Source organism: Amborella trichopoda, chromosome 4, assembly GCF_054954075.1.
Source record: "Amborella trichopoda isolate Santa Cruz 75 chromosome 4, AtrichopodaSantaCruz75HAP2 v2.0, whole genome shotgun sequence".
Lineage (NCBI taxonomy): Eukaryota > Viridiplantae > Streptophyta > Magnoliopsida > Amborellales > Amborellaceae > Amborella > Amborella trichopoda.
In genome coordinates this window covers 7,382,627-7,453,699 of record NC_142339.1, presented here as the reverse complement: position 1 = coordinate 7,453,699, position 71,073 = coordinate 7,382,627, and the positions used below count along the sequence as shown (strand labels likewise).

General features: G+C 34.8%; 3 protein-coding genes across 24 annotated transcripts; 1 reads left to right on the top strand and 2 right to left on the bottom strand.

Annotated features, from left to right (window-relative positions):
• Nucleotides 1–12,579: 12,579 nt before the first annotated feature.
• LOC18421702 (vacuolar fusion protein CCZ1 homolog B) lies at nt 12,580–34,185 on the top strand. Of its 20 annotated transcripts, none has more exons than XM_088864700.1 (12): nt 12,580–12,627; nt 13,629–13,742; nt 17,977–18,176; nt 19,643–19,736; nt 20,958–21,141; nt 21,278–21,387; nt 22,884–22,982; nt 23,360–23,827; nt 24,789–24,944; nt 27,464–27,693; nt 27,818–27,874; nt 33,922–34,185. In XM_088864700.1, exons 3-11 carry the CDS (start codon nt 17,992–17,994, stop codon nt 27,855–27,857), a joined length of 1,566 nt encoding a protein of 521 aa, XP_088720826.1. In that variant the 5' UTR covers nt 12,580–12,627; nt 13,629–13,742; nt 17,977–17,991; the 3' UTR covers nt 27,858–27,874; nt 33,922–34,185. The 20 variants fall into 20 exon arrangements, with proteins under 20 accessions (XP_088720826.1, XP_088720825.1, XP_020517864.1 ...); XM_088864699.1 differs by having other exon boundaries at nt 13,490–13,742; XM_020662205.2 differs by having other exon boundaries at nt 12,580–12,654.
• Nucleotides 34,186–42,513: 8,328 nt separating this feature from the next.
• On the bottom strand, nt 42,514–68,824 carry GORK (gated outwardly-rectifying K+ channel). Of its 3 annotated transcripts, XM_011631099.3 has the most exons (14): nt 68,567–68,824; nt 67,479–67,779; nt 54,646–54,870; nt 54,243–54,306; nt 53,319–53,658; nt 51,471–51,766; nt 50,834–50,914; nt 46,881–46,979; nt 46,481–46,702; nt 46,014–46,202; nt 44,803–44,878; nt 44,065–44,359; nt 43,520–43,641; nt 42,514–43,025 (listed from the first exon to the last, which is right to left on the bottom strand). In XM_011631099.3, the coding sequence occupies exons 2-14, from the start codon at nt 67,673–67,675 to the stop codon at nt 42,769–42,771; spliced, it is 2,463 nt and encodes an 820-aa protein (XP_011629401.1). In that variant the 5' UTR covers nt 67,676–67,779; nt 68,567–68,824; the 3' UTR covers nt 42,514–42,768. The 3 variants fall into 3 exon arrangements, 2 of the variants coding, with proteins under 2 accessions (XP_011629401.1, XP_088720823.1); XR_016054012.1 differs by lacking the exon at nt 42,514–43,025 and having other exon boundaries at nt 43,526–43,641; nt 46,481–46,718; XM_088864697.1 differs by lacking the exons at nt 42,514–43,025; nt 43,520–43,641 and having other exon boundaries at nt 44,061–44,359.
• Nucleotides 55,507–68,824, bottom strand: EMB2768 (Tyrosyl-tRNA synthetase, class Ib, bacterial/mitochondrial). Its single transcript, XM_088864698.1, has 3 exons — nt 68,567–68,824; nt 67,479–67,779; nt 55,507–57,321 (listed from the first exon to the last, which is right to left on the bottom strand). The coding sequence occupies exon 3, from the start codon at nt 57,210–57,212 to the stop codon at nt 55,725–55,727; it is 1,488 nt and encodes a 495-aa protein (XP_088720824.1). The 5' UTR covers nt 57,213–57,321; nt 67,479–67,779; nt 68,567–68,824; the 3' UTR covers nt 55,507–55,724.
• Nucleotides 68,825–71,073: the final 2,249 nt, after the last annotated feature.

The window sequence follows — 71,073 nt, the reverse complement described above, 5'->3', positions numbered from 1 at the left end:
CAAACTGATAATCTCGACATCAAGATGCATGGTCATGAGAAAAAAATAGATTTCAAGTTTTGGAAATAGTGCATCTTGTAACGTATTTTTTGACTGATTTCAAGTTTTCATAGATCTGCTCGATCGACACTACTTTTTAGGCTTAAAATTTTATAATTAAAGATGAAAATATACTTTAGGGCTGTCACAAAGATTTCTAGTATTGAAATCACATTTCTCGACACTACTTGACGGTGGGCTTTACTTTGATTGTTTAGAGCCTCTGCTCTATACAAACCACACCCAAATATAAAACATATTAAAAATAAAAATATATAAAGTGGCCATTTATTGTTGGTACAATGAGGTCCCAATCAATTTTGTTACTCATATTTTAAATTGAATAGTTGTAATAGTATCTCGCGTTCCAAAATAAAAAATTCTTCATATACATCCCAAGTCATCCAATTTCACATCTAATAGCTAAGAGTAATTATAACATCTTCATAACGTAGGTAAATGATCTCATAGTATATATATTCTAACAAATAAAGAAAAAAAAAAAAAAAAAATTCTGACAAGGATACTTCTATTTCATTAACAAAGAAAACAATTACAAACATTAGTTACCCTCATACACATAAAAATTCAGATGCCACCATATCATTCAGTTGCACCCTCCTTTTTGCCAAATTATCTGCCATGTAATTAGCTTCTCTACAAACATGTGTGAAATACACTTATAGCTGACCTCAAATCTCGTAACCTCTATCCATTCGGTTCAACGCTCCAGGGTGTTCTCCTTATTACATCAAGATATCTAGAGAATGACCTTCAACGCAACAAGGAATGGATCTAAATCTCTGCTGAAAATCGTGAATACCTTGTAGCAAAGCTTCAAACTCTAACATGATTTGCAGTTGTCACCCCATAGGGATCAGCATTACATAAAATTAGTGCATTATTTGAATCCCTTATAACCCCTCCAAAACCAGCTTGGCATGGAATCCCATAAGAGCTTCCATCAAAGTTTAATTTCAAACTACCATTCATAGGAGGCTCCCATCAACCCTTGTGACAAATTTTGATAACTTTTTGTTTAATCAAATTAGCAAGGTTAAAAGTAACATCGACTTCGAACACCCTAAAGCCCTCTTTTGTGATAGAAAACCAACTCCAACTATCATGTAGAGTCTTTCTTTTCACCACATTCTCTCCCAAAGCTTTTCCTTAAAAAAATATTTGATTCCTCTCCTTCCATATTTTCCATAAGACATTGGTTTAGATATTTGCCATATTATTTTTCCCACTTTTGATAAACTTCCACAATTCAATTGTTCCAAAAAATCAATATGACTACTTGGGATTACCATAGCCAACCCCAACATTTGAAATACCCAATACCATATATTATAAGAGAATGGACAATGTAGGAAAAGATAATCTCCACACTCTTCATTTGCCTTACAAAAAATGCAACTATTGGCCATAGTTCTCTAGAGAATAAATCAAAAGTTTGGCAAAAATAAAAATAGTGCAGAAAAATAAAGAAGAGAGACAAATATTTACGTAGGTCGGCAAATTGCCTATGTCCACGAGGTAGCAACGTTCATTTCTACCAATCAAAAAGGCACCATGCAGGCATGGAGAATACAAGAGATTATAAACTCTCTCTCTCTCAAGCCCTACAACAAGGTTTTTTTCTATCTAGAATACCCACCAAAAGAACTAATGCATATTTTATTTTCCTTATGTTTTCTCTCTTTACAAAGACACTCTTTACACAGAAAAAACCCGATGGCTATTCACATGAAGCATCTATCCCAATTCCTAATTCTCATAAAATTCCTAGTGCTACTAGGATCTTGTTTCCCACAAAATAGGAAGTCTACAAAGGAATAGACTAATCACATACAACTCCTCAGTGAAAAGGAATCTTCGTCATCCCTAAGATATGGCTTCAATATATATCTCACACCATAAGGAAATAACCACCTATAGATGATCATGTGACTTCCCACAAAAATACGAAACTAGGGTTGCACACGTTAACAAGTTCTACCTCTCTTCATCAGATTACCCATCGGTAGACTTGACATTGAATACTCCATCATTCTCGGCCCTCCCACACCAATTCTTCATCCATCATTTGCGATAATCAGCACTTCTGAAGATTGTTGAGCAATTCAAAGTACCTTGATATCACTCTATTCAACACCTTGTTATGAGAAAGCTAAATGTTTCAGTCTATTCTTTCACCAATAACATCACCTACCTCCATCACTTTAGCCCCTAGCTGTGTAGACAATGCAATATCTCTGTAAACTGAAATTTTAGTGCATTATCACTTATCTAAAATGAAATCATATCACCTTTGCCCATCACCTATCTCAAACAATTTTGCGGTAAAGTTCTAGTTCCCACAATGCCTTTCCACATAAGAGACTGATCCCCAATCCTTCTACCCCTAGAATATCCACTGGGTTGTATGATTTACACCATATTTTGCCACCAACACCTCCCTAGTTCGACTTTACTACAGGTAAACTGCCACCATCACTTGGCTAGAGGAGCTCGATTGGCCAACTTTAATATTCTAATTCCACACCCACCAACATTCTTAAGAATACACACCCTATCCCGATTTACTAAATGATATTTTTGGCCTTTGCTATATAACCGCCATAAAAAATTCCTCATCAATTGTTCTAAAAGCCTTCAAATTGAGCCAAGTATCACCAATAGAATTGATAAATTGGCAAATTGGACAAAGATGCTGGAATAAAAGTGACTCTTCCTCCCAAAGATAGATGCTCTTTTGTATAATTCGATCCCAAACTGATTTTGGCATCTTCGAGTCATAAATGAGCACCCCCAAATATTTAATAGGAAACAACTCAACCTTGCATTTCATGTGTGCAACCAAAGCATCCACTACTTCTTGAGAGCAGGCTACTCCCATCAATGAAGTTTTGCTAAAGTTAACCCATGAACCCAATGCCATCTTACAGCATCGAAGCATTGTACTTATGCTTTCCACTTGCTCAATTGCTCAACATTTGTATCACAAACGAGTAAAGTGTAATACGCATATTGCAAATGCAAAATTGTAAATCCAACATTCAAAGATCCAAGGTCTTCACTTCTCCCCAAATCCCATACACATCATAATTTCTAGCAATGCATCTCATTCGATTCGATCATTGGCTTTCTCTATATTCAACTTGAATACAATCATTGGCTTCTTACTTAATTTTCTTGAGTGGATGCATTTTTGCACAATCAAAATACCATAAGTTATAAATCGATATTTGATAGAAGTTGTTTGGGGGTTTCGAGATGACATACTTTAACACCTTCTTCAACCTCTCAGCCACAATCTTAGCAATAATTTTATGCAAACTAATCAAGAGACTAATTGGCGTAACAACCCATATTCCTAAGATATGTTTTTTGATATCAAAACAATGAAAGTTGCATTAGTGCCTTTATGAAGAACCCCCCAACAAAAAACTCTTTCACCATCAGTAAGAGATCCAATTTAATAGTATCCCAACACTTTAGAAAGAAAAAAAAGGAGAAACCCATCCAGGCCTGAGGCCTTATCAACTGGTGGAGTGAAAACAACATATTTTAATTCCTCCTTTGTCACCATCCTCCCTAGATTATAGTCATATCAATGAACAACTTTTTAAATGGCACCCCATGGTAGTTGACCCGAAATGATAGTTTACCCATGAAAATTTTTTGGAAATGCTTAACAAACTCTATTTCTCATCATTCTTTTATCACTTTCTTTCACTCCTTAAAAAAATAGTTGAAATATCATTTGTCTTTTCCTAGAGTTTGCTATTGTATTAAATAATTTTGTATTAGCATCCCATTCCTTAAGCCATTTTACGCTAGGTGCTATTTCCAATATATCTCATCAAGTTCAAGATTTGTATTCATATCAAACAAAACCCACATCTTTCTTCCTCTTCCTCATCAGTAGTGTGGCCTCTATTTTGAATTGCCAATTCAATTGCATCAAGGAGAATCATAGCCTCGTCCACTTTGTTTGTAACTGTGAAATTTGTCTCTTTTTTCCACTGTAATAATCAATTTTTGATAGTTAAGAGCTTTTTGTGAACTTGGTATCAAACCACCTATTGACAATTGTGTTGGGATATTAGATATCTCGGGTTCATATTGATATATATCATTATATATATATATATATATATATATATATATATATATATATATATTGTTAAGGTTAGTTATCTAGAAGATAAAGACCAAGTTACTTGGTCATCAAGTTATCATATCATATTTATCTCTTATAATTGTGTGATCGTCCTCTATATATAGAGTTACTAGTCATTGATGTAAATATTCATCCAAAATAGTGAAGATGTAGCCAGTTGGGCTTTGGATCCGTGGACGTAAGGCTTCAACCTGAACCATGTAAATGTTGTGTTTTCTCTTCTTTCTCTTCTTCTCTCTCCATTTTCCATTCTATGCTCCCACAAATTCTAACATGGTATCAGAGCCAGGTCGATCTATCAGTAGCGATTCATTGCTCAATGGGGGTTGATTCATCTCTCTAGATCATAATCCATGTCATGTGGATTCGTCAACAAGTTGAAGCTAATGGGGGTTCTGTGGCCATCGTTACGTTCATTTTTTTAAGGTCAACGAGTTGAAGCTAAGGGTTCAGCGGCCATCGTTATGTTCATTTTTTTTAGAGACCCTTTCGAAACTTAAAGTACAACAGGTAACAAATCATGTTGCATCATGGTCACGATGCAAGGCCACGGTGCATGTTCCATGAGTTTTTGCTTTTATTGTGAGTATTGTTTTTGGCCCATTGAGGTTTTGCAAACAGATGCACATGATTTCTCTTGAATTGTGAGTTTTCTCTTGTATGGTGCAAAATGTTTTTGCAATTTTAAGGACACAATTTCCCTTGAAATAGGTCTTGCAAAAGGATTTGAGAAGGAAACTATTATTAGATCGTGAGGCACCAATTTTGTCGTGAGGCACTGAACAGTCAGTGCGCTGCTAATGTGTGATGCGAGAGTTTGAATAAGAGGATCGAAACTATGTAAAGAGAGAGACTTAAGATGATCAAATTATCGAAACTATGAAGAGAGAGAGACTTAAGATGATCGAATTATTGAAACTATGAAGAAAGAGATTCATTCTTTATATCATGACTCATGAGCTTATCCGTTTCTGTTTGTGGTGGTTTTTAGAGAGAAAGAGAGATTGATTTGGGAGATTATGGTTAAAAGAAAAAAAAAAAAAGAAGTAGAGAAGAAAAAAAAAAACAAAAAAATGGGTGGTATTTTTTAGGATGTGGGCTATTGTCTAGAAGCCCAATTTCATTTTCATTTTTTTTTTTATATGATTGTACTCAAAAGAAAAAAAAAATTGTATTTTACAAGTTGGGTGTTTCTTCGCATTTACACCCAACTTGAGGGGGAGAGTATGAAGATGAGATGAGTAGAGATGAAGTCAACATCTCTAATTGGAGAGAGTATGGATATGAGATGAGTAGAGATGAAGTCAGCATCTTTAATGTAACAACTACGTGGACAAGAAAATCCAAATTCTGGATCAGTCCAACAACTATGCAAAGGGAAGTTATGGTTGATGATCAAGACTTTCAAAGTTGTGGTTGATGATCAAGAGTTCCGTCTCCAAAGGAGAAGATAAAGATGATCAATTTCTCAATCCTGGTTGATGATCAAGAGTTCTGTCTCCAGATGAGGAGATGAAGATGATCGAATTTCTCGGTCCTGGTTGATGATCAAGTTTTTCGTTACTTGATCCCGTTTGATGATGGAGTTTTTCGTTACTCCATCCTGTGTGATGATCATTTTCTTTTAGAGATAGAGCCTCTAGAAAGAAAAGAAGCCTTTGAGAGAGAATATCTTTAGAGAAGAAGACCCTGTGTGATGATCATTTTATTTTAGAGAGAGAAAGTTTCTATAAAAAAGTATAGAGCCCAATAACAATTGTTCATTGGAAGATCATGGTAACCTGTGAAATTTATCATGGATTTGATCAATACTCTTTTTTTTTTTTTTGGTAAATTAGTATTATTCAAACTCCAACTACTTTGTGTCAAAGCATCTTAAGTTTGAAAGAGAGTGTCGGGATATGGATATCTCGGGTTCATATTGATATATATCATTATGGATGAGTATGAAGGGGGAGTGTTGGGATATAGATATCTCTAGCTCATATTGATATACATCATTATGGGTATATATATATATATATATATATATTTCTTGATAAGGTTAGGTATATAGAAGATAGAGATCAAGTTACTTGGTCATCAAGTTATCATACCATATTTATCTCCTCTAATTGTGTGATTGTCCTTTATATGTAGTATTACTTATTGATGTAAACATTCATCCAAAATAGTGAAGATGTAGCCAGTTGGGCTTTAGATCTGTGAATGTAAGGCTTCGGCCTGAACCTCGTAAATATTATGTTTTCTCTTATTCTCTCTCCATTCTCTATTCTATTTTCCCACGAATTCTAACAAATTGTGCCACTTCAAGTTCTTTTAATAAGTTCTAGCCATACCTTTTCCATTCGTAAAGGTTTAGGTCCCCTTGAACTATTTTCTGTTTGCAATAAAATCGACATATGATCCGAAATAATTTCATAAGGGCATTATCACGAGCCAATGGATAAGAAAAATTGGATTGTAAAAATAATTTTTGAAAAAACCATGTACCAAACTTGATTTTTGCTTTTAACTAAACTTACCAATGCACCAATAAATAATTTGGTAGTTCGACAAGCGGGTTTAGTCTTAGTCTGGATAACATATTAGTTTGAAATTTGGATAGAAGGATAAATGGATCTCAAACTTTATCATTAATTATAATCTTATGGGTAAAGCAGTGGGATTTGGGCCTCTAGCCCTACTCCATTGGATCACAATTAAAATCTATAAAGTAATTGCTCTGTGCGAGGAACGTTGATTATGTCAAGAGAAGGAAGAGGAAAAATAAAATTTAGAAGAATTGTCAATTTGGCATAAAAAACAAGAAGAGAGAGAAAATCATGAGACCAAAAAAGAGGACATAAAATCAAGATGACATGTCCTTCAAAAGAGACATTTTTTGGTCACGCCACCCTCCCTAGGGCATTTGTTTCATGGAAGAGGGAGCTGCCAAAGCCCATCTTTTATATAGTTCGGAAGTTGTAGATTCCATGTTAACTCATGAAAGCTATTTCTCGAAACGGCTTTTTGACATTGATTTGGAAGCCACATAAAGCTTGAACATGGAGAAATATACTAGTAATGTAAGCCGTGACTTCTAGTAAATAAACAACTCCAAATGACATTGATGAAAACCGTTGAGCTTCATGGAATATTTGTTTATGATGCGAAATCGAGAATACCTCAAATCTGAGATCCCCTTATCTATCTTAGAGATTCTCTAGGATATTTTAGAAGGTTGGGAACAAGGGACTATGGACCATGGAAACAAATCGACTATGGTGTATTGGGGTCAGATGGTCCCTAAGGGTATATTAAGCATTTCTAAGATATTTTTTGGCATTTAAAAATTAATAAAATATAAAACATGGGAAAAAATAGCCAAATTCAAGATGTGGTCTCTACAATATTACTCAAGCCATTTCATCTTCAAATGTGCCTTTGCCTTCACAATTGTGCCACAAAATCAAGTTAGATCCAAACATCAAATTTGGAAAATTAGTTCAACAGCTAACTCATTTTTATTTTTTGAATGTTAATGTTAAATTTTCCTAGTAATAACAAAATTGATGTACAACGAGCACATTGTACAAAATTGCTCCAGACATCCATACACGCATAAAAAAGTAGGAATAAATAAAACCAATTGTCAGCAAAGAGACCATTTATCTTTGGGTGCTGTTTGTATAGAGTCGAGGCTCTAAACAATCAAAATAAAGTGCACCTTTCAATAATATTGAGATATGTGGTTTCAATACTAGAAGTCTTTGTGATAGCCTTAAAATATATTTTCATAGTTAATTATAAAGCTTAAAAAATAGTGTAGATCGAGCATATCTATTAAAGCTTAAAAATATTGAAAATTGACAGTAAAAAAATGCGTTAGAAGATGCACTATTTTCAAAACTTGAAATCTATTTTTCTATCATATCCATGCATCTTGAGGTCGAAATGATAAATTTAAAGATATTTGAGCATCAAAATAACCTCTTATAGTGAATTTTTTGAAGTGGGCTCTAATTTGATTGTTTAGAACCTCGGCTCTATGTAAAAATTTTTCTTTATCTTATGTACGTAGAGGTCAAAATCATTCTTGTCCCTTAAATTTCAAAATGGGTCGTTGTAAGAATGTAATCGAATAGACACACAGTTCAAAAAAATAATAATCTTGAACTCCGTGACTCGCTCCAAGTAATCCAATTTGATATCTAATGAGCGAGAACAAATGCGATCTCCATGTCCAAAATATAAATTAACGTTCTAAAACTCGGAATCGGCTGAGTAACTCGGCCTCTCCCGATAGACGAGGCAAGTTTTGACTAAGTAGACCATACAACATAGTAGTGAACTTTATTTACAATACATCAAATGTAATATATGCATTGAAGGTTTTACATGGTAGTGCACTTTATTTACAATACATCAAATGTAACACATGCATTGAAGGTTTTACATGGTAGTGAACTTTATTTACAATACATCAAATGTAACACATGCATTGAAGGTTTTCGTGTTTAGCAGTAGTGCAAAAGTCTCAGAGTGCGTAGTGTCCGAATCCTACCGACGAAAATCTACCTTTTCATATTGTCATTTTTTTTTATATGATAGAAGTTTTAAGCCCTTCGTGGTTAGCAGTGGCGCACAAGTCGAGTGTGTGGTGGTCGTCCCGCCTGTGAACGTCTACCTTTCATATTGTCATTTTTTTATTTTTTTATATGATAGAAGTTCTAAAAATACGTAAAAGCCTGTCCCTTTAAAAACATCCCGCCTGTGAACGTCTGCCTCTCTATTTTCTCTCTCGTACCTACCATCCATATTTCTCAATTTTTATCATCTCTATTTTATCTCTCGTACCTACCAATTATATTTCTCAAATTTATCATGGTTGATCTTCCCAATAGCTAAATCCCTTGTCTTTATTCCATAAATCTCTAAGTAAATCTCCTACCAAGATTACCTTTTCAAGATTAGTTCCTATCTATTCCCCTAAATCCTCTTAACAACTCACCCACCTCCTTCCACTGAACATAAAGTCATCCACCAAAATTTCCCTCCTCCAACTTAACTTTATCCATATCCTAACTCTCTTTTTATTTCTAATTAAAGAATAAATAAAACTACAGATTTTATTTGCATCACTTGACTATCCCTTTGTATTGATGTTGTTGGTTTAAATCCCTTAAAGCACATAATAAGAAGTTTGGATAATATTGTAAAAGTATTAGTTCAGTTGTTTCCTTCCAAGTGAATTTTCTATTCAAATATAAGTATTTAATACCTGCTTAACAAGCATTTTATATTAATATTGTCGGTTTAAATCCTTTTAAAAATGATGGAAAAAGTTTATATTAGTTGCAACCTTAAAATGTAGAAATAAAAATACACATAAAAAATCCATCGGAAAAGGTTGTTTTAATGTTTTAAAAACCTCTAATTGATCATCTTGACATCGAGATGTATGAATATGAAACGGAAAAAAAGATTTTTAGTCTTAGAAATAGTGTATCTTGTAACACGTTATCTAGAACATCTATTTTCTAGATTTTCATATGTTTATAGATGTACTTGATTTTAACTATTTTTGGAGTTTAAAATTTTATAATTAGATATAAAAAAAGATTTTCATATAATCCTAAGAATTTTTTATACCAAAAATACATGTTACAATAAAAATTGGAGGTGCGCCTTAATTGGATTGTTTAAGGTTGCGACTTTATAGAAACCACACACAAACATGATTATTTATCATTATATTTGAAATTTCTATTCACGTATAAAAATTTAGTACTTGCTTAACAAGCATTTTATATTAATATTGTCAGTTTAAATCCCTCTAAACATCATTATCTAATATTATATAGAAAGGGAAAAGTAATCCACAAAGTCGTGGCTTTGTGTAGTTGCACCTCAAATCTCGTAGGGAAATAATATTCCCAGGTTGAAAATCCATGATCATGGACATGGATAATAAAATAAAATAAAATGGTCTATCTCGCAACAAATTTTTTTAGATCATCTATTTCAACTCAAGATTTGAATCACTTGTGTAGCTTCAAATTCCACACTAGGGTGGAAATAAATTTGCTTGCCAATATTTCATCACTGGATCTGGTTTTCACACTAGAGTTTTGGGGAACACCTTGTCAATTTCGGAGTGTTTTGACCTCACCGGAACCTCATTTATGAAAAATGGCAATGATGGATTTTGCATCCACAATATCTAAAATTTTAAATCTAAAGTACACGCTTTATACTTGAGTAATGATCATGTGAGACCCACACCCATGTGTGTAGGACCTCAAAGGATCACCATTAAATTTGGTATAGATCTCTAAAAAAGTCAAGTCTCACACCCATGTGATAACTTTTCTAGAGATCTATACCAAATTTAATGATGATCATTTGAGGTCCTACATACATGGGTGTGGAAGGGCCCTCAAATAGAAAATGCAAAATTCCATGATCAGTACGAAGCAACAGAGGCATTATTTTGAAACTAAAAAAATATGTAGACTTCATTATAGTTTTTTTAAATGATATAATTGTAATTTATATATATTTTATTATAAATTTATTTTTATATTTGAACTTTTTGAGTAACATATAATTTTACTTGCACATAAGTGTCGTAATCGTACAAACTTTTTGGCTAGGAGTATGAAAAACCTACTGACATGTACTAGATACAACACTTATGTAATTATCTGTATAACATTACAAAAGGGAGGGTCTAGAAAGGACCATTTATCTTTGGGTTTTGTTGAGACTCTTAAAGTGCTCAACAGTTTTAGACATTTAGATAACTTTATATTATAGTAAAGTAACTTTTTGTTTAGAGGTATTTTAAGTAATTAGTCACGGGTAAACTATAAAATCTTAATTTAAACAAAAACATTTATTAACAAGGGTTATGTTAGGCTATACGTGTAGACTCTTAAACTGCTAAACATTTTTAGACATTTAGATAATCCTATAGTAAAATAACTTTTTGTTTAGAGGTATTTTAAGTAATTTATTAAGGGTAAACTAAAAATTCTTAATATAAGCAAAAATATTTATTAACAATAGTGGACAATGACATCACCTACAAGATGTATTAATTGTGTTTAACTACTAATAGAATGCCATTATTTTCTTATAAATATGTCCATTCTACCTTTCTAAATGACAAAAAATGGCCCTACTTGAAAAATTTTGTATTACAATTCAAGTGTATTTTTGTGCTAAAAAATGTTCACTACTTTAAGGTTCTGCACCACCAAATAGTGTAGCCTAACAAAACCCTTTATCTTTTGTACATAGAAGTCACAATCATTAGTATCCCTTAAATTTCAAAATGGGTGGTTGTAAGAATGTTATTGAATAGGCACGAAGATTCAAGAAAATAAACCATCAGACTTTAAGACTCATCCCAAGCCATCCAATTTGATATCTAATGAGTCGGAATGATTGTGACTTCCATGTACAAAGATAATGGAGAAAGTGTATACATAAGGTTGCAACATTAAAATGTAGAAATAAAGATGCACCTAAAAAATCATCGGAAAAATGTTGTTTTAATGTTGAAAAACCATATAATTGATTATCTCGACATGAAGATGCATGAATATAAAAACAAAAAAGATTATGAGTCTCAGAAATAGTGCATCTTGTAACACATTTTCTAGGCCATCCATTTTCAAGATTTTTATATGTTCATAGATCTACCTGATTTTAACCATTTTTCGAGTTTAAAATTTTATAATTAGATATCAAAATAATTTTTCAGATAATCCTAAAAAATTTTTCCACTAAAATTACATGTTATGATAATATTTGGAGGTACACCTTAATTAGATTGTTTAAGGTTGCAACCTTATAGAAACCACACCCAAAGATAATTGGCCTATTTGTAACAATCCCAATACAGATACCTAGGTACTTGGCTGGAAGAGAACCTTCGATAACAATAGGTACGGCCAAAATTTTGGTTTTAGTTAGAACTTAGAATATTAGATCTAATAGGAACACTTTTCCCATGATTAACCACTTGAAGACATGCTCGGTTTCATCACCCTTACATTGTTGAATTGAACGACGATTGTTCAAGGGTGGTTTCTATCGGACTTCACATATCACCATTCATCATCACCGTCCGAGTCATTAGTTTAACGGTGATAACTCATCGCGTCATAGTATGCGATCCCTCTAATTCGTCGTGTACTCACAAAAGGATGAAGCTTTTCATTACCTTCTTTCGCCTATAGGAGTATATTGATATATTTGCTTATCTTTGAGGGTAAACATTTTTGACCCATGGGCGCGGCTGTTTGGTACGAGGGGTCTTCTCTCTCCACCTAACAAAAGACCTTAAAACAATTGCAAAAGGGTGTGGCGCCATTACATTTCAGCAGAGAGAAAGCAAGGGTTTCATGGTATTGACCAGTTTCTAATAATTTCAGGTGAATTTATTCTCATTTTCATCCATTTTGTGTTTGCTTTTTTTTTGGTCCTGCGTCACTGTTTTAATTCGTGTAAGAGTGAGCTCAATTGATTTCTTAGTGTCATATCTGGAGTTTGTAATCGATTGTTTGCTGTATAAAAATGGGTAATTGAATATGTGCAATGCGGATGATTTTAGGGCATTTTTGTTTGGAAATTAGACATTTCGAGTCGATTCTCAAATACAACGAATGATCTTTTAGAGTCCCATAATTACTATCTGTGATTGTAAGTTACTAAGTTGTTTTGTTTCTAGTATTTCCTATGAGTAGTAGTAGTTTATGAAATGTGAATTTATATGTTTATACACTTGCTATGGGTGGTTTACTTGCTCAAACAATTTGGCAATTCACTGAGATTTGAGCTTGGAGTTTACGAAAGTGCAATGCCTAGGGTGCCATAGTTTGTTTTTGTTCCATTTTCTGGTTCTGGCATTTAAAGGTGTTAATTATTTAATCTTAATTTTTCATCAAACAATTGTTTAATCTCTCAATGGTTTCACAAGCAATCAGCATTGTTGCAGGCCTTGTGCCTTGTTTCAAAAGCTAATTTTTGGTTAACGTGTGGCTTAGATGCTGAATTCCCTGAAAAGGTCTGGCTAGCATTTGATCTGTTAGTAAATGCATCGCAAAATATGGTCAAACCCAATGAATAGTTGCCTCTCAAATTCGTTTTTTTCTTGGGAAAATTATTTATAGAATTTTGTGATCAAAGAAAGTCTTGAGACATGGAGAATTATATGTTAAAGAAGTAGATGTGGTGATCTTGTTGATTACTTGATTGCAATTTTCACAGGTTACTGCTTGAATTTTGAGTCCTGAATGAAAAAACATGTTTGCCCAGTTAAGAGGGCATCTCATTTGACTAGTTCCGCTGAGGTGCTTCGGGCGTTCCGGATTCGATAATCAGGCAATTGACCGATGTCATATTACAGATTTTGATGCATCCATTTCTATGGATCTTCTTTTCTATCAAGGCATATACTTCTAATAAAGTTAAAAGTGGAAGGCTCAAAGGGATTGTGGAATGTTACTTGATTCACCTAGAGGTATACTTGTGTCAATGCTGGTACTTGTTTTTTTTGTCTTTTTGTTTTATGTTGTTAACTGTTTAATGCTGGTACTTGTTTGCTGCATATCTCTGTCTGTCCTGCTTATACTTGCTCTCTGTCTGTCCTGGTTATATTTACTTGGCTCTTTTGATGAGCTACTGTTACATAAATGGAAAATGGGAATGTTTTTCTCAAGTCCCATAAATGATGATGCAGTTTATTACATATGCTTTTATGAGTATGCTTCAATAGTGTTATCGTAATTGATCCATAATAACAACTTTGCGAGTTACCAATGGCTTATATCCGGGATATGGGTCATTTATGGTGAATTGTACTTTAGTTTAAGCATGGTATTTGAACTCTCCTTATTGCAGGGCCTTTTCTAGAATGATAAGAGTCATTTACATTTATAATAGTGATGCTAACATGTTATGATTTTATTTCATTTTCAAAAGGATTCGTTAAATGTATAAGTGAATGTGATTATGCATGGGCACATGAATATGAATAAGTTGAAGTATTATATCATGGAATATTTTACTCTTATGCTGCATAAAATTTATACTTTCTACTACATAATTATTGGGGATGAGCTGTTTTGTGTTCTTAGTTTAGTACCAAAAATATCCTCAGCCAGGAAGTCAGTAAGTCTGAGTTTGATAATCGACTATTTTCTGCTCCCATCTAAAGAAGGCTGAAATACTCTTCATTGACCAAAATTTACTCACAACTAAAGTTGCACTATCCAATCAAATTTTAGAGCCCTGCTTAGTTTTTTTATTTGATCTGTCTTCATTTGTTTCATTGTTTCTTTCTGTGGATTAATGCAATGTGTGTAACATATATATCTCAGTGTCTTCGTTGCTATGTGCATGACAAAGGTGTCCTATAAGTTTTATATGCACAACTTTTTGTTTGGATTCCAGATGGGAAATGGATGCATGTGTTTTTTATTGAAAGTAGCCCAATACATTGCTTAAAGGGGAGAAATCAACAGAAACGTGACCCATGTCATGAGCACAATAAGAAGTTAAGTGGCTTGAGTGTGTTGATTAGCTTTTTAATTCACCCTACCAAACCACACGTTGAAATAATCATCAGGATTCCAATTTATTTCATTTGGATGTTCATTTGCTTGAGAAATATTTTGAGGATGAATATACTTTTATGGGAATGATTCGTATTACTCTGCATGAGTTATGTTTTTCCCTTAAGTTTCTCAATATTTGGGATTTTGTTTGGCCTGGAAGCAGTAAGGGTCAGGGATTTGAATCCTTGAGGTAATGAGTCATTTATTATGTAAGGATAAGGTTTTGGATGATGTATATGAGAAGGTTCTGGAAGAATTGCATGGAAGGTGAGGAATGTTTGGTACATGATTGGTGGCTTGGAAAGATATTTGGAGTTTGTGGATGTTTTGAAGGCTTGGTTGGAGGAATTGTGCACTTGGGTGGCATTCTGCTCCCAAAATTGACGTTCACATGGGAACCATAGCTGATTCACTACTGAAAAGTGTACTTTCTCATTCTTGGTCTCACACTCCATAGGTGTTCCCAGTGATTGTTTTGAGAATGAGATATGTGTGGCATTTGAAGTAAGCGTAAGTCTAGGTGGGATGAACGTGGGGAGTGCAGTTGTCCTCTGTAGCTGCCATTCTGGTCATATGAAAACATTAAATTACATTTTTGGGAAGCTGAAGGTGCATTCGTTTAGCCATTTTTGAGAAGGGACCTTGATGTGGAGATCAAGAAGTACCCTTTCTGAACCATTTTATTGATTTCTTTGTAGTTGAAGGAGAGATTAGATGATATGTTTTTCCAAAAAAAGGAGAGATTGATGATAATGGCGCCGGAATACGAACCTTTTGGAAGAACACGAGAGATCATATCTTTGTAGGAATCAGCATGGATAAATGGTGCATGATTCAAAATTCATATGCATAGAATTGGATATGATTGTTGTCCAACAGTGATTGATGATAAAAGAGTGATAGGCGATTTTTTCCATATTAGTTTGGCGTCTCTCTTTTGGGGGGCTTTGCAAACACTTTAGTCAACTTGGTGGTTAGAGAAAATGGATGAGATGGTATTTCTTCCCAACTTGATTTAGTGTTTTCTTTTATATTATACCTTATATTTTCTTTGTTTTAATGTAGCAAATTCTTATGCAAGAAAGAAAATGGAGTGTCTGGCTGGATTTGGGTTACTGCTTGGGGATCTTAGACAGGATATTCGATGTTTAGATGGCCTTCTTTGAGTTCATTCTTCAGATATTTTTATTGCACATTTTGATGCATTGGAAGGTTTCCATTCTAGGTTTTTCTAACCTTTTTTTTTGTTTGTTTTAACATTATGTGGATAAACTATTATTGGTGACCATAGTTAGCAAGTCAGGAAATAACAATATATCGGCTAACTAAAACATCCGGTAGTAAATTGGTTTTGTTCCAAGAAGTCGGTGGAATAAAATCATGTCAAAAATACGGATTGCTAGAAATTTGGTAAGTTAAAGAATCATGAATCTTTTGGATTTGACTCAAAAAAATGGAGTGAAAAAATGAGATGTGTAAAAATGACACAAGATAATATTATGATCTGCTGATATTGTTTGGATACATTAAAGTCATTGAACTATAATTTAATGTCTTTACTTGGTATCATTAAGGTAATACTTGACAAATGTTTGTCTAAATTCTCAATATATACAACAACAAATGCTTACTTTGTTGTTAGGACACAAAAGATATTATATATTTATTGGGAGCATACAGTGAAATAACAATACTAAGCACAAGAACTACATTTGCAAATAACAAGAAGTGTAACCCAAGGTAGAGAATCATTGTTAGAAGGAAAAAACATAAATGATCCTTGGTATAGGATTGCAATTAACTAAAACACAAAACACGCAAAAATTTAAAACATTGGCTCATATAAAATGTTGTGTTATATACACCAATGAAATAACAAAACAATTTGAAAAGGTGAAATCAGTCAAATTTCCATATGTAGGTGGAAAGCAACAAAATGCTCAAGCAAATTTAAATATTTGAATTTCACCTTGAGTTCCTAGCTGCCTAAAGCTTTAGTTATCGTTGATATCTATTGTTCTTTATAATGATGCCTTGAATTTAGAGAAAGTTAAGTTTTTTCATTGGGTTACTTTTCCTCTTACTCTACCTATTATGTTCAGATATACGATTGATAGATTATTTTTTTGGTAAATTGCTCCTGTTTTCATAATACATTTTTTTTAGGAATATTTTTGATTGAATTATTCCTTACATCAAGATTCGTAATTTATGCCCACTTTTTAATGTGCTTATCTCTAAACCAAAATTCAAATATTTTAAATCAATGAAGACAAATAGAAGTTTCAATAAAATTATAGGGAAGAAGTTTTTTTTGGAAAAGTTTTTTGAAGAAATATGAAATACCGATTTATATTGGTTCTATTAAAAAAACATGACTTTTTGAAGATCTTTCGAAAAACTCGGAGTTCTTAACAGATTTCAAAAACTTAGAGATTTTCTGAAACAATTGTGTATAAGTCGTAGACATGCTAACTATGTTGGTGATGTATATAGCTTCTTATCAGACTGATATAAGTGAATTTTAGCTGTTTGAATGAAGGCTGAAGATTTTGGTTCTCATCTTTTTGGGTAACTGCTAGCATGTTCATGCCGTAGGAGAGTCTTGTTATGAAGTGGATCCGTTTGTAATTTGATCCTTCTGCATTCAGGCGATGTGTTTTTGCTTAACTATGAGCAATTCGTATCCTTGTGTAGAACTGCAAACTTAAATTTGATGCTGAGTGAAACCAACATTCTATGTTAATTTGCACATTTGAACAACTAGATAAATGCCATTTTTTGGCTGTGAAGGTTTGGTACCTAATTTTTTTGTGATTAATTTAGCCTTGTTCTTTTATCTTTTAGAGGATTACACCTGTGAGGTTGATTTGATAATAAATGGCTTTTCATCATACAACAGGGTACATTAACATGTCTTATAATGTAAAAATGTGTTCTGATCCTGTTTAGTTGTTGGTATGGAAAATTATATGCATCTTATGTCTATTGACAAGACTTTCACCTTTTCTGGTGCTGAATTACTTCCTTTTTGAATTAAATGCATGTTTTTGTAATAAACTTTTGTATTCATTCATTGAGTACCAATGAAAAATTATCTGTCAAAAATATGTGTAATGGATTTTTTTTATCTCCTAGGTATAAGTAAAAGGTATGATGGGTTTGTCATCTCCTGTTCCGGTCGGTGAAGGGTTCCAGTTCTGTGTTTTTGACTTAAGAAGAGGACAGCATGAAGGGCAAGAGCTTGACAAGATACTATTTTTCTTTCCTATTGATTCCCCACTTCCATTGCAACTCTCTGTAATTGGGCTTAGCGAAGGACTTATCACTTTTACAAGGTTTGGATAGTATTTATGTGCTTCTCATTGCTCTGTTATGGCGCTGATTCATTACAAAAGATTTCTTTTGTACTGGGAATGGAAAGCAATCATTGTGATATTATCTGATTTTTTCCACATAGATGCTGAACTTGAAAGGGATTTCGTACCTTATAGATTCATAGGGATTAGATAACTCATTCGTGCTTTTTTTTCTGATTGATACTTGTAATATATATGCCAATAAGGTACTTTTAATATAGTACAAATTTTTTGTTTTTTGCTCTATTAATATGAAGCCACTTTTGACTTTTGTCGTCTATTATTGAACATTTAAATGCAGGCAAGATATTATGATGAATCTATAATTTGCTCCTGATTCATTTGAAGGCTTTTATGACCATAGAAGTAGATATTGAGATCCAAAGAAGTTCTGTGCTGCTTCCAAGTAGGAAAATATGAGTTTTTTTTTTTTAGATTATGGAACCATTTCTGTGCTTGAGCCTACCAAATCGAAAAGATTTTTTGCTTTGGTGTCCTTTTATCTTGAGATTGAGCAAGTTTCAATAACTTGCACATTTTGGCTCGAAAAGCCCCTGGCTTTCTCAAGAAAAGAATGGTACTAAGGCTTGTCTACTCAAGTTATTAGATCTGCATATTCTTCACATTTTGGTGGATTATCATTCTTGATTGATTCAAGTAATTTAGAAAGAGAAAATACTCTCATAAACCATCTTTTTGTCAGTTGCCTTTATTATGTAGCAATCGTTGATTAATAACATTTTCGCCATCTTTTGACTGTTGCTGGATCAAATGGTTGTAGTGGAAGAAAACACTTGGATTTGATGGAACCATTTCTGTACTTGAGCCTACCAAATCAAAAAGAAATTATGCTTTGGTTTCCTTTTATCTTGAGATTGAACAAGTTTCAATAACTTACACATTTTGCCTTGAAAAGACACTGGCTTTCTCAAGAAAAGAATGGAACTAAGGCTTGTGTAATCAAGTTATTAGATCTGCATATTCTTTGTCATTTTGGTGGATTATCATTCTTGATTGATTCAAATAGGTCCATTTAGACAGAGAAACTACTCTCATAAACCACCTTTTTGTCAGTTGCCTTTATTATGTGGCAATTGTTGATTAATAACATTTTCTCCATCTTTTGACTGTTGCTGGATCAAATGGTTTTTGTGGAAGAAAACACTTGGATTTGATGGCAATCCACTTTATTTGCTTCCATGACTTTAATGTTTACCCTTTAAGCAGAGCGTAATCTTCATGTTTTCCCTTTAAGCAGAGTGTAATCTTCATGTTTAACATACAATTAATGAAGTCCTAATCTGACTGCTATATCTGTCAATGGCATAGATTCTGTAGGCATGTCTCATGTTCTAGTATATCTTCTGTTCTACCTATAATTATTTGTTGCACGAGTTTCGTTTTTTCTGGAAAAGATTTAGGGGCTAACTTGCAGTTTTATCCAGGATTTTTTCTCCAGATGCTGCTTGTGAAGTTATAGAAGCAGAAAGACATTCCCATACATTTTACCAGGCGGAGCCTGATATATGGATGATTATGGTGTGTGTTCTATTGCTAACTGATTGGCCTTGATGAATCTGTTATTGTATATAATGCATTTAGAATGAACATTAATACTGTCTTTTTGGTAGTGAACATACTAAAAAATGTCTGGGTCGGTATGACTTGTGTCTGTAGGTTTGTGCAAACAAACACAAAGACATGTATGAATTGTGTGTCTCAAGCACCTATAGATGGTGGAAGTCCTCATCACGATACATTAATAGGCAATTTTGCTCAATTTTTTAATATCAAGTTGATTGTAATCTCTGATGTAGGAGTTGTTAAACCACATCTTTCATACTTTAAATTGAATTAATGTTGCTTGGATGCTTACTCTTTTTCAAACTAGAAACTGAATGCTTGTTGTGACAGTAATTGGGCATGAGTAAATGCTGTCATTCCTTAATGGCTTCAGACAGCTAGTCCCATCCCTATATGCCCGGGCAATGTTGTTCAGCCTTTAGAGCACATGAATGCTATCTCACTCATCCATGGCTGGCTTATTAAAAAACTGTTTCAGGACATTTCACTGGCCATCATCATCATTAGAGCCTTTTCCCAACTATTTGGGGTTGGCTACATGAATCCTGGCCGCCATTCTACTCTATCAAGGGCTATAGGCACGCCCTAGCAAAAGCAGATAATGTAGAGTTAGGATTCATGGAAAGTTTTGGCGAAGTTTTACATTAGCTACCTACCTGACCCAGCCCACCTCCTTTACCCGGGCTTGGGATAGGTTAAGGGAAAGTTTAAGGTCCTCACCCTTCTTAGACAAGTCTCAGGACATTTAACTGTCTTTCCTTAAATTAGTGAGTAGAGGATTCATCCATGGGCATTATATGCCCCCTAGCTTTAGCTGGCAAACGAGGTTAGCTGAACAGTTAGTTGTAGTTTTTCATAGAATTTTATTTCTTGGATAGCTAGATTAGGACATCTCTGCACTGTGTTTTTGTATGCTTGCTTTTGGATACTTGCTCAGAATGATCAAAGAACTGTCTTTATAAGTGCTTTGGAACCCTTTCATGAGACTTTTATTGTGTGCCTGATGTCATATCAATTATCAGAGAATGCCACCATGGGCTTCCAATAGTGAATAACCATTCACTATATACCATACTCATGTTTCAAACTCAGCATTATCTTTTTGTGCTAGTAAACTATTAGTTTGTCATCAAGTCTGCTCAGTTGTTACAAGAAATATTTTTAACTATGATTTAGGTGGTGGAAAAAACCAAAGACACAGATGCTATTGGACGGAGTGATGCATTGCAAGGGGTTCTCAAGGAAGTGCATTCTCTTTTCACTATGTTTTTCGGATCTATACGGGGTTTGCTTGAGAAGCAGCCCGGAGGTGGAACTGCCCGTAGTCTTTTGTACTTCTTTATAATGGATTACTTGGCAGGTATGATTATTTGGTGGACTTAATCGTCAATGACATTTCTCTTGCAGGCTTTAACATGTAATAGACCTGAATTGTACATATGAATCCTTAGTTTGATGTGATCTGGGTGATTAGATTTTCAATTACTTTTACTCAGAGTTTCTTGTTGGGAAGAAACTTCAGATGCCATGTTCCCGTGATTGTCTGAGGGAGCGTGGAACTGTTCAGATGCTTACAACGGGGCGAGAGGCGGCAATTGAAGTACAGGTACGCTTAGAGAATGTTGTCTTATTACCTGTATTAATGCAAAAATGTAAACTTTTCCCAACTTGCATTTGCTTTTTCTGGTGTTGGCTAGTGTTAGCATTGGTCATTGACAATTGTATTGTATCAGTTCATGACCTCTTAGCCTTAAATTGATATTAGCATTTCCTTCTTGTGTTGACTCTTTGCAACAATGTAAGAAAGAATTCTTGGTAATGTAATTCTGAGATTTACCTTGTTTAGGACAAAGTGAGGTCATCAAAGGTTGACTCAGTTCCCATTTATGATCCACTATTTGGATTGTGAAGCACATTAGACTGGAGAAGTCAATTCTCTGAATCTATGATCTTTCTTCATCTGATAGCTCCTAAACATTCACATTTTAAAATAAGATATTTCTATTGTAACAGTGGAATGGAGAGACAAAGCTATTCCATCTTTTTCATTTTTATATTTCTTTAGTGAATTCCATGCATTATAGGTTTTGCGATGCACTATTCAGCCAAAGCCAAATCTCAAGGTTTACTAATGCTTGATGATAAATATTTTGTCCTAGAAATTTCCATCAAGTAGCACAAATTACCCATACATGGTTGGCCATCACACTTGGTGATTTTCTAGCTTGATACTTTGTGCCCCTGCATAGATCGCATTCAAAGCATGATATCATTTCTCAAAATCTGCATGATGATATCTTTTTCGGATATCTGTGGTTTTGTCATTGTTTGTGATCCACAATATGAGTAAACAGTATGATTGGGGCATGCTGTCATGGTGCTCTGCCCGCGGATAAATAAACCTTATGCAGGTGTGGGTTTCATTGGGCTCTCATTGAGGGATAAACCTCTGCCTTTATGAGTTTAATGGGTTTAAAGCTTCTATTGCATCATAAGTATTTTGGTTGTTTTTCGGCATATCTTGTCTAGTGTGGTGATCTTTGGGCATCTAGACAAATACCCATGCTATTCAACAAAATAACCAAGATGCTCCTACAATTCAGTGTCAGCGTGAATCTGCTTTTTGTTATACGCCAACTGTTCAAGCTTTGTCTGGCTCCGTTGTGAGCAACAATGTCTTTAACCCAGTAACAAACCACTCCAAAGAGTTTCTGAGACACAAATCCTGGGGCATTTGCCTGTTTGGGTAAAACTTTGTTGCCACTTGAATGAGATCACTTTGTATTTTCTTCATGTTTGAATAAGGTTTCATGGTAAATGATGTTCTTAAAGGACAGCAGGACCTGGACTTAATTATTCCTAACTTGAAGCTGTTTTTAAGAATTAGGAAATAGCTTGATTTTAAAGGAATATATTCATAAAGTTTGAGTTGTGTATGTGCTTTATGTTTCTTTACTCTCAGTAGCCTCCGGCATTGAGATTGGACTGTTTCATTTCAAAATAAATTGCCTATAGTTGATGTACCATGAATCTTTTCAAATGTATTTACATGTTCTATTGCTGTTTATAATGAATACTAACTGTTCCCTCATTTAATTGCAGTCACTTGTCAGACTTCTTGAATCTTCTTGTGTTGCAAATATGTCTTGCCACTCCCTTGTTTTATATCATGACCTGCTTGTGTCCACCACTCTTCCCCCTGTATGGTGATATCCCCATGCATTTTTGGTTTTGCCTTTTCCTTTTAGATTTATATGCTGTACAAGGGAAATTAGACTATAATCTGATGAACTATGCAAAAAACCATAGTCCATTAGGTCATCACGTTCATTGAAGCAATGGATGTTGATGGAAAGATTGAGACCCACCTTTGGGGTCATGTCTTATTCTGAAAGATCTTACTCTCTCCATCACCATTCCTCTTCTCAATTGACAGTGCTGACTGGTTTATGACTGTTATAGCCCATCTCATTTTCATATAATTTTCCTGTTCTGTGTTTCCCTAGTCCATCACATTTATATTTATTACCTGTTCTTGATGAGTAAGGAGGTGATTTTCTCTGTGATTTGTATGTCAGGGTGACACAGCCAACCTATTCAACTATGCACTTCTTCGGTTAACACCAAATGCTTTATCCTCTGTTACGAGTTCCTGGTCTTATTTGAGAAAAAGTTCTAGTGGTGCATCTCAAGAATCTGTAAATCCTATATTAGCAAACATTGGAGTTCCGTCAGAAGAAGTGTCACATTCTTCACGTGATACTTCCCCTAATAGACAGGGTCAGCGACATCATGTTGCCAGGCCTCTACAGCGTGGAAAATGGTGGAGAGGAGAAGATGGTTTTGCTGTCACTGAAAATTGGGGTTCAGAAATTGGTAACAGGATTTTTTATACTCCAACAGTGTGGCTTCAGCAGATCGAGGAACACATGCATCTGTGTGTTTACCAGCACAAAAGTCTGACCATAATCCTCCTCATATCAACTAGCTTATTAGTAAATGGCGAGCAGGGTATATCTTTTGTGAAGCAGCTGCTTCTTGAAAATGTCCGTATCTTATCATTATTTTTCTCTTCTTGCCTGTCTTTAAATATAAAATTCTGAGAAATTTGTGGCTGTTCATGTGCTTTAAGCTTCTGATATCATCTAGTGATTTATTTTGTGATTCATGTCCTCATAACCTATTTTATGAATGCTAATAACACTCCTTGTCTTTGAAGTTTCTTTTTCCACAAGACAGAATGACTTTGGTAAGATGAAACAATTGTTGGATTCAGCGTCACTGAAGAAAGTTTTTGTTTCATTTCTGCATCATGTTGAGCTACAATGTTTTGCAATAAAAATGTTATGTTCGAGCTATTTGAGCTAATGATGCCCTCATCACTTCAGAAAATGTTAAGGAGTTCAATGGACTCACTGGCATCATTAGATAATCAATGCCCTTTAGTTCTCAAAAGGGGAAGTATACTATAATCCAATGGAATATAGAAAGATAATGATACTAAGGTTCAGCTGCTTCAGCATCTCCATTGAACTGCTGGATGGCAGTGGAGCCACCAGAACAGTACATGACTCCATTGTTTGCTCTCTCTTCCTCTTCATCACCGTCCACATTTGCAATGAACAGTAATGACTTAGGGAACTACAAGTATTTCCATGTCATATTGGATTGTGGTAGACTTCCCATATCAAAAAGTCCATATCATGTCTTGCTCTATTTGATTCGCAGTTCACTAGTATTCATTTGTCGTTCTGACAAATCCATCAAACCATGGGTTTATTGAAAAGCCAAATGATGGAGCTTAAATTGCGGGATCACAAATTTTAAAATCGCATTACATTTTGGAACTTATTGGGTGATGTGTACCGAGTCTCATGATTATATCTGGTTGCGTGTTCTGGTTTCCTAGAGTAGATAAATCTCCTTTCTTTCTTGTGTGCGTATTAGAATTTTCTTTAGTACTTTTCCTTCAAGATACTTATGAAGACCAGTTCTACTTCATACCAGGCATCACTGAAGATATTGAAGGTTGAAGAGAAGTTATCAAAAGAATGGGGTGGTGAAAATGCTTATCATGTTCGTGGATATCGATACTTGCTGCTTGACAATGATAGCATTGTATCAAGGGCTTCTCCCCCTGGAAAAGTTACAACCTTATCCAAAGTTGGTACCTTATAAATTCTTCAATTTTTTTTTAATGTGTAAAAATATAGTTAAAAAATTAATTGAACAAGGAACAATCACAATACCAGTCATCTAAACAAAAGGGCGACACCTTTAAGAGAAGAAATATCAAATAGTTAGGAAGATAAATTGTCTATCTTTAATGAATAGATCTGAAAAATTTATGTTATCTTGTTTATGAATTTTGTACCCATTGATTATGATCATATATCCCTGTACGTACTTTAAAAATCTGTCATTTTAGGAGTGAGTCTATGTTTTTCTTGTGAAGTTATTGCATTCATCTCTTGGTTATTATTACTGTACATAGAATGTATGAGTTTAGGGACATCATTGTCGAAATTATTGTATGTTGCTTATGATATGTAAAAAGTCCCCTGTAAGGATACAGATGTTATCAGTATGTCATTATAAACAGTAAAACATAATTAAAAAGAAAAAACTGAAACTGGATGTGGACCCAAAAGTCACTGCTGAATTTCTGGCCTTCTCTCTGGCTGCTGTCTCCTCCCTCACTGAACCCCAATTTCCAGTCAATCTAGGATCTCACATGGTATCAGAGCCTTTTCTGAAGCCATTATATATACTTGGGCTGAAACTTAACTGATACACAACCATTGGAGGGTTTCACACAGCACTATCTAATCTATTTATATTTGATCTCCACCCTAGGTTTCAATGTTTTAGGTAAAGTTTGATCTCCCCCTCTCTCTCTCTCTCTCTCTCTCTATTTATCTATCTATATATATAGAGAAAGTATACAATGAGACAATTTAACTTAGAACAAGGCGGTCACAATTAAACTTGACCATTGAATGTGAAATTAGGTGACCATTCCATTGACCGAGCTCAAACTTCAAAAGAAATTTTCTCAAACTTTGTGACACACCCAAGCTATCAGATTTCACATTGAATGGTCATAAGTAATTGTGATGTCCTTGTATTAAAGGTAGATGGTCTCATTGTATACGATCCCATATATATATATATATATATATATATATATATATATATATATATCTAGGAAAAGATCATGTCAGCCCATGGGCTAATGGAATAGTGTAAGCCAATTTGGGCCCATCTGATTGGCACGACTGCATTTTTATATTTTAATTATTTTTATACAAATCCAAATCACATGACATTTGGGGCGCCCACTCTTCTCATCAAGGCGCACCTAATAAAAATATTTAAAAAATTATTCGCAAAAATTACATTGACCAAAATACCCATAAAAGTTTTGAGGGGTATTTTGGACTATTTAATTTTTAAAATTATTTTATTGTTATTTTTATTAGATTCACTTATTTTTTAAGAATAGACGTTCCAAACTTCAAGTGATTTGTATTTATAAAAGAAATTAAAATTAAAATACAAAATGCAATAGTAACCATTGGACCGGCCTAGATTCATTCTGGGCCATTGGGTGTTTACTGTAGCTGTCAGCTAGCTGACTGACCTAATACAATCCCTATATATGTATATATATTGAGGGAAATGATATCATGTCACCATGCCATTGTAATATAATGAAAACACACTTCTAGAAAACCATGTTTGTGATATTTGTATGACCCAACTTTGCACACACACTCTCGTCATCTCAATAAGCAATCTAAAAAAAAATTAATTAATTTGCACCCTATATATGGTCAAAATGAGTCCCCTCCAACAATGAATCTAGACCGTCTATTTGGTGAATTTCAAGATCTAGGCCTTTATGAATTCAAAAACGATTTTTTCTTTTTTAACGTTGTTAATCTAATGATAATAAGTTATCTAAACAATTTGGAAAGAAAAAAGATCCTTCTAAGGTCTAGATCTAAGCATATCACCAAAATGGACGGTCTATGTTAATTGGGCTAAAAAAGCACTTTCTAGGTTGTGTTTTCAAATTTTTCTTTTTTTGTGATTTTTCATTAGAATGAAAAGAGTGCATATTTTAAAATTTGGGTCAAATGAATTGCCCTAACATGGTTTTTGAATATTGTTTCATTTTATTACCATACAACCATTGCATGAAATCACTCCCCATATATATATATATATGTGTGTGTGTGTGTGTGTGTCCGTATGCGTTTGTGTGTGTGTGAGGGAGAGAGGGAAGGACTTTCGAGTCTAGGTCTCTAGAGCCATATTTGGTGCAACACCTAGTTCGCCCTTCACAATTTCCAAAATTCTACTTACATAAACTGTGCCGAGCTGTGGCTTCTGTTACTCGACTTGTTCCTTTTGTTGTGATATCGAAAAATGGGGTCAGAAGCATGGGTAGTTTCTAGTTTTGTGAAATTCACTTGTGGACTTCCAGTATGAATTCTAGGAGTCCTTCATAGCCCAGTCATTTCACTTTCATGTGCAATACCCCTCCAGCACATACTTTGTCCAAATCTTCTTTCGAAGTTGATCAAAACACCTTTTGGTTTCACAGTGTGTTCTTTTCAGTCCTTCAGGATACTTTTAATTCTTTTTAATACTAATTAAACCGCATTGCTTTACAGGGATCTTTGATGGCTATGAGTAAGCTAAGGGAGGAGGTCGATCAAGAGAAGAGAAAGGCAAAAAGGGATGACCCTGATCATGAAAAGGACTTTGAAGTCTGCATGAGGGCTAAAAATAATGCCTGGATTGTTGCTCGTGTAAGTAGAGGAAAAGAGCTTTACATGGTTCTCGAAAAGGCCAGTGAAACCCTACTTTTTGCATCCGAAGCAGTAGATAAGTTTAGCAACAGGTGTGCATACTGTTTCTCCATTTCTCATGAGTCTTGTATTCCTGTTTTTGACATTATAAGCATCATATTACTTTTCCTGACAAACTCAAATCTGGTCTTTTTGGGACATATTACAATTACAAAGATGCTTTCGTTTTTCTAGGTTTCGACCAGAAGCCTCTTAGCTTTCCAAAATTTATGGGTATACTCGAAACTTCGGAAATAGATGAAAACTCCTCATTGGTTATTGAGTGAAATCTGTTTTCTTGTGTCCATTGAGTATAATACATTTGGAACTTCTTATCCATGGTCCATAATCTCATGATTTGGAGTTGACTGTTTTGCCAATTAGGTTGCTTGGAGAAGTGTATAGTTGTCTCCAACTATTCGTGATCCAAAAAGTGGCTCTAGTAAAATATTTTATTAAAGTGGGTCTAGTAAAATACAAGATTATATGCCTAATTTGTAAATACACACACGCACACATAAAAAAGGGAGCAACCTTACTTGTAGAAGTAAGGTTGCAGTTGTCTATGCTGTTCATTTTAATTGGACGGTGTAAATTTGATACGTCTTTTATGATAGTGTTAAAAAAGTAGATAGTCTTTGGAGATAGTGTCAAATCTACATTGTTCAAATAAAATGAATAGTATAGATTAAAACAACTTTACTTCTATATATATGTTTTCCATATATCGATAATGAATAGTAGCTTAAGTCCTGCTCTTAGCCATATGAGAAAATACATATCACTATTTGAATTTTAATATTTTTTCTACAAATCATTTCAAGCTAAAATGTTGAGCACATGTACTTGACACTATCTCACACTATATAAAAATATAAAAAAAATATTTTCAAAAATTTAAGATCATCAAATTACCCCCATCATTTTTTAGAGGTATTTTGGTCATTTTTAAATTTAGTAAATATAAGCTAAAATGTTGAACGTATTTACTTGACACTATCTCGCACCATATAAAAATATAAAAAAAAAACTATTTAATTTTTTAATATTACCAAATTACCCCTATCATTTTTCAAGGGGATTACCCCCATCATTTTCAGGGGTATTTTGGTCATTTTAAATTTTCTAAAATATTTTTTCATGTGCACTCTATTCAAAATTTCATCTCGATCCAATTTATGGAAAAAAGATTAAAATTCAAATATAATTTTAATGGTGATACGTATTTTCAACCATCCGATCAAGATTTGATCGTTGGGAGCCGGACCTAAGCTACTATTCATTTTAAGTCTAGACCTATTGGTAGGTTTATATATATATATATATATATATATATATATATATATAAACTTCTATATAAACTTTTTCCACATATATGTTTTAATAGATATAAATTATGTATATATACATATTTTAATCATCATCATCATTATTAGAGCCTTTTCCCAATTAATAGGGGTAGGCTACATGAATCTTGGTCTGCCATTATATATAGTTTTAATAAAAGCATCTACGCAACGCCTATGGGCGAGATGCTACAATGATCTCGCCCATAGCACCATCGCCGTCCATTTTTTTCAGGCGGCGAGGATTTTTCGACCGCCACAGACATAACATGTCCGTGGCGGTTGAAAAATGGCTATGTCTGTGGCGATCAAAAAATTCACAGAAACCGCCATGGACCACGCGCTGTCCGTTGCGGCTTTGTTCAATAAACCGCCATGGACATAGCAAGTCCGTGACGGTGGTGAACACTATTCAATTTCGCCTATAGGCGTTTTTTAGCTTTTTCCATTTTTAATATATATAAAATATGAGTAAAATATGCAAGGAGTTGATCATCGGGCAAGAATCTGCCTAAGAAAGAATGATGGGCCTGCACAAGGATATTTGAAGGATCCTTATTGAAAGTTATGGCTGGAGCAATTCAGCTGTAAAGCAATAATCCAGGTTAGGAATGAGTGGCTTGAATCCAGGTTACTGTTGCGAAGCAATCTCTTCCTCTTAGACTGTGTTTGGAGGCTCCATTGTGGTAGTGGTAAAACCCACCAAGGTCATAGTCACTGGTGTGCAGTTAGGAATCTCATTGTCCCCTCCTTTTGAGCCCCTTAGGTTGGATGGAGATGAGATGAAGCCTACAACTCCCATTCTCCTCTCAGAAGGCTAAACATCACGTGGCCTAGTCTATCCGCAGTTTAACTAGACTAGCACAGCTCTCCATGCCACATTCCATAAACCATAAGATAGGTGAAGACATCTGTGGATAAGTGGAGAAGGTTGTCCTTTCTGTGGAGTCCATGAGTGGTACCTTTCTAAATGGTCAGGTTGACCCACAGTAAGTCTGCGGCAAGGATTTTAATTCCTCAACGCCAATATTTGTGCAAGCAAAATCAGCTCCCCAACCACTAAAAATTAAACCAAAGGCAACTGAAGCCTTAGGAAGAAAATAACATGGTGACTATGAGGTAGTCACCGGAATTGCTTTTTCTACCACAAGATGAGTAAGGGCTATATGTGAAGATAGCTCATCCTAAGTCTCAACAGATCAATCATTCCATGACCGCCATTTTATCAATATGTTTGTTTGGAAGGAGAGCAAAGTCAAACCTTTTTGTGGACTTATAACAGTATGATGACTCTATCCTTTTTTGGGGATGTTTTAATGATTGTCCAATTGACCCATGGTCGACTGGTAGGAAGCAATTTGAGCAAATTAACAAGATGCTCAGCCATACGATTGCAACAGCAAATGCCTACATCTCCAGGGTCAAGTCTTAAGTTGAAACTAAACACCTTACTGAGGACTACTCAGAAACCTAAGATATTGGTGGGATCGATTCGTTGAAGGAAAGGAGGAATCTGTAACTCTGGGTAAAAGGGGATGGGACCTTTAAACAAGATTCTTATGTTCAGGAGATCCTGAATCTAGTTGAGGGCCTTCCTGCCACAATTGAAATCCATTTTGTGGCCCTGTGGAAGACCTAAAGTTGTTAAGATTGACTGCCAAAAATTACAAAAAAAAGCGTCCTTTTGATATCTTGGGTTGATAATCCAGAAAAATAGAGAGATTGAGGAAGATGTCGAAGTGGAGATGTGCAACTGGAGTTTTATGTGATCGTCGCATACCAATGAAGCTGAAGGGCAAGTTCGATAGGACAACAGGGATACCAACTTTACTTTATAGGGTGAAATGTTGGGTGGTCAAGAAACAACAAACCCATAGAATGAGTATAACTGAGATGATGATGTTTAGATGGATGAGTGGCAAGACAAAAAGAGATGGAATTCGAAATGAATACATTTAAGAGAATTTAGGTGTGGTACCAATAGGCGATAAGATGGGAGAAAATAGATTTAGGTGGGCTGGCCATGTGTGTCGCAGATCCCGTACAGTACATGTTAGGAGGTGCAAGTTAATTCAAGTGAAAGGTTCAAAAAGGACAAGAGGTAGGCCCAAAAGGACATGGTTGGAACTAGTAAAAAGATATGGGAACTTTTGGCCTCCCTGAGGGTATGGCCCTTAGTAGAGTACAATGGCGGATCATGATTCATGTAGCTGACCCTAATTAGTTGAGAAAAAGTGACGATGATGACGATGGAAGACCGAAAGTGCAATTATTGAGAGGCACTCACACCTTCACTTACCTCACCCAATACAATTGGTATAAGTAAACCTTGAAAAAGGGTGTAACATTTGTCCAACATTCAGAAGGCTGTCCACAAAGAATGGTCTGGGAAATTGGTGCTAGCAAGGTTTAATGATGTGAATTTTGATAGTCACATTTGGTCACTTATTCTCTATGAGTGAATTGTCCATAGTTGAAAGATCCACAGAGAGAAGAGTTACTGAGCTCAAGAAAAGAGATTTTGAAGTCAACAAAAATGTCTGCAGATAGTTCGGTATGGAATATGATTGAGAACCTCAACATTCAGCGAGGTATAAGGACAAAGGATTGCTCGTGGAAGGAAAAACAAGACTAAAGAAAGGTCGTTTCAAGGACTGTAAAGCTAAGTGGGTGAATGCTACTTATTAAGGAGGAGGAAGAAGCGAATGCTACTTATTAAGGAGGAGGAAGAAGAGCAGGAGGAATCCTGACTTTGGAGCGGTGTGCTACTGCCTGGAAAATGCCTCTGATGCAAATGACTCAGAGATATCATCCCAAACTGTGACGACTGAAACAATTGTGCCCTGTATCGACATGCGGCCTTAGATATTTAATTTAGATCAGTAGACCCAATAAGGGTTTTCTACAATTCAGTCGTCATAATTACAGGCTACCATACACTTACAATGAGAAGAGGCCTGGTTCTACTCGATGCGGAAAACGGACTCCTTCAGCTTTGGGATCTGGCACTTAGGTCCCACTAAATAAGAACAGTCTTATGAGCTGCTTGACTACTCACAAGTTGCAGTGGGAGCCCTGACTTCGTTGGCTGCTTCCCCTTAGCAGCAAGGCAATTGAGTAAAAGGACCATACCAGCAGAGCATTTTGTATCCCTTACGGGAGGGGACAATTTGTCAAGGCTGTCCACTGTTGCTACAACCCCACTGTCTTTAGCGGAGTTTCAGGCTGAAGTAAAACAGCTTCGATTCTGTGAGATGCTCAATCTTAAGCTTTAGAAGAGCAGCAAAGAGGGTGCCGCGCCCTTTGCAGGCCCCTTTCTTTGGGGAATTAAGCAGCACCTTAGAAAATTGAGAGTTTCTAGAGGAGAGAGCAACTAAAACAGGAAAAAAATGAGAACAAGATGTTCATAGGTGCGATAACGAGGTGTTCATCGGGAAAAGTTGAGAGCAAGATGTTCATTGGACAATTAAGCATGATCTTAGAAAAAGGAGATTTTCTAGAGGAGAGAGCAACTCAAACTGGAAAAATATGAGAACAAGATGTTCATAGGTACGATAACTCATTGATTCCAGAAATGGATCACTACCTTGACTGTTAAATTGAGGAAGATTTCACATAGATGTTTTCACCAACCTCAACTCGGTCAATTATAACTGCATAAGAAAAGATTGGGTCCCCATCACATTTGGAAATAGGCAGAATAAGGTAGGGAAGTGGACAGAGTGAGGCTGCAGGCTCCATGGATGGCCCTTGACATCCATGTGTGCATAGGACAAGTCTGTGAGTTACTAGGACTCATAATAACAGAGGGTCTTGAATGGTATGTTTCATTGGGGACTGGATTTTTGTTCTTAATTCAGCCAATCCAAGTTAACATGGATGGTATTAAAGGGGAAATGAAGGGAAAGGATCTGATCTCTAGTTCCCATCTGACCTCAGCAATTGGACAGCTTGCCAAAGAGAGAGACAGCTTGTGGAGTGTTATAGTTTGCATCAGGGAACAAAATCGTCAACTAGGGATCTTGCACTAGCTCAAGGAACCGAATGCGAATAAAATGTGCTGGAATGTTATGCCTCCTAAATCTGAGAAATTTGTGGGAAATGCATACCTGGGAAAGAGGAATGCTTCCTTAATCAAAATGGTGCTTGAGAGAGAAAATCCCTACTTGTACGAGGGCAGTGCAGATACCTGTAGAGACTAGGAAGCTTGACTAAAAGGAGTTAGTGCAAGCCTCTCAATCATGTCCTGAAATGGATCCACGATCTGATGCCGAAAGGGCCTAATAAGTAGAATCTCCTAGGGCATGGATTTTCAGCAAGTTTGACCTGATATCAGGATTCTGGTGAAGAAGATCAATGTAAGACTGCATTTGCAGTACCCATGGGGCAATATGAATGGTGTTTTACATGGAAGAATGCCCCCTCTGCATCCTAGATGACTATGGATGAAATAATTTGTCCCGTTGAAAGTTTTACACACACACACACACACACAGACATATATATATATATATATATATATATATATATGCACACACACGCATATACTTTTATCCTGTATTTGTTGTGAGAGGGAGAGAGAGGAGAGAGATGGATGTAGATGGATGTCTATGTACTATACCATATGTACGTATTATGCATTTGTGTGCATGTGTGCGTGTTATTGTATATATGTATAATATGTCTATGTATGTTATACATCTAAGGCATCTATTCCATAATACATCTGAAACAAAGCATGCACATATATATTCTTATGTTATGCAAAGCATGCAAGTATATGGATACCTATATATAGGTTTAAACGTACCTATTTTTCTCGCTCTGGAAGTAGTTTGAGGTCTTCTTTAAATTTTGAAAGTAGAGCTCTCCTGGTACTTTCCTTGAAAAGCAGGGGCATCTTAGTAATTTGTCTCAAAAATTGATCTGTGGCAGGTACTGCAATGGTGCTTTTTCATTGGACTAGGCCTACTTTCCTGCATATGAAACTCCAAAAAGTTAGAAAGTGAAGTGGTTTCTCTTCATTAAGCAAAATTTTCATTGTCGAGCTTCCCTGCTAACTTCGTTTCTACACCCAGTGTAAAATTTCAGCCAAGATAAAAACGGCCATGAGAGAAAAGTTATGGTTGTTCAATAATAGTTCAGTGTTGTAAATTTATAGGGAGTTTCAAGTAGATTAAATGGCTTATTATGGATTCATAGGAGTCTTTCTCATGGTATGACATTCCAAGTTGAGGCTTAAACATGGCGGCAACTTGGAAATCCAAAATAGGATTAAGGATGTGGTTGTGGTTCAAACGACCTTTTTGCCAGCAGCTTCTACAAATTAGTAAGACGTATTAAAAATGGAACTGTATTCCATAGATCATTTACTTTCGGTACAAGGGGTCAAAATCACTTAGAATATGAGTTGGAATCTGATGTCTCATAAATTTCGAAAAAAATTTCTTGGGACTTCAACCCCGATTAACAATACACCTCAGTTGTCCAATTTCTGTCTGTAGCCGATGGTGAATGTAACCTCCTTATCCCTGCAGTAAGTAGTTTTTTGTTTTATGATTGTTTTATAGGACAAAATAGGATACATGATGAGTCGTTAGGTGAATAGAGCAAGAGGGATGAGGTAATGCTGTTGGGGGTGAAGACAGTCAAAATGAAGTGAAATGATGAAACAAGATTCGTGTAGTATATCTCAAGTAGTTGGGATGGTGGTCGGATGATCTTAAATAAAATAGCATTCATTAACCAACAAAGATGGGCATGGTCATCAAAAGGTGGACTAACCATTGGCAAGCATAAAGGTGGTTGGGACATAAAATAACCCAAACATATTAGTAAACGATTGCGAGTATTTGGCTATAACAAGCCATAACAATGACTGTAATGACATCAATTTTATTAATAAGAAAATACTCTAAACAAATTATTAAAGGACCGAAGTTGATTTGAATCATACAAAACACTAATATTTGTTCCTATCTTATCATAGATGAACATTTTCGAGAGAGAAACGAGTTTAATTTCTTAGAGGCCTAAATTAACTGTCCTTCCAATTAGACGATCTGTCTAAGGCTGTGTTTTTTTTTTTTTCTTTATTTTTTTGAAATTGCTTATTAGGGATAAAGAGAGTAGTGTGCAAATTTGGGTTCAAACAGATGCCCCTAAAATGTATTTCATTGAGGATGGCAGACAGTGTATGAAATCACCCAAGGATGACCAAATTTATTCAAATTCCCATTAAAACTGGTTAAGAAGAAGAAATCAACTCAAAAGTCTGAGTAACTTCAAAAAAGAAAGCAGCAGACCACACCTTTCAACACCATATTACAACACTTAAAAATAAGCTCAGAACACTTAGAAATAAGCTCATCAAATATTATTATCTAAGTCCAACCACGCATAATTGGAATGCAGTTTGTGAAAATCTAAAATATAGCCATCTATATTTTGAAACTATGTTATGGAAAACATATATATATGATTTCATTGGCACCTAAAAAATAGGCAGGGCTATTGCAAATATATATTTAGAAAAATGGTTTGATAGGGGGCTTAGACCTATCAAAATAAGTAAAGCCTCACCTCATAACTCATCCAAGATTACAAGTATTGGAAAAATTTTACATCGATCATCTTGGCTAGAACATTATGGTTGTGAAAAAAATTACGATTCTATTTTTCCCTAAAAATAAGTGTTCATAGATCCGTAAGATCTGTACCATTTTTTAAGTTTCAAATTTTGTTAGTGTTGAAAATTGATTTTAGATTCATCATGGAGATTTCCATTGATGAAAGTGTTTTCCGGACGAGTTTTTGTGGTGAGGCCTTATTTTGTTTTCGTAAGGCCTAAGCCTTATAGAAACTTCATCCATATTTATGTTTTCATTTGCATTAAAAAAAAGAGAGAGGCAGGATTTATGATAATTTTATGTTTTAAGTATTCATTTATGTGTAAAAGCCCAGCCCACCTCATCATCATATAGAATAAAGGTCAAATACCAATGTGATGTTGAAATAAGGGCACAATTTATAAAATAAGAACCAAATGATGGACCTTGGCACACAAAGGCAGTGTTTCAAGACGGTATTTGTTCCCTACTTATTGCAATCAGTGTGCAAAAAGATATACCGGGCTAAGTAGTTAGTTATCAGGATACCTAAAATAGTAAGGTTGTTCTCCTATTTAATGCATTGAATAGCAAGTCTTTAAGTACATTACAACTGCCTTTAGTTTTGAGAGAGAGTGTGTGTGTGTTTAGGAAATGGGGAAATTGGATCCCTGTCTATAGAGTAAGAAGCTGGCTTTTCAAGTGAAGAGTTGTGACTATTCACACTCGTGACTGTTAATGATATTATAACTACGTAACAATCACTAACCGCCAAAAACCAACATTAACTATTCCAATAATCATAAAGTGGCATAACTGTCGTGTAACATGCAACGGCGAAAAAGAGAGGCACTAATAGTTGCATGCATGCATGCATGTTGTACGATGCGATTCAGAGAAATGAGTCTGTGTCGTAGCTCGCAAATAGATAGCAAGCTGCGAGCCCGACCGACCTGCACTCATGCAAGGCACCTCTGCTCTGCAAACGTGCAAAGTGCAAAATATGCCTCGGTGCACCGTCCGATGTGATTAAAAAAAAATAATTTGTGCCGCAACTAGCTGTAAGATAGTAATCTAGGAGCCCGACCTACACCTGTGCACAAGCGCCTGCCTCTACGTGTGTGCAAAGTGTAGCTCAAGTGCCCTCACGTGCTTCGTGTGCTCCCCACAAGTCTTGTACTTTCACCTTTGCTCTATAAGCACTAGGCCAAGAAGTGTTCTCGAACTGTTTTCCTTTCTCTACTCTTCAATGCGCGTTCTCGAACAAATATATTATAATGTTTTCCTTTTTCTACTCTTCAATGCGCCGACACCTTCACTCTCTATAAAAAAAAAACATTTTTTTAACGAGTTATAATATTAAATCATATTATTTTTGAAATATTCTTAGTATTTACAAAAGCTAAAATACCGATAAATCGATGTTGCACCATGAGATGTTCGTGGTGGAACTCGTGCATTTCATGAAACCGTATAAGCAACATGAGTTCACAACTTCTTAAAATTCTAATAACTTATGTTAGTCCATATTTGATTGTGATGGTTTCATTGGAATCGGTGTATCTTTTGTTTTAGCAACCTCAGTTGTGCTCAAGAAATCAGATAAAATATTGAATAAGATGTTGGAGGAGAACGATTATGAAACTTTACCAAAGAGATTTCAAATGGCAGTCTCGAAAAAAGTTCGGATGGATTAGAAGTGATTTTTTGATAGTTTGGTGAATTGGGTGAAATCACTTATTTTTTTTTTTGATAGTTTGGTGAATAAGCTAAAATCACATCACACCTAGAATTAATTTTTGATAGTTTGATGAATCAGTGAAATCCGCTAATAGTTTTGGATGTATTTAAAACCTAGTTGAGAAATGTAAGAAAAAAAATTCAATCGGTCTTCATATCTGTCTTCATACATTTCATCTTTTTAATTTAGAACCTTGTGGTCTCAAGAACTCAATCGGCCTTCATTAGTAGAAGAATAATTATGGATGAGGTGTTGATCGCACAGGAGTGTATTCATGCAAGAAATGTGAGTGGTGATCTGGTATCCTGTTTAAGCTAGACATGGAGAAGGCATAAGATCGTATTGAATGAGGGATTCTTGATGAAATTCTATGTCGGATGGGTTTTGGTGTTCGGTGGAGAAAGTGGATTTCTTGGTGTCAGCATATTATTGGTAGACAAGGTGATCCTCTTTCCCCGTTTAATGGTAAACAAGGTGATCCTCTTTCTCTGTTTAAGGCTCTTATGATTCATAACGTTGTGCAAAATCATGGTTTTTGTGGTTTCCTTGTGAGCCTTACTGGGCCTGCTATTTCACATCTCCAATATGTTGATGACGCTATTCTCTTTTGTGGGGTTGCTTTAGATCAAGTTTTGATTATTAGACGTTTCTGAAGATGTTGTGAGGTGGTGTTAGGTCTAAAACGTAAATTTTGCAAAAACATAAGCTATTGGATATGCCACTCTCACAGTGGTTGACTAATAGGCCTCTTAAATTTTTACTTCATGATTTGTTTTTAAGGGTATCTCAGCCGTTGCCCAAGGTTAATAAGGTTGGTGTGACTAATGGTCCATATGCTGTGTGGCACTTAAATTGTATGCAGAACAGGTTACCAAATTATGCAGCTGAGCAATACATAGTTGCCGAAACAGGTGTATATCTCGTCCAAGGTTATGATGAAGTGGTATGTGAGTTAGAATCTGATAGAACTTTTTCAGTTAAATCTGATAGAACAGGTGCATAATATTTTGTTCTACGATCGAATTAGATGGATTTTGCTAGTACTTAAAGATATTTGGAAGTGGAGGATACCACACAAAGTTTAAGCTTTTATTTAGATTTTGGCTCAAAGTAAGATGTTAACTGTTGATAATATTGGAAAACAGGAAAAAATCATTATTAATGTATGCCTCTTTTGTAAAAAATGATGAGGAGATTTGTGACCACCTTTTCCTTCAATGTTCATAGATAAGTGGGAAGCTCGTTTTTGTTATTTGGGTCGATCTCAAGTTTTGTGTCCCAAGTGAAAATGTGTGGTGTTCCGAAAATTGTGGGATATTTTGCATGCAGCTATCATTTGAGAACTTTGGCTTGAAAGGAATGGGATAACCTTTGAAGGGGTTACGGTGGAGGTGCAAGAGTTGAATAAAGTTTGGAGTTGGTTTGGCATTACTAAGGAGGGATGGGAATAGGATAACTTTGAAGGGGTTATGGTGGAGGTGCAAGAGTTGAATAAAGTTTGGAGTGGGTTTGGCATTAATGAGGGATGGGGAGTATCTAAGGTAGACATTTTTTACAATTTTGCATCCTTGATTCATTCGTCAATGAGTGTTTGGATGGTGCCATCAAGGGGAAGTTTTAAACTCAATTTTGATGGATCGTCGTTTGGGAACCTGGGCAGATGGTGCCATCAAGGGGAAGTTTTAAACTCAATTTTGATGGATCGTTGTTTGGGAAGCCTAGCGGGAGTTAGGGGGTGTGTCGAGAAGACAGGGGAAATGTGGTCTTATGTTATGATGTCCCTTGGGGGTGAGGTGATTGCTTTACTTCAAGGGCTCATCATATGGAAGGACAAAAATTTGGAGAGTTCGCTGGTAATAGAAAGAGATTCATCTAATGTAATTAATTGGTGTAGTGGAAGAGCCAGACTTCTTTGGAGACTTAGGTCGCTTTGATTGCAAGTAATGGATTTGTTTTTGAATGGTGCGGTGTTTTTTGGCCATGTTTATAGAGAGGCCAATGATATTGTGGATGATCTTACGAGGAAAGGAGTTTTACTTGACCATCTAGTTATTTAAAGTTCCTCTTTTAAAATGTATATTTGGCTATGTAACACCTTTTTGATTCAATAATATTAAGTACTTTTATCCCAAAAAAAAAAAAAAACCTAAAAATCGTATTTTTTATTTTTATTTTCATATCTATGAATCTCGTATCAGTGTCCATGTAACACTTATTTCAACCAAGTAATAAAATTAGGAAATATATCTCCATACCCCCCGTTTTTAAGTTTTATATCTCAATAGACCAAAAGTTTTAAAACATATCTTGAGTCATAAAAATTTTAAGTTTTTATATCTTTTAACCTTCCGAAACTAACTTTATCCTTTTAAAACCTATTTTTTTTGCCCAAAACAAATATAAGAAAGACATAATTTTCTAAACACCATATCTTCTCTCTCTTCACATAATTTTCCCATAAATATCTGTTTTTACTTATTTTCCTACTCTCTCTCCCGCATTAGAGAGAGAAAGAGGGTGAATATTACAGACAGAGAAATTTGGGGGAATATATCACATAAAGATGAAGAGTTTAGAAAGAACATGTCTTTTTTATATTTGTTAAAATTAAAAAAATAATTAAAAGTCGATAAAGTTAATCAGGGTATTTTGAATCTTTGAGTCTATTGAGATATGAAAACAAAGTTTATGAGTAGAAATTGTACATTCCCTCCCTCTAGCAAAACCAAACCATAGGAGTCTTTATCCACGCATGCTAATGTGACCATTCCATTTCGTAGCGATGGCTTTGTATTGCAAATTCCACGGGTCTATCTTTACCCTTGCATTTTGTAAGGGCCAATTTAGGTCATTAGATTACAATTTCCAAGAGTCACTTTTTTTGAAAAAGCTGGGCCAATCGTGTTTGGTGGGTTAGAGTTGACATTTATGTTGGAATTGAGATTTCCAAGGGATTCTTGAATGCTCATTTTAAGCCTAAATTTTAGAAATCTTAATTCCACCAAAATAGGTGGAATTGACATTTCATGGAAATAATCCATTTTGCGGCTGAAAAACAAAAAAAAAATTAAAATTTTAAAGAGAGAAACTATATCAAATTTCCAAGAGAGAAAACATATTAAAATTTTAGATAGGGAAACTATATTAAATTTTAGAGAGAGAAGGTATACAAAATTTTTTAGAGAGAAAATATACAAATTTTTTCAAGAAAAACTATCTTCAATTTTTAGAGAGAAACTATCTCAAATTTAAAGTTTTAAGGAGACCATATTAAAATTTTAGAGAGAGAAACTACATTAAATTTTAGAGAGAGGAACTACTTCAAATTTTTCAGAAAAAAATATCTCAAAACATTTAGAGAGAGAAATTATCTTAAATTTTAAGTTTTAGAGAGAGAACATATTAAAATTTTAGAGATTAGAAATTATATCAAATTTTAGATAGAGAAACTACCATAAAAATTTTCGAAAGAGAAACTATCTCAAATTTTAAGTTTTAGAGAGAGAAACTATATCAAATTTTAGATAGAGAAAGTACTTGTAATATTTAGAGAGAGTGACTATTTAAAAAAATTTAGATAATATTTAGAGAGAGAGACAATTTAAAAAAATTTAGATAGAAAAACTATATAAAATTTTATGTTTTAGAGAGAGAAAGTATACTAAAATTTTAGAGAGAAATTACTTGAAAATTTTAGAGAGAGAAACTATCTCAAATTATAAGTTTTAGAGTTAGAAAGAGAAATTATATCAAATTTTAAATAGAGAAAGTACCTAAATTTTTTAGAGAGAGAAACTATTTGAAAAATTGAAGATAGAGAAACTATATCAAATTTTAAGTTTTAGAGAGGGAAAGTATATTAAAATTTTAGATAGAGAAACTACCTAAGAATTTTGAGAGAGAAAGTATCTCAAAATTTAACTTTTAGATAGGGAAAACATCTTAAAATTTTAGAGTGTAAATATATCAAATTTTAGAGTGAGAAAGTACCTAAAATTTCTTAGAGAGAGAAACTATCTTAAATTTTTTAAAAAGAAACTATCTCAAAGTTTAAGTTTTAAATAGAGAAAGTACATTAATTTTAGAGAAAAACTAGATCATAGTTTAGAGAGAGAAACTATCTAAATTTTCATAAAGAGAAACTATCTCAAATTTTCAGTTTTAGAGAGAATATATAAAATTCATAGACAACTATCTCAAAATTTTTTCTAGAGAGAAACTATTTCAACTTTTAAGTTTTTGAAAGAGTGTTTTAAAAAATTTAGAGTGAGAAACTATCTCAAAATTTGTAGAGAGAGAGAGCGAGAAAGTATTTGCATGTCCAAGAAAAAGATATTTCAGGCAATACAAATAGAGAATTTGCAGTTCCTTGATTTCTACCGGATGCAATTCAAACATAATACGCCATATTCCAAGAAATGTCAATTCCAGGATTGACTTTTCCCAATATTGAAAAATCCAGGTATCCAACGGGTTCTAAAGGAAAAAGATTATATAAGGTCGGTGCGCCTAAAAAACTCACTAGAAGAGGTTGTTCCTATGCTAAGAAACCCTCAAATCGATCATCTCGATCTCAAAATTTATAGACATGAAAAAAAAAAGTTTCTAATCCTAAAAATAGTTCTTGTGACACATTCTCTGGATCGTCCATTTTCAATATTTTCAAATGCGTATAGATCTTCTTGATCATCTCTGTTTCTGGAATTTTAAATTTCAAAATTGGAGGCAACAATAGATTTCATGTCATTGTAAGGCTTTAGGGCACCAAAATTACATTTTTCGCATAGTTTTGAGGTGCACCTTACTTCAATATATAAGGTTGACACCTTAAACAAATCTCACCCAGCCATTGCTTCAAAGCCCAAGACCATTCCATTTCAGGGATTGTTTGGTTTCTAAGGTGATATCTTCAAGGGAAGGGCTGCTGTCCATGATTGTTCGCAGAGTCCTAGGGAACTGCCCATCTCTCATTCAAATGTAACGTCAAAACTCTCTCTTTGTGCGTGCGCATGCACACGCAAGCGCGCGAGGGTGAGAAAATATGATTTTCTGCCATTCTTTAGCAATTCCTCTGCACACTGATTCACTGAAGTCCACCTTATTTGCCTCTCAAATTTTGAATCTAAATTCCTGTAAGCATTTGGCCATATACTCATAAAAAATACTCATTTCAAGATACACTAATAGTGTCGCTTCATCTCTTATGCCATGCTAATTGTGAGGTGATTGATGTGACAAAAATTTTAATAACTTGTTTTTTCCATCCCAAATAAGACAGCTTGGTACAGCCATTTAAATGCGCCATACAAACTGCCATAATCAATTTATCAATGAAAATTCTTACGCCTCATGGTACAAACTTCTCTGAATGCAAACAAATTGGTATTTTTGGATACATTATGTCATATTTTTACATATCAAATGATACATCTTTTACAAAGAATCTCTAATGTGTGAATCATCACTGATAGCATACAATTTTTGGCCATCTGATATCATATCAACAGAAAGGATCTTCCCAGCATCTTCCGATAGGATGCAAGTGCAGAAGCAGCCAAGGAGCTCAGAAGAAGAGGACAGGAGTTGATCCAAGGTAGGTGGGATCCACATCACAACACCTTCCTTCCTTTCCTCTCGTGGGCCCCACGGGTGGAAAGGGAACACTGTGCACTTCTTTGCTTCTATTTTCCCTGTTTCATTCATGGTGGGAATGGATAGTCACTCGTCAGTCGTCATATCCCTAAAATCTCTCTCGTGTGCTCACATACACATGCACATGTGCTTTCATTCACAAACACTTCTAGAAATAGCTTTGAGTTCTGTCATGCTAGAGGCATACACTATCTCTCACATACATGCACATGCATCTTTTCACAAGTTCCAAGGTCAGAGAGATGGTGTGCTCACATACAAAATTGTTTGAAACGCATTAGTATTGTTTGAAAATTCCATTTTGCATTTGCTTGAAATGCCTTATATTGTTTAAAAATGTAAAAATGCAAAATACAAAATTGCCTTAGGTTTATCCAAATTGATTATGTCGCATTTTGCATTTGGAAATCTAGATGGATTTGGCTGATGTCTGAGTTTCAAACAATATTAAGGCAAGACTTTTGGATAATTTAATGGTGGGGGAACTCTCAGATTCCAAATAATCAAGTTTTTTCCAGATTGAAAAGCTTACCTTGAATTTCTTGTGAATAGTTGGGGTACCGAGACAACTGGTCAATCTTTGCTTCTTCGAGTAAGTTAATAACAAGCTTGCTTCCAGATCTGTGTCCCTCATCAAGTGGAGTGTTTCCCCATCTGTAAAAGAACGGTGATGACACATGCAAGTAAAACTTTAGCGATGACATATTATTTTCATAATACGTAAGTAAAACTTTAGTGATGACATATGCTAATGCTAAATTTTTTAGCATTAGTGAGTATTCATATATCCCTTTAATTGTTTATCCTGCAACACTTTCTAAAATTAATTGTAGATATAGTTTAGAGATTAGTACTAATGTCAACATTGACTCAAAAAAATAGTCAAAATTGACTCCAAAAAATACTGATGACAACACAAGAAAAAAAAAAAAAGCCTAATGACAACAACACAAGAAGACATTTGTTTATCTAAACTTCATATATATTTTTCTCAGAGGGCAACAAAGTTCGAAAATAAAAGCTTGGGAGTTAAATTTTGACATGGTGAAAACATGAAAGCTGAGCAAACATATCTACCTGTCCTTTGAGAAAACACTTGCACCGGCTTCCAATAAATTTTTTGCCAAAGAGTAGAGCCCTTCAGCTGCAGCTTTATGAAGAGCAGTTCGATAATCATAGTCTCTAGAATTTGGATCCATGCCATAAACCAAAAGGCGTTTCAAGAAATCAGTATTGCCCGATGCAACAGCTTTACAGAGGAAACCACCAGCATCATCAATATCTAAGGACGCTCCTTCTTTGACAAGCAAGGAAGCCACACGATCATGTCCATATCTGATAGCCTCTAATAGGGGAGTGTTTCCAAATTTATCTGGCAATAGATGGTTCTTTTATGGGTGAGAATATATAACTTCTAAGCACTATAATGATTGAGGAATCTAAAACAACAAATTTAGTGAAAAAGAAATGCATATATATAGTACAAGGTCATATATATATTCATACATACTGGATATGGATAAAAGGCCATATCCATCACTAGTTTGTCGCTTTTTTCTGTATCCATCAGTAGTTTGTCGCACCACACACACACACAGACACCAAAAGAGACCTGAGCATAATGGTTGGTCCCACTCTCTCCATCAACATCAATTCACCAGACACAGACCAAAAGAGACATGAGCATAATGGTTGTTTCCACTCTCTCCATCACCATCAATTTCATCAGTGGGTTATGAATTATTGTTTGTCATTACACAAGAATACAACAAACAAATAGACCAAAATATATACTAAGACAAAAAGAATGGTTACCAGTTAAGTTTACATCCACGGTTTCTCGAATAAGGAAAGTGGTTATATCTTCAAAGCCTTTTGATGCTGCTAAATGCTGACAAAAAAGGAGAACAAAGTTAATCACAAGGACGCTTTTGACAACTAAACCAAAAATGAAAAGGCCCAAAATTTATGTTTATGGGTTCACGCATCACTACTCACTACCATGGAAAAAGGAATGGCAGTGGGTTGATGTAAATTAATCAAAATTGAAGAAGCACCAATTAAAAAAAATAAGATCAAATTGGAGATGCACACTAATATTGATCGTTATACAATGTGCCAAGTCATTTTCATGAATTCAAATTGTCAAACATACATAATGCAGTTTAATGATTTGATGTATCCTAGTTTGCCAAAACAATATGGCACCCTTGGAGGTCCTATATGAGCTCAAGGTACAAGTCTCCGTTTCCTCTTAGTGTATCTTAGGCCAATTTGCATATTATTATTGTGCTATATGGTTTAAATATTTTCACATTTTGGGGTACCACTAAGCTGTTCAATTATATTTTAAATTTTAGGGCTAAGCTCAATGGCACCACTCTAAACAACAAAAATGCACAAGAGTTTCAAAAACTGATATTCTCTGTTTAATGGGAATTACTAAGTTAATATTAAATGAAACTAACAAATTTCAAAAGTATCATCATCTTTATAAACCCATGTGTTGTGAAAGTTATGCATCAATTTAGAGCACAACTGTACTCAATCTACCCAACATATATTATGCTTTTTCTGAAAATCAAATTTCTAATCCGGTTACATTTGGCAAATAGTTCAATTGCCTTTTTTTAAAAAAAAAAAAATTAAAAAATATGGCTTCTCTTTCATGGATAATAGTGAGGAATGTTTTGCTCCCAGCGCATCATGTACTTTTTTTTTGACTTCCGTGGACCAAGCAAGCGATGAAGTGAGACTGAAAGCCATAACCTCAACAAAATGAAATATTGTCTACATAAGCTGGCTTCATGTTCTTTTATAGGCATGCATGCATGCATGCAAACCAATAATCTGAGATTGAACCCAAATAGAATTGTTATTTACTAAAAAATTCTAAACTTCCATCCAAACCAATGATTTCTTCACCCTTTTGTATTAATATAAAAAAGAAAGATATGTAGGAAATGATAGTTATTAAATAAACAGGTAATAAAAAAAATACATTTCAAACATGATTTCATTCATACCAAAGCTGACCGTCCATCATAATCTGTCTTCTTGGGATCAGCTCCAGCTCGAATCAAACCTTTAAGGTGATATAAATCCCCGTAATATGCAGCACTATTTACTCTAAGAGCAAGCTCAGCTTCTTGCTTATTGATATGAAATATAATATCTGATTCCAGTTGCTTAAGCCGGAGACTTGATTCTTTTCCCTGTCAATTGAGAAAGTACAATTAAAAAAAAATGCAGAACCAACTACTTTGAGAGACTAATCACAGATTAATTGCATAGAATGATTATTTTTCATGGTGAGTCAGATTGTTATTAAGGGAATATTTTATGGAGATCTCGTTTATCTATTTATAATGCAATTTATTTCTAAGCAACAACCACAAATGCCGCAAGTGAAGAATGAAATGGAGAAGCACAATATGAACAAGAGATGCAAATTTTTGCTGCTTTTACAATGACAATAAACAACAGCATTTACCTCCAAAAGGTTGTTCAAGACTGTCCGAGCATCAATGAAATATATTTGCAGGATATTCGAAAATGATTGTTTGTCGAGTCGAAGAAGTCTACATAGTTCACATACACGGACAGTGTATGGTTGAGGAATATTGCACAAAATGGCAATTTCTCCAAATGAATTGTCATGTTCAAGCTGCACAATTGTCTCCTCTAATCCATCTTCTCCTATACCAACTTCCTCCTGTAAAAGAAAAATTCTAAACACTATTGATTTTGTTGTCATGGGAAACTTTAATGTTACAGACTAAAAATCAGAATGATTTGAGCTTCCATGATTCGATACATATTTTTCAAGGCATGATGATATATGCATATGAAAAAAAAATAGACGTGAAGTTGAAAAGATATTCAATGTTTACCACGACTCCATGGCTTATGAAATAAATTTGGTCCACCGCATTGCCTTGCTCCAAGATTACCTCTCCAGGGAGGAAAAATTCCTCATGTAATCTGATTACCTGTATCAACAGAGAGGATTTCACATCTAAAGAAGTTCCAGTTTGACATGGTGCAATGTCTGTATGTTACCATGCTTCATTAAAAAAAATAAAAGAGCATCAAAGCTATTAAAATATATGTCTATGTCTGTGCATCCACATATCCCATATCACCATATGTATTCATTGGAGTCTGTTTTAATATGTGCATAATGGATTAAAGAGTTATAGATGAAGTCCATTGGATAGAGAGACACTCAAAGAAATGAAGAACATGCAGTTCCAAATACAGGGCATAAGTTTTCTAAAATCGGATGAACCTAACTATATCATATGGAGCTTGTGATATTTTGTGGAGGATCTCTTGTTGGATATATGAGAGGCCATCATTTGGTACTCCTATGGCATAGAGTTAATTTTGCACTCTCAAGCGGATTACATGTAGTTTGCATTTAAATGAGGATTACACACTTATATATTCGACTCATGGTTGGTGCAATGACATGTATTGCTCCACATAGATCTCTGTTTCAAAGATGTTTGTAGATGCATATAACAAAAATAGAAAGTGATGAGGTATGTGTTTTACTATTGTTGCCCAATTGAATACTATAAATGCATGAACAGTTTTATGGTTAACATGATGGAACAAAAATCAGATTCTTTGTGCAAGAATGTTGCAGTTTATTTTGTATTGTATTTTGAATTTGGTTTCTGCATGATCACTCACTTGTCATTTTAAGATCCCAAAACAGAAGAGCATAAGGTGCTAGGTCTTTTAGGCCTCTCTAATAAAACAGAGTCCTCCAAGGATACATTGCTACCAAACTTAACTAAGTAATGAAGAATAATGCTAAGAGTTCCTACTGAAATGATAGAGGCACAATTGGTTGAAGGACCTTGTTGATATGTAAAAAAACACGACGCAACTCTTTGATTCAAACTTACAGCAATTGTTATAGATATATTTTTTAAAAGAAGGTAAACTGATATATGGCTGTTCAGAAAGGATAAACGCAATAAGAAGTTCTTCAAGACAGACACTGCTTCAAATGAAAACTTCTTTCACCCAGGAGTTCAGTCTTTGAGGACTGATTTGAAGGCCTAGAGCCAGTTAGCCTACTTGACCATCTCCCATTTTTCATTTCCAGCATAAGCGGTAGTATGAAATTGATCTAAATCACCTCTAAAGATATTTAATTTTAATCTGCCAATTCAAAATAAATGGTCGCCCACTCAACACTTAACTAATTTTTCATTGTTCTAAACCCCTACAAAAATATGTATAGATCTTAAACTTTAAAAATTTACTCGAAGCATTCCATTTTGTGTTAGTCAACTTGGTTTGCGAAAAAGAAATCCAACCAGAATTTTTTGTTACTGAGCTTGGTTTGCACAAAGAAATTTCAACCAAAATTTTTTGTTCTTTTGTTTTTTCTTTGAGAATGTTCCAACCCTAGAGCCCTCTCCACAAATTGGTAGTTTGCCTATTGGACCACGGGAATTGGCTAAGATTAAACATTCAACATATATTAATCACATGACTCCCTTGCCTGTGGAAGCATGCTTGTCACATGGTTGAAAGACTTGATTGCTCCAATTCATTTGAGAAATATATCATTACCTCAAGAGGTACAACACTACATGATATGTCATCCAGACCCACATAAAATGAGCCCAAATATAGGTCTGAAGACATTGGGGGATATTGCCTTTAAAGGCCTTGACAACATGTAAAAACTAAGATTACAATGATATTATATTCCGCTGGAAGCATGGCCCCACGTAGGATTGGTGAGGCATGCTTCATAGTGCCCGTTGACTCACTTGGGCCGGGGAATATAGTTCAAAATGAAAAAACCCTTTAGTTCTAGGCATAAGATGCAACTGTAGAGGGTTTGCACGAATAGCCCTTGTTGAGTAAGAGAGATGGCCATGATGGATTAGCCAGGAGGTTGCCAGTCTCCTGTGGTACTAAGGGCAAAGGCCAAATCCTCAACATAAGATAATTGTATCTATGAGAAGCGACTCATTGGGGGTAACACGTATACATGTGCTGAAGAGAGCTCCCCTACACCATTGCAATAGTATGCGCATATCTACGTGAGACATGACTTGTCTTTATGGGAACCGATAATCCATACACTAGACTTGTGTTCTCTCCATTTATTGGCTAACTATGATGGACCAAGTACAAGCCCCTACAATAGACTATACGTCATGGGTTCTGCGGAATTAGATTGAGACGATGGATTGTGGACCACACGAACTAGCAAAGGTAGAGTGCCTTAGTTATTTTGGATATTCCTCATCTAATGGATCCAATTATCTTTTAATTATGTTTTAGAAATTATTAATCACTAAAATAAAATTTTAAAGCGTGTTACATATTTTATTATCGCATCATGAATTTTCATTAAAAATAAATGGACTTTCAGTTTTAAAAATTCATAAGCCTCCTTAAAAATAGAAGAAGGGGTTTAGAAATATATCTTTGGGCATTGAAAAATTATGGAAGACCCACGTAGGGCCCACAAGGCCTCCATGACCCACACGCCCCTATATTTGAGTTATTTCATGAGATTGAGTTTTGACTATTGAATGGTAATGGAAAGAAGGTGCGAAATAAGATTTTAGAAAGTATCTCCATTTCTTTTCATAAGGTTGTGCAATTTTTGTATGGGAGATTATCTTATTTTATGTTGCTGGATATTTCTAAATTACAAGAGCATGGGTCAAGGAAACTAAGGGTAAGTGATCTAGATCCTTTCCTCTATCATGTGGTTGATTTAGGGAATAGAGGGCTGAGATTAAAAGCCTCTCTTCACCCCATAGATCACTGCAGATCAATGCTCCATATTGAATCTCAATAAGACGGCACCCAAGTTTTGGGGACACAATTATCAAAAGACTTTATGTCATGGGAAACCCTAACCCTAATTTGACTAAAGGCCTATTTCTCTCTCCTCTTGCTCCATATGCCACCTTCTCTCTCTTTTCTCTCTCTCTCTCTCTCTCTCTCTCTAGCCCACTGTGTGGGGGGTGCCACGACCCACATAAGGAGATCTAGAGTGGCACCCCCCAAGCTTGAGCCCACAACCAATTATCCTACCATGAGGTATGATCATGTTTGGTTTTTGGAGTGCCCTAGTGCACTGATTTGGTTCTGCTCTCTCATATCCCTTCTTGTGTTCTCAGTTTGTCATATGCTTCTCATCTTGAGGAGAATAGGCAGGAACCGTGATTAGTGCGCCATTGAGCTCAATTAAATGGAGCAGGATATACTAAGTCCTTTGGAGGTGATCCCATGCATCTTGTTTACGATAATGGATTCCCATGGTTCTTGCTTCCTTTTCTTCTTGTAATTTTCTGATTTATAATGAATGAAATGACTCAATGAGGTTGTGATATGGTAGCAAGTGAGGATCCTTAGTTTGCTTTTAATTTGTTTTATTGGAATTCTATTGTAAGTGGCACTTGTAAATAAACTCGTTGCTGTAGTTACTAGAAAATTTTTTAATTTACATGCATTTTGTGGGATCAATATGGCCACCTTTCAAACATGACCTAACCATCAGCAGAATAATACTTTTCTGGTTAATGTTTTAGCATTTTCTGTGGCTGATATCCAGCCATTACAAGAGATTATCAACCAACATATCATGATGTTCATCAACAAATATATCATCATTCTAAAAGAATTTGGTACTTTTTAAACTTCTAAGAAGATATCTATGAGTAGACAATAGGTACATGATTCAGGTAAAAAAACTGTCCTTTTTTGGCATTAAAAGGACCAAAAAACAAGAATGTGCTTCAAAAGTGTAGTGCATTAGAATATGAGAATGTACTATAACTGCATATAAGGGACTCACAATTTGATTAATGAATTCAGATGAGCATCCTTTCAATAGAGGAACTGCTTCAATAGTTGACTTGTAGAGAGATTGCGAAATCTGCAAAAATAGATCACCTTAAGGAGAGATATGTATTCAACAATAAATGGAGAACTCTAAGTTAGTAGTATTATATAAAAACAAATGTAAACTGGAGGCTGAATCCAGGGACAAATTTTGGCAACAGATTTGACACCGCAATGTTATCTTTCATCTATGATAACAAACTAGTGGATGATCACAACAATATAAAATAAATGATGGGAAAATCTTCTATGAATGGGACTGTCCATTCTACAGCACTGATGGACTTCCCGAGAACCATCCATTTGTTAGATGGCAGCTGCCACTCAAACTATGACTCTTGACCATCCATTAGTTCGCAAGAAGACCTATAGATCAAGAGCTAAACATCACTTTTTCTTTAGAATTGATCACAAGGTGAATCGAGAGCTGTTTGGAAAATTTCAGGCCCTATAAAACCTCTTAACATGCATTTTGGGTGGTCCATCAACGCTATAGAAATGGACAACCCCCTCCAGTGGTAGTTTTTCCATAATTGATTTCTTCAAGTGTACCATATACATTGGATGTGAATTTAAAATGTTACACAAACCTCGGCACGAATAGAAACTGGAATATCCTGAAGGACAGAAGCTTCAGTATAGCTACTCTCATACTGTAACCGCACATGCCCTTTGATCTGATCACGTATCTCCTTTTCAAGTTTGTTTCTGTTCATGTATTTGATTAGATCTGTCATTTTGTCTCTAAACCTCTCTGTCTTTGAGCCTTTAACAATCAATGCAGTCATGTTACCAATCAAATAAGCACCAAGGATCATGTCAAAAGACACAAATATCATGATGAATATCATTTCTCTTGGATTGACAGCATGTATATCGCCATAGCCTGTAACATAAAAAGTACAAAACACATTCAAAGCTCATGAACAATCAATGCAATCATGTATTGCAGACTATATTAATCATGAATGCCTCCATGAGGAATAAAGCTTCATGATGCAATGTTGATAAAAGAGGACAAGCAATGCCCACAAAATCTAATTGTGGCAAAGTGTTTGACTTACATCAACTTCTACCTTTCAACTAAAGCTAGAACAATTTGATTGCAATAGGATCTAAGTTTCATGCATAAGTACTTCTGGGCCCAATGCTTAGTCATATTATAGAAGCTTCACATTTCCATGCATTAAATGAATTATTATAAATTATAAACTCCTGTAAATGTGCCTCATGTAGGAGACATTAAGAATTGTAAACTTTGTGTCTCATAAAAAATGTAGCTCAATGATTCAGCTTAATGACATGTCAAAGATAACTTATACATATCTTTAAGGAATATAATAAGATCACTTGATTGCAGTATGATATACTTATACTAAATGAATTGTTTCATATCTAGTTCTTAATCACAATGCAATAGATACATATAATCACATGCATTAACTATTACAACTATAAATGTTAAAAAGTATAATGGAAAACCAAAAATATGGAAGAATTAACACAAGATAAACAACTCCAATAGAGGGAGGTTTAAGCATAAGCATGCAAAATATAAAAGATGGAAAAAGTTTATATAAAGTTGAGTCGCTAAACAATCAAATCAAGGCGCACCTAAAACATTCACTAGAAGAGATTACTTCGATGTCGAAAAATCCTCAAATCGATCATCTTGACCTCTAGATGTATAGATGCGAAAAGAAATGGATTTCAAGTCTGGGAAATAGTGCATCTTGTAATGCATTATTTCGGCCATCAATTTTCAATATTTTTTAGTGGTTATAGATGTGCTTGATCTACACTATGTTTGAAGCTTTATATTTTATAATTAGAGATGAAAGTAAAATTTCAGGCCATTACAAAGATTTTGGTGCCGAAAAATCATCTTTCGACACTATTTAGCAGGATGCCTTACTTTGATTGTTTAGTATACAAACCACACCCACTAAAGATTTCCAATTCTTAAATGACTCTACAGCACAACGCGCAATATGACAAATCACCATTTGAATAATGTATATTCAAATAAATAAAGCCATTCTCTCCACCCTCCATGGTTGCAAACCCTGGTTAGAGAAACCAATGCATAGAATCTAATCTACATGTCATCCTTGGACCTCAGGCATCTGACCATTGTTTAGCACTCAGGGACGCCAAAAAAATTGTACCAATGGTCAGACATCTGACCATTGTTTAGCACTCAGGGATGCCAAAAAATTGAACCAATGGTCAGACATCTGACCATTGTTTAGCACTCAGGGATGCCAAAAAATTGAACCAATGGTCAGACATCTAACCATTGTTTAGCACTCAGGGATGCCAAAAATTGAGCCAAATGGATCATGCAAGATAACTCCAAGTAAACAACACACTTCAAAGAAATAAGCTTTCAGTGTTCAAACTTTTCAAGGAAAATAATTCTGAAAAAAGGAACTTACCTACTGTGGCCATCGTAACTATTGCGAAATACAGTGATGTCAAATACCGCTTTATGAAATCAATCTCTCTGAAATGTGAGTAGCTATAGTCCCCCATTGTTAAACTTCCTATCCAAGTATAACCTTCCTCTGATTCAGGAACTGTTGTTGCCAAATAGTAGAAAATGCAGGCAGCCGTATGTGTGCAGTAAAGCTCAACAACAATAAGCTTCACTATTCTGGTGAACAAATAATTAATGCGAATGTCTTTCTCTAGTCTTTGGAAGAAATTAGTGACTTTCTGCAACCGACTCAATCTTACCCATAAGAGGTATCTCACTACTTCCTTCCTTCCGCTGGCCTGAACATATACATTAATGAAACAGTTCCCTCAAGGAGACGCAACTAAATGGTTCATGATTTTCAGCAAAAACATTCAAGGTTTAATTCTAGCAAGTAACTTGTATGAAAATCATTTTTTACACTGCATACTTGAGAAAACTAATGGTCAACAAAAGATCCTACAAGATAAAAGTAATCAAGTAGCGATCTAATTATAGAAACCTAGCACATAGAAAGTATGGAAGGTAACCATCAAATAACTAATATTTCTTGGGAAATAAGTCATAGGGTTGTTAGAAGAAGCTTTAGAATTTCAGTATAGAGACAAGGGAAAGGACACCCCAAAAGATAAATTCAGCATGCTCTTACGATTGCACAGCTAGTGGTCAACCATCTCTTCCAAATGACTAACAGTGGAGAACTGGAGATCAACCATGTTCTCTACTGACGTACATCCAATGGTTACATCAATCTCCACCGTTTGTCAAGAAGAATGGAAGGTGGATGGCTTGGCTGTGTGCCATACACAAGAAACATATATTGAACAGTACAATTTTTAATTGTCTTGAAAGGAAAGCTAAAGGTAGGATGGCTGATGAGTACCTTATAAATGGCATCCCAGGGTAGACAGCCAAAAAGGTCCACCAAGAAACAGGATTTGGCATAACTGAAGAACTCCACCAGAAAGAACCAAAAAAAAAAAAACAACAGATTTATGAATAACAATAATCACCATTACCCAGGATCTTTGTGCAAATGCACATGAATGAATTGGGACTCAAGCCCATTGGTAATGATGGGGCCCATGGGTCCCTTCCAGATGCATTTGTTAGGCAATAAATGGTCAGGATCATGGGTAATATTACCATGCTAATCATAAAAATAATACAGGTGGTCCAAGTCTTTCATATGAAGGCTCATAGTCTCCAACCATTCAAGAAAAAGAAAATAATAATGACACCATCGATGGAATCACTCACAGAACACGCAAGTTAAGAATACTGACCGCAATGCAATATCGCTGCGTTTGTAGACCATTCTATACGTTTGGGAGTCCCTATAAGCAAGGAAGAAATTGAAGAGGATGTCAACTAGAAAAGCTATCTGTCCAGCCACCTCAAGAAAGACGAGGTTTTTGGGCAATCCCCGGAAGAAGCCAAACTCGAGTGGCGTGAAGAAGGATGAGTAAATAGCCCACATAAGAATAATAAATGTCCACACTTGGTACCACCTGCATTACATAACCACAAATCATACTTTCCCGGATACCATAAATTTGAGGAAATTTTTTTTTAATCAGATGTCCCTGAAGAGGCTTGAGGAAGTATGGGTTTGAAGAGTGTTTGTCTTTAAAAAACAAGATTCATCCAATTGACTTGCAACTTGTAAAAATAAAATAAAATAAAAAAATAAAAATGAAAACATTCCATCTATGAAAGATAGACTCACAGTGCATCTGCAAAAGATCCGGCCATTTAAAATGGCGATTGCATTCTACATATTTGAGCAGGGTTATGAGAATTTAAAAGGTCCCTAAGGAGAGTTCCCGAACTAGGGATAATTGACGTTCACTAGAATAAGTGCTCTTTAAACATTCCAATTATAGGAGGTGAAAGTTTTTATATATCATCCTCCCATAGTTCAGCCTAGATCCGGTTCCTTATTTTCCAGGGTAGGCTTAGCCAATAGTTTAAATGATACAATAAAATCCATTGAAAAAAATAAAGGTTATATATTACTAACAAAAAAAAGCAGTGGCAAGTGAGCATAACAGCAAAGCAGCCTAATTATGTTGAAAGATCAAACTCATGCAAAATCTACTGCATCAACCCAAAAACCATACAAGAAGATAATAAATGAGAAATTCTTTTCCAGAAGCCCATTGTTACTGGGTTGTAGCTTCTTAGTATCTAATTGTTTAGGGTCCTGAGTCCTGCACCCTAAGTTACAAATTTGCATACCTCCTTCACCACTCAAAAGAAAGAACAAAATTCTCAAAGAAACATCAACTCATCAAAGAATTGCATAATTGTTTGCATGAGACCATGCAAAAGCCAACTATTTTCCTTGGACAACTAAATAATATCAATTATCAATTATCTTGATCACCATCTTATTTTTTTTTCCAGCCGATAACAAAAGCACCTTCCCGTCCACTATGTCCTCCTCCTCTACCAATATGTCTTCACCATTCACCCTCTTGTTATTCAAGTAAAGCCCACCTTGCTTCATTAGGCGACGGGCCGCTGATTTGCTCTCTAACAAACCTGAAGCAACTGAGAGGTCCACCAAAGATCGGTTCAGAACCTCGTGATAATCCAAACAACAGGATGGAACATCAGCCCCAATTTCTTCAATAATTTTAGAATCTAACTTTGCCTCTGAACCAGGTTTCAAGGCCTCTGTAGCCTTCACTGCCTCTAATAACCCATCCTTCCCATGAACAAACCTTGTGACCTCTTCTGCTAACCTTCGTTGAACTGAATTGGGCTCATAGCCCGGTCCACTCATCCCTTTCTCCAACTCCGCAATTTCTTCCAAACTCAAAAAGGTGAGAATTTTCAAGAAGTTAATCACATCAGCATCAGGGACAGAGAAGAAATACTGGTAAAATTGATATGGGGACAACATGGAGCTCGAGAGCCATATCGCCCCACCTTCCGATTTTCCAAATTTTGTACCATCACTCTTCAAAAGCAGAGGAAAAGTTAACCCATATGCCCCTTCAGCGCGAAGAATTTTCCTAATCAATTCAGTACCAGCCGTTATGTTCCCCCATTGATCACTGCCCCCAATTTGTACCGAAACCTCCTCATTCTTAAAAAGATAGAGAAAATCATAACCTTGCAAAAGCTGATATGTGAGCTCTGTAAAGCTCATTCCTTCTTCCGACGAGAGCCGAGCCTTTACACTCTCTTTTGCGAGCATGGTCCCGACTCTTGCGTATCTCCCCACCTCCCTTAAGAACTCCAAAACCTTCATTTCCTTCCACCAATCATAATTATTCATAATTATCACATCCCCAATTTTCTCTTTCCCACCAAAAATCTCCTCGCTCCTACCTAGAACCGTTGAAATGGATTCCCTGATACCCAATATGTTCTTTTCTAGGGTTTTCTCATCAAGTTCGGGCCTTTCTAGACTCTTGCCTGATGGGTCACCAACTCGACCAGTGGCACCACCAATAAGAGCAACTGTCTTATGCCCACATCTTCTAAACCATGAGAGAACAATGAGACCGAGGAGATTGCCAAGGTGAAGGCTCTCGGCCGTTGGGTCGAACCCACAATAGACTTTAAGAGGGGAAGAATTAGGGTTTGAAGAGGCTGATTTGAGGTCTTGACTGGTAATGGAGTCTACGAGGCCTCTGTCTTCCAGTACTTGGATAACATTTTTACAGTTTTGGGCTTTTGAGGCGGAATGGATAGATTTTAGGGCACATTGGGTCTTCAAAAAGTAGGGTTTTGGAGGGGATTTAGGGTTTAGTATCTTGGATAAGGTGCAGGAAGGGGTCAGATTTAAGATTTGGGTGAGAGTTAGGGTTAGGTTCAGGGGGTGTTTGAAGGCAGCCATGGCTGCTACTGCTGCTTCGGTCTGCTACTTCGCTCGGTTGCTCTTATCTTAAAATTTGTCTATTGCTTCCCATTTTTCAGTCTTTTAGATGATACTCGACCGTTGGCACCTTCATGAAATTCAAAATCATATGGGTTAAAGAATTAAACCGGGTAGGTTAGGTCTGGGACCAAATATTGGATCTACCCGAACACCGTTCGGTCCTGGTCCAGGTCTACATGGACCTGATCCGAATAGAATTTTTATATTAATAATATTTAATATATAATAATATGTAGTTATTATTTAAATAAATATAACTATATATTTATAGTTATAATATTCAATTTTTTTTTCTTTCTTTTTGGGTCGGGTCCAATCTGGTCCAGGTCAAATCGCGTCCGAGTCGGGGTCCGATAAACTTTGCACCCCAGGATCATGAATGAAAAAAAGCCGAACCCATAGTGATTGCTAGAAAAAATACAAGTAAAAGCTAATTAAAAAATAAATAGTTCACAAGGTGGGTTGTGTTAAGTAGCCTAAACATTTTAACCAAAACGTTTCAACTTTCCTATTATGTGGCAAACCTTGAGGCGGAGAGTCAAATGAAGGCTGACAAGGCTTATAATTTATTTTTCTTTCTTTTTCTAATGTCATTTGTATAAGATGACAACCTTATTTGTAGAAGTAAGGTTGTGATTTATAAAGAAGATTGTGATATTCTACAATATCTATTTTAATTAGACCGTATAGATTTAAGACGTCATTTAAGACAATATTAAAGAGTGACACGTCTTTTGCAATAATAAAGAGTTCATATAAGATTGAGGCCCTAAACAATCAAATTAAGACGCACCTCTACAATTAACTAGAAAATGTTGTTTTGAAGTAAAAAAAACCATAAATCGATCATCTCGACCTCAAGGTGTATAGATGTGATGGATTTTAAGTGTGAGAAATAATGCATCTTGTAATGCATGATTTGGACCATCAATTTTCAATTTTTTCAAGTGCTTATAAATCTACTAAATTTACACTATTTTTTAAGCTTTGAATTTTATAATTAGAGATAAAAATATATTTTAAGGCCATCACAAAGATTTTTGGCTACTAAAAATATCATCTTTCGATACTATTTAGAAGTATACCTTACTGTGATCGTTTAGAGCCTCACTTTTATAGAAACTACACTTTTTACAATAGAAAAAAGTTTATATAGAGTTGAGGCTCTAAATAATCAAATTAGAGCCCACATCAAAAATTTCAATAAAAGAGGTTGTTTTGATGCTTCCAAATATCCTTAAATTGATTATCTCAATATCCAATGCATGAACATGAGAAAAAAAATGGATTTCAAGTTTTGGAAATAGATTATCTTGCCTAATCTTTTAACGAGTTAGAAATTTTGGTGATCACCATAGCTATTAAGAAAGAAAAGAGTTCATATAAGGTTGAAATCTTACTTGTAGAAGTGAGGCCATCTATTTTTTTAGACAGTATAAATTTTACATTATTGTAAAGGGTGCAATTTGTATAGCGTCGAAGCTCTAAATAATCAAAGTAAAGCGCACTTTCAAATAATATTGAGAAATGTATTTTTAATATTGAAAATCTTTGTGACAGCCTTAAAATATATTTTCATTCAAATTATAAAATTTAAAGGTTTAAATATAGTGTAGATCGAGCAGATCTATAAAAACTTGAAAATCTTGAAAATTGATGATCCAAAAATGCATTACAAGATGCACTATTTTCAAAACTCTTATGTCCATGCATCTTGAGGTCGAGATGATCAATTTGAAAATATTTGGGTATCAAGACAACCACTTCTAGTGAAATTTTCGAGGGGCGCCTTCATTTGATTGTTTAGAGCCTCACCCTTATATAAACTTTTTCCATTATATTATCTACCTCTACCTTCAAGAACAATAAATAAAAGGATTGTATACAATGAGACCATTTACCTTTGATACAAAGTGGTCACAATTACTTACAACCTTCTGATATGAAGTTTGATAGCTTGGATGTGTCACAAAGTTCGATAATTTTTTTTTTTTTAAGTTTAAGCTTGGTCAATGGAATAATGGCAGTCACCCAAATATCCTTCCATTTGTACGGAAAGTATAAGATGAGACTACTTATTTTTTACAGTCCAGTTGTTTTTAGCCATCAAATATAAAATCAAATGGCTAAGGGTGTGTCACTGATTATGCACGATGCTCAATAATTTTTTTTCTTAAATTGTGTGCATTGTTCTTAGTGTCCAAATTTCAAATCTAACATCAAAAAAGATTGTGACCTTGTACTAAAAATAGATATTCTCATACATGTTCTCACTCTTGTCTCAATTTCCTTTTTTAAATTTCAGCTATCTTAATTAAATTAATTATTTATAAAGTAAATAATATTCATGATCTAAATTATTAAATTTCACTATAAATTGAAAAAAGGGACATTTTTAATAATAGTTGAAAAATCTACTTATTTTAATAGATAAAAAGTCTAATTATTGTATCACGACATAAGTTATTTATAAATTAAGTAAGGGAAATGATTGCATGTCATCATGTCATTGTAATATAATAGAACCATACTTCTAAACAATCATATTTGTGGTATTTATATGATCCCAAAAATTGTACAACCCTCTCTTCACCACAATAATTAATCATAAAAAAATAGAATTCAATTTACATCCTATAAATAGTTAAAATGAGTCCTCTACTAAAAATGAATAGACCATCTAATTGGTGAATTTCAAGGTCTAGGCCTATACCAACTCGTAATTATTTTTTTATTTTTAACAATGTTCATTTAATCATAATAAAGCCATTTGGATATGGAAAAAGTCTTTTTAAGGCCTAGATCTAAGCATCTTATTAAAATGGATGGCCTATATTAATCGGGCTAAAAAAACACTTTCTAGAGTGTATTATCAAATTTTGTTTTTTTGTGATTATTCATTTGAATGAAAATAGTGTATATTTAAAAATTGAGGTAAAATAAATAGCCCTAACACGATTTTTGAAGATTGTTTCATTATATTACTATACAACCGTCATATGAAATCACTCCCTAGTAAGTAAAAATTTAAATATTAGAAATAACATGTAGTAGCACTCTAAATGGTGGTGGAGAAGTTTAAAGCTCAAAGATCAATTATGGTATCAAGTTGTGGCAGCAAAATATGGCGATGATAGAGTCAAGATGTGGGTAGGAGGAAGTAATGGTAGCAGATGAGTGTCGCCGTGTTGGAGATCAATAAATTATTGCAAATCTTTGACCATAGGGACATACGATGGATGGTTGGTGATGGGGGTAAGGTTTCTTTTTGGTACCATAAGTGGCTAAATAACTCGCCTTTAAAGCAGGTCTTTCCACTTGTTTTCCAAAAAGAAGAAAATCCGAATGCTCTTATTCGGGATCTTTTTATATTTAATGGTGATAAGGTGGAATGGCAGATCAATCTTATCTATAATCGAATCCCGGATGAGCTATTTACCCAATTCTCTGAGGTATTAGCAGCTCTTAGTGAGGTTTATATCTCAGCTATGGCAGAGGATGAGGTGGTTTGGGATTTATCAAAGGATGGGATGTTGTCGGTAAAGCCATGTACCATCTTTTGTTCCATGTAAAGAAATAACCCTTGGCACACGATCATGGAAATAGAGGGAGCGTAGGCCATGTAAGGAAATAGAAGAGTATTTGAAGGTTGTTGTCTATCCTGGAATAAAATGATGGTGAAAATTTTATATTTTATTTGGGAATTCTTATCAATCTCCAAAGTGGGAAGGGATATTGTGGAAGTAGATGTGAAGTTTAATCTTTACATTCTTTTTCAATTGGGTATCGTAAATGTAGGCCGAGGTAGAATTGGTCTCCTACGTCGAATAGGGTTCTCAAATTGAATTTTGATGGCAGTTCTTTAAGAAACCTGGGCCTTGTTGGTTTTGATGGAGTTGTGAGGGACAGTAATGGGTTTATTCAATTTACCTATGAATGCCCTTTGGGCATAAAAAAAACGAATTATGCTGAACTTGTTGCGGTTCTTCAAGGTCTTAAGTTTCTTGCTGCTAGATCCCCAGGAAATACGTGTATCGTTGAAAGAGATTCCCTGAATGTCATCAAATGATGTACCAAAGAGATTAAGATTCCTTGGGAGCTTAGGTCGATCCTGCTACAAATTCTTGATCTTTCTGTCTCCATTACTATTGCCTTTGTTCATGTTTTTCGTAAGGCAAATAATTTGGTTTATGGTCTTGCGAAGAATGGAGTTTCTTTACAGAGGTGTTGGTATCTGATGATGTAATCTCTTAATTTGTTGTACTTTTGTTGATCCAATAATATTTTTGAACTTCACTAAAAAAAAACGATGCAGTAGGACTCTAATCTCAAATATTTTCTAAAATTTCAAATATCTTATGTTAAGTTGGCATTAGCTTATTTTTAAAGTAAAAAAGTTCATAATTTGAAATTTTATAAATAAATAGGATACTTTTTAAGATAGATAAAACTTTCGAAAAATTACATGCATATCCGTTATAGTTTCCATTATTACGGCTATACCGAATAATTTCCGTTATTACCATCATATCTGTTTTTTTCATGTCAAAACGGAAATTTTAAAAAAAAATGACTTTACCCTTTTTTGGTTGTTGAACAACTGAATTCAAAGTATTTCCGGTTCAACAATCGAAAAAGGGTAAAATCATATTTTTTTAAAATTTCCGTTTTGACATGAAAAAAAGGGACATGGTAGTAATAACGGAAACTATTCGGTATAACCATAATAACGGAAACTATACCGAATATGTATGTAATTTTCCTTAAAAATTTATTTCCAACAATTAGTTAGAAAAAAAAAAAACTATAAATACATATTATAACAAATTTCCTAAATGAATGCTTTGCTTATATATAACACGACAAAACAAGCAACGTTTTGCTCGTTTTAACCTAGAAATCTTGTTTTTGAGGCATCCTGTATTTCTATCAAGAAATAACCATTTTTGTTATGTTTCCAACTCAAAGGGAGCATGTGATATCCAAAGGTGTTCGTTGGGAGAATAACGACCATTTTGCCCTCTGTGTTGTTTTGCCATCTAAAGGAGAACATTTAAGGAGGAGAAGACTCCTGCTCCTTTTTTTCAGTTGTAGAGAGGAAGAGAGAGATTAGTTTGGGCGAGGGAGATTAATGGTTTAAATAAAGCTTATACACTTCTTATTCTTTTTTTTTGTTGGGAATAGATTCGAGGTATAAATAAGTAGGGTGGTGGGTGACACAATATATCTTACTGATTTATATAAAAAAAGAGAGAAAACATAGGTCTAGTTTAACAAACATTTAAAACAAAATATCTTCAAATGATGAACAAATACTTCACATTTTCATTCCTTTTTAAGGAACCGGAAGATATTGTAATTGGGAAATTTTAAGAGTTACTTAGCAAGAAAATGTTTGGTTCAACGAGTAACAACTCAACACTCGGGTATCCCAAAAGCAACGATTAAGAATAAATAAGAAAAAGGCATAAGAAGGGTGAGGACTTTAAAACTTTCACTTAACCTGTCACATGTTTGGGTAAAAGAGGTGGATTGTGTTAAGTAGACGAACAACGTAAAATTATGTCAAAACTTTTTATGAATCTCAAATCTAAACTGGTATAATACGAACTTTTTGCTTTCATATACATTAGTAATGAGAATGGAAGATGAGACACTATGTTGAGCCATCCGCCCCTCTAATACCAATACCCCAACCCATCCCCAATTATTATTATTATTAAAAAAACGCCACATATTCGGAGTTTACTTTTACAACCTTCAAGAGGGATTTCAATTATGTACATTGTGCCCTTATGTTGTAAGAATTAGTGTTTCACAATTAGAAATCAGAATCGTGTTGTCCAATCCCATTCCCCAATCTTGACAAGCGTTTGATGATGACTTCTATGTCTGATTTTGACGATTACTAAGTCAAACTAGGCTCCAATAGATGAACTAATTTACGACGTTTTAAAACTGGACGACTGATCTAACAAGGGATTCAAATGAAAATTGGTTGGGACCAAACTGGACTCGTGACGGTATCTCCCTAAAACCCCCGTTGTATATATTTTTTGCTGTTTTTTTAAGCTTATCTAACTCCCTTCTAAATATCCACTCCATAAGCCCTATTTTATTTTTCAATTTATTTATTTTTAATACTTTTCTGGATCATCGATTTGAATAAATCTAAACTCGATCTAAATCACCAATCCAGCAATCCGACAATGGATGAACAATCTACCTTATCGTGAGGGTTTTGAAATACTATTCACATTTGACATGAACAAACCATTCACCTAAGAATCTTAATTAGATGAATCATCGACCAGACAAGAATTAAACTTGGTTCAATCTTTTCAAGTGTACACGCGTCCGGATTTGAGAAGGCTCTACGTCCGCAACATGATGACCTGATCTATTCAAGTAGCAATGCATATGGTAATCCATTGAAACAGTACCTATAGTTGCAGTACTAATATCTAGGGAAACAAATTCCACGGTGGAGAAAAAAGTAGCAAGATCTTAATGGTTGGTTCCATTCTTTGGCCGCCACGGTCAATCCTTATATTCGACGATGATGAAATGGACCAATATTTTTCATAATCCATTGGATGCTTTTCCATATCCAAATATGTATGGAGCATATTTACTTCCTTGGGTTTTCAAGAAGGCGCGGGTACATGGGTACTTGGCTTACTTATGGCGTAGAGACCATGTTTTCACCTACTAGAAAAAGCAACCTCACCCTCTATCTTAGTTGCATTTCGTGCTCAGAGCCATAGTGGTAGTACCTCTATGCTTTAATTAATTGCACATCATGCTTTCTAATTTCACTTACAGCTTTGAAAACCTAATCATTTAAAAATTAGATAACGGCTGCATTCCCTATTGAATTATCCGAAAAAAAAAAAGAAAAAGCCTCACACCCGTAAATGGGAAATGTTCACTAGTTGTGGGCATAAATAGCTAGATACAACAAGGGCAAAAACATTGGTGGCCCACCCATTGATCTAAAGAAAGGTGGCAATGGGCCGGGCCGTTCTGACCCTTGCCTGGTTAGTCCTACAAGGATTAACTAGAGCCAAATGATAAGAATAAACAAAAGAACAAGAATAGTAGAAAAGAGCCAAGCCAACTTGATCATAGACCTGGCAAGCCCGCCCCGTCCTTGTCCTCGAGATGTGGTGGCCTTGCCCTAGCTAGGGCGAGTTGAGCCAACCGGCGGATTCTACCGTGCTGTAGAAAACACGGTGGCCTGGATGTGCTCGCCACACAATACTGCCCATGTGCCAACGTCATATGATATTATTGCCCTAGTAAGGAAAATCTACCCATGCTCTATATGGATAGAGTTCAATTTGACGTGTTTAGAATGTAGACGCCCATGACTCCGGCAAAGTACAATTTGTTTGGTTTATGTGAAATTGGTTTTCAAAAAATATTTTCACATATAAAAATTCTCTCATGTGGTTAAATATGTGAATATTTTTATACCATTGGGTCTTAGTGCATCTTTTCACACCACTTGACAAATAATTGATGTAAAAATATTCTCACACTTAACCACATGAAAGAATTCTTTCATGTGAAAATGTTTTCTAGAAAACAATTTCACACGAACCAAACATGCAATAAGATATTAGCTCTATGTTTAAAGTTCCATATTTTCCATGCGGGACAAACCTATTTCTTCCTTTCATTTTGTTAAATGCAATAAGAAAGTTATTCTAAAACAACTACCTTATACTTAAAAACAATATATAATGTTCCATTCCTAATAAGCATCCCCACTTTAGTTGTAACTTGAAAGCATTTTCGACCACATAAAATTTTAGGAACTAAAAAACATGGCCTTTTCGGCACTTAGCTGTATTTAGGGGTCAAGCACCTTATATTAATAAAGTGTTGAATCCCTCACGCAGCAAACAACACACAAATGCATAAGTAAATAAATAAAATGAAACTTCAATCAAATAATATACATACAATATTAAATAGTTCAATCTCATATGGGTACTTTGACAATATTCCCATAAAAAAATATTAATCATAACATGTTGACAAAGAAAATGAACAAATAAACTAAGGATAAGTTGTATTCAAAAGGTATTTTTTTGGAAGAAAAGCGAATGCTTTAGTTGTAATTGGTACAGGAGAGAACAACGTAATTTCTTTCTAAATAAATAGATTTCTTTTTTTTTTTTGACGTGTTATCGATATGAATGGAACCTACGTTACGTTGCGGCACCTACCCTCAAACCACAGATGACTCGACAGCGTTTCCCTTCGAAATAAAAAGTTTTTTCATCTTATCATTTGTTTGATTTTTTCTACTTCAGTTAGGTTGGCTGGGTTTCGAACACCAGACCAATATGAAATGCCCGAAGGAAAAGTGGACGGTCGATATTTCTTCTTAGGAAAAAGGACTATCCAGATTCCATAGTACATACCAAGGAGTTTCATCTTGGGCCCAACATGTGCCGTTGCACGTGTTATAGCATCATAGTTGGTTAAAGGGTTCACATAAAGGTCATGGCGACTCCTAGAGCTTTGCCATAAGGGCATTAAAAAACTTTAAAAAAAGGTCTTCCCAGGCTTTACACGTGACAACACTTATATATATAATATAAAATATAATAATCTAAAAATATATATAATCCCGACTCTGAGCTGTTTAGATATAAATAGATGGTTGAAATGGCATGAGTCACAATATCATAAGTTGAATCCTAAGCTTTAGATCTTGGTTCTATTGGTTAGAGTATTTTATTTGAATTTTTATTTTATAAATCATTTTGTATAGAAATTTAGAGACGTGTGTTCTTCTGATAGAGGTGCACAAGATAAAAATAGTAAAAAATATTTTTTGATGGAAAATTTTCATAATAACCCTAAAATATTTGAGGATAGTTTGGTTATTTATTTTCATGAGAAATATATATTTTTTAAATTTTTTGCTGGATGTGACACAGTAAGAAAAAAAACAAACAATATTTGGCACAATATTAGGATATGAGCAATAGATAAAACAGATAAGAAGTGGAACTACATATAATTTATACGGAAAATATCTTTGTACACTTTTATTTAAGGTTTCATTTATCAACAGAGCAAAAGTTTCAAAACACATCTTGCATAATAGATATCCCCCATATTATATCTTCTAACTCCTTCGACCGATTTTTCTTCTCCCCAATTACAAGATCCATTATCTTTATAACAATAAGTCAATAATAGGACCTAGAGTCTATCATCATCCCACATACGGTTGGATGGTGATGGAGGGGTAGGTCATACTAGATGTCTCACCCACTGAATGGGCAGTGATAAGCCACATGGTCATGACCAGAGGGATCACACTATACAACATCAAATAGCGTTGTAATTTTGAAAGAAAAGACCGTTTTCCCTTATCCGGAGAAGGACAAACTAGCTATTTGAAAAGTTCAATATGCAACCGAATAAAAAGAATGTCATAATCATAGCCTATACAATAACTTTTGTTTCAATAAATAGCGGTATGCAATAACGCAATAACCAACCGTTATACGAGGAATCTTCAAAGCGAGATTTTAGGCAAATATTCCGGGCTAAATCCACACTGTTATACAAATAAAACTTGAATCCTTATCTTTTTAAAAGTGGTAACGTGTACCCTTATCTCTTTAAATTCTCATTCTTCATATGGAAGACTCTCTCAATTCAATTCTTTTTTTATAAAAGATCTCTCTCCAAATTAAAGAAAATTTTTTATATGAAATTAACCTTTTAAATAATCGAACAAAGCCCACCTAAACATTTCACTGGAAGAAGTTGTTTCGACGTCAAAAAAAAATCTCAAATCTGATCAGTTCGACCTTGAGATACATAGATGTAAAAAAAAATTTAGACTTCAAGTCTGGAAAATAATACATTTCATAATACATTGTCTAGACCATAAATTTTCAAGATTTTATAAATCTTAGATCTACTTGATCTACATTATTTTTTAACCTTTAAATTTTATAATGAGGGACAAACATAAATGGCACTCATTCTTCATAGAGACACGGAATAAAGATGTTAACCAGTTAAAATTAATTTAGGGGGACACCATTCGATAAAATGAAGAGAGAGAAAGAGAGAATTTGGAGAGGTTAAAAAATAGAGAGAGACCCAACTAGGAAAAAAACACAAGGACAAGATGAAGTGGAAATCTTAGGAAATGGCAGAAGTGGATAAAAGGATTAAAGAACTCACCGACTGTCTGGGTGGATGATGACTGATTGGGTGCAACCCCTGAAACCCTGGATCAGTCTTTCTTGGCTCCCTCCGCCTCTCTTTGTGAGCTCACTTAGGAGGGCAAAACGACTTCCTCTCGATGAGTTTATTCTCTCTCTAAACTCCTCCACTTGATATTCCTCCTGCATATCTCTCTCCTCCGAACCAGGACACATCGCTTCTTCTTAATTTTGGAGAAAGGATGAGAAAGAGAGAGGTCTTCACATAAGTTTTAAATTTTGAGAAAGATACAAGGAGAGAGAGAGCTTCACATGGGGACCTGCGATGCAGAGAAAAAAAAAAATGCAGAAAACATCAGAATTTGGAGGAAAATATCATGTTCAAATCATCCAAATTTTCATTTTGCAGTAGAATAATAGATTATAAAGATTTCATATTGCGGTAGAATAATAGATAATAAAGATTTGTATGGTTGAAATGAAGCTTTAATGCTAGAAAATCCTGCAATATCATAATCTAGCAGTAAAATCCTGTCGAGGCCTCTGAAACAAAGATCAGGTGCCATGATTCAGATATACTAAAAGAGGTTTATTATTTTAAGATATAAAAGATAGCCATTTTTCTTTTTAGGGATTTGTGCCTAATATCAAGTTTTTGAAAAACAAAGTCATCATTTGACAGAGGTGAAAAATACAGTGACTCTGTTCCTAAAGGCGATATTGCATAAACTTGAAAGAAAATTGCATAAACTTGAAAGAAAATTGTTCAAATCACTGCAACTGTAAAATGGCAAAGTAATCAAATGGCTCAAATAAAACGAAATGACTCCGAAATTCTAAATTCCTTTCCGTAATTTACTATGGATCAATCAAGCAATGAATTCCTCTCACCACAGCTTACTAGAAAAACAAACTCTTGATCCAAGACAATGTTCAAAATAAACTGATTCAATTATCAATATTGAATTCAATAAAATTCCCATTTTCTTCAATGAAATTCAAATCTTACCGAACGACCATTCCTGGTGCAGGAAAGCAGTGATAAACAAAATTGCAATTTTTACCAGAGAAACGAGAGAGATATGATTATAACGCCTTAAATCTCACCATTAAAACCAGAAATTGAACTTCAGGGCTCCAAAACTGATCACTGGACGCAGTTATTCAGGGCATTCGAGATACACAAGAGGATTAAAAGAAACGTCACCTGAACCGTTCGTTTTTTATCTTAACCGTTCGTTTTCTATCTTAACCACGAACTTTCTGGTGAGAATCACAGGGATCAATTGGCACAGAGATTCTGCAAATTTCTTGTTTGCTTTTCGTTCTTCTAGTTTCCGGTCTCTTTCTGTGCTATAAAGTCCTGCAACTTTCTTACAGTTCAAGGGTTTTTATAGTGATCTGCGTCTCCATTCTTATTTATTAATCAATTTGTATTTTTTTTTTGTTTATTTATTTGTTTTTGGTTCATTAAAGGGGGGAGAGAGAACGGAAAAAAGAGCGGGAAGTAGAAGTGAGGAATATGGAAGGCGGCGAAAACGTGGAGGAGTCGAAAGACAGGTCACGATAAATGTACAAATCTCCCTGTAATAGTTCGAAATTGCGAATGTGCCCTCTCAACTTTTGTCATTCCCGTTAGTGCTGAGTTTCGGGTGTGGCGTCTCGATCCAAGGGCCTTAAACGGAAAATCGAAATTTTTAGAGACGCCGGTTTTTAGCGAGATAAAAAGGCCATTATTTTGACGAAGTCTTGAAACTGCACAATCTCTTTTCTTTTCAGGAAAATAAAAGGAAAAATACGAGATTAGTGTGAAGTGTGAAATTAAGTCCCTTCCATTATTGTCCAAAAGTCCAATTTTTGTGGTTATGGTTCATGTTTAATTACTCTTTTCATGATTTTATGGCAAGGAAAACGACACAAATCTATCTTTTCTCTCGTGAGTACTTTTATTCATGAAATATGAATCCTGAGAAAATATAGCAACGCTAAATATTATTATTATTATTATTATTTTGTAATTCAGTGAGGATAACCGCCCCTACCCCTTTGTTAGTTGTTTTTGAAGGTGTTAGGTGAGAATGGTCCGAACATACTACTTATAGCCCCTATTTGACAACTAGCGTGAGTAACTTGGGCTCGCCACCTTAGCAAGCTTGAGCATCTCTAAGTTGGGTGTCTTACTTAGGGATTTTAAAAAAATTATAAAAATCTAAATAACAAATACATTCTATTTATAATATTTTTTATGTCCTATTATTTTGACAAAGATTAGAAAGTATTTTGGCAATGAATATTCATTTTTATATTTTCCTTTCTTTTTGGATTATTTCGAAAAGGACGTTGTTAACATATGCTACCAGCCTGCATCTTATAGAAATGCAGGCTTTACAATAAATATATTTTTTAAATATAATTTGATCCTAATTGTTAGAGGATATATAATCTTTAATATAGAGATCATGAATATGAAAAAAAATTAAAAAATAGAAATAATAATTATACTAAGAAGACATTTGGACCGTCAGTTACAATTGTTTTTAGATGAACCACCTATTTGTATCCATCTTTAAGATGGATGCATTATACCTTTGGACCACATATTGTACAAATGCGGTCCAACCGACATGAAACAATTGTTCTTTCAAAATTATCCTTCCTTACAAATTAATTTTTTTTAAATCTATATTTTATTATTTTTTAATCTCATTTATATGGGTTTTTGTTTAATTGTACTTTAAACATATATATTTTTAAAATTTTTATATTTTAAAAAATTTTAACGTTTTTCAGCTTGAACAACAACCAACCGAGCTATGTACCTTTCAACAGTATCATCAAGACATTTCTTCTTCTTGACGATCCATCTGCAACCAATCGCCTTTCGCTCTTCCGATACTTCGATGAGATCAATGTTTTATTTTTTCATAGGACCTTCATCTCTATTTCTATAGAAGCTCTCCATTGACTAGTTTTATCGACTTCATATGCCCAAAAAAAAAAAAATTTACTAACCTTCTTCTATTAGACAAACATAATAAATGACATAGGAGTTAGGCACCACATAAGCTTTTTTAAGCCTATCCGATTTCTTAATTCAAGTCTACCAGGGCCCTGAGTCGTTTGATAGGCAGACCTCTCCCTCCAAACGAATCCAAATCCATCACACGTCAATGCACTTCAACAAATAGATCTCTTTCCTTCTCTCTCCCATAGAAAAAGACAGAAATGGACCCTAGTCTCTCTCTTTTTAGACTTTTAGGGGAACATTGATTCCAACATGTTTCTCTCATCGTTCACCGACCCCACTTGGTTTTTGCCGCTCACACACACCACAGAAATTCTGTAAGTTTTCGAAAGGCAATGTATATATTTTTACAATGCCGATGTAAGAATTAACATCTCCTTCTCGATTTTTACCACCTCTCAGCTCTCTCTCTCATGTAAGAATTAGATTCAATTACGTACACACAAAAAATAGGTAAAATACAAAAAGAATCAAATTAACATAAAAATTACAAAAAATAGATTTTATAAATTTTTTTGGAAAGCCCCTCGGTTGTGTTTTATGTTGTAAGACAATTGGCGACGGGTTCAAGGTCCTTATCCTTAGATTG

What these genes read in the sequence shown, in the direction of transcription:
- LOC18421702 (XM_088864700.1), top strand. Translation starts at nt 17,992, where the DNA reads ATGATGGGTTTGTCATCTCCTGTTCCGGTCGGTGAAGGGTTCCAGTTC. An exon ending in GGACTTATCACTTTTACAAG is followed by an intron (nt 18,177 to 19,642) that starts GTTTGGATAGTA and finishes AGTTTTATCCAG; the next exon opens with GATTTTTTCTCCAGATGCTG. An exon ending in CTGATATATGGATGATTATG is followed by an intron (nt 19,737 to 20,957) that starts GTGTGTGTTCTA and finishes ACTATGATTTAG; the next exon opens with GTGGTGGAAAAAACCAAAGA.
- EMB2768 (XM_088864698.1), bottom strand. Translation starts at nt 57,212, where the DNA reads ATGGCTGCCTTCAAACACCCCCTGAACCTAACCCTAACTCTCACCCAA.
- GORK (XM_011631099.3), bottom strand. Translation starts at nt 67,675, where the DNA reads ATGTGTCCTGGTTCGGAGGAGAGAGATATGCAGGAGGAATATCAAGTG. An exon ending in CTGAATTCATTAATCAAATT is followed by an intron (nt 46,980 to 50,833) that starts GTGAGTCCCTTA and finishes CTGTTGATACAG; the next exon opens with GTAATCAGATTACATGAGGA. An exon ending in TCATAAGCCATGGAGTCGTG is followed by an intron (nt 46,703 to 46,880) that starts GTAAACATTGAA and finishes TTTCTTTTACAG; the next exon opens with GAGGAAGTTGGTATAGGAGA.